This window comes from Eschrichtius robustus, chromosome 10, assembly GCF_028021215.1.
Source record: "Eschrichtius robustus isolate mEscRob2 chromosome 10, mEscRob2.pri, whole genome shotgun sequence".
NCBI lineage: Eukaryota > Metazoa > Chordata > Mammalia > Artiodactyla > Eschrichtiidae > Eschrichtius > Eschrichtius robustus.
The window spans coordinates 53,631,036-53,703,124 of NC_090833.1; the positions used below are offsets into that span (position 1 = coordinate 53,631,036).

The 72,089-nt window shown below is 40.5% G+C and overlaps 1 protein-coding gene across 1 annotated transcript; it reads right to left on the reverse strand.

Annotated features, from left to right (window-relative positions):
- Positions 1 to 16,651: 16,651 nt before the first annotated feature.
- On the reverse strand, positions 16,652 to 56,725 carry PUM3 (pumilio RNA binding family member 3). The gene is made up of 18 exons (XM_068553236.1): positions 56,660 to 56,725; positions 51,490 to 51,581; positions 50,329 to 50,547; positions 47,603 to 47,738; positions 46,934 to 47,009; positions 44,787 to 44,880; positions 44,459 to 44,525; positions 43,092 to 43,266; positions 42,004 to 42,107; positions 40,909 to 40,987; positions 38,618 to 38,716; positions 37,645 to 37,698; positions 34,118 to 34,198; positions 27,246 to 27,388; positions 26,362 to 26,584; positions 24,615 to 24,702; positions 22,177 to 22,267; positions 16,652 to 18,465 (listed from the first exon to the last, which is right to left on the reverse strand). The coding sequence occupies exons 2-18, from the start codon at positions 51,569 to 51,571 to the stop codon at positions 18,333 to 18,335; spliced, it is 1,944 nt and encodes a 647-aa protein (XP_068409337.1). The 5' UTR covers positions 51,572 to 51,581; positions 56,660 to 56,725; the 3' UTR covers positions 16,652 to 18,332.
- Between the last annotated feature and the right edge of the window lie 15,364 nt (positions 56,726 to 72,089).

Here is a 72,089-nt window from a genome sequence, read left to right on the forward strand (position 1 = left end):
AAGATTGGCACAAAAGCTGTTAGTGTCTTTGCTCACAAGATTGTGCAGAAATTGATAAAGAACTGTCTCCCCACAGTATGACACAACACCTCTAAATACCTTGGCATGTATACTCTAAATAAATTCTCCTGTATAATTACTATAACATTATCACAAATAAGAAATTTGACAATGATTTCAAAAATCACAACTCCAGCAATTAATATCCAGTCCATATTAAAATTTCTCCAAGTATGCCAATAACCTGTTTTATGGCTTAAAAAACAAACCCAAAACAGAATCTTATAAAGGTTAACCATTACATTTGGTTGTTTTGTCTCTTTAGTATCATCTTGTCTAGCACAACCCCCTCTCCTTTATTTTTTCCTATTGGGGAAAAAAATCTCACATTCTGAATTCATCTGATAGCTTACTTGTGATATCATTTATTTATTTATTTAATTTTAAATTGATTTTTTAAATTTTAAACATTTTTATTGGAGTATAATTGCTTTACAATGGTGTGTTAGTTTCTGCTATATAACAAAGTGAATCAGCTATACATATACATATATCCCCATATCTCTTCCCTCTTGCGTCTCCCTCCCTCCCACCCTCCCTACCCCACCCCTCTAGGTGGTCACAAAGCACCGAGCTGATCTCCCTGTGCTATGCGACTGCTTCCCACTAGCTATTTTACATTTGGTAGTGTATATATGTCCATGCCACTCTCTCTTTGTCCCAGCTTACCCTTCCCCGTCCCAGTGTCATCAAGTCTATTCTCCAGTAGGTCTGCGTCTCTATTCCCGCCTTGCCCCTAGGTTCTTCATGACCATTTGTGTGTGTGTGTGTGTGTGATATCATTTAACCTGCTCCTCTCCCCCATGTATTTATGATAAATTGGAGATTTAGTCTAGAGACTAGATGATTCAGATTAAGCCATTTTGGCAAAATTACTTCATAGGTGGTGTTCATTTTAAATACAGTGAGAAAGCATCATAGCAGGAGGCACTTAATGTCACGTTGTCTTGCTACTAGTTTTATTACTTGGATAAAGTGATAACTGCAAGATCTCTCCTTCAAAGGCACCATCTTCTCCTTGAAATTTGTAAGCAATCTGAGATGTAATCGTTTTGGCATCAAGCAAATAGCCTATTCTCCAACAGGTTTTAGCATCCATTGAAGTTTCTTTCCTGAATTAATTATCCAGTGGGGTTAGGCTTTGCTACTAATCATCAAAGCCAACCTTTTAAAATTAAAAGAAGTGAGAATGACAGCAGGGAAGGAGGAAGAAGGAACACCTCTCTTCCTGTAAAAATGCATCTCTTAAAATTGACAGCTGTGGCTTTCAAGAGCTCATTTTGGAACAAGTGGTCAAGAATTTTACTCTGTTCTTAAAGGTCCCCAGAATCCACCCTTCCCTGGGGCAGTGAGCCTTAGTCCCAACAATGGAAAGAACACAGAACAAAGAAGAATTATTGAGAAGGAAAAATACACCAGGGAATATTTCAAATATTATCTGGCTATACCTAAATGGTAGGGGTAGAAAATCATCAAAGGATGCCAGAACTCATGGGCAAAGGTTTGAGGCGAAACATAGTATTTACATAGTTTCAGCATACATTCCTCCAAATTCCTTATTAATTTAAAAAGAAGAAGAAGTAGCTTTCAAGTTAAGAAGGCAGACCCTCCTTAACCAAAAGGTCAAAGTTAACATCAGCAAAAATGGGACAAACTGAAGATGCCTCCTGATGTACCTGGGACACACCATCATTTCTGTGCTACTCCTGCCTAGATAAAGCAAACTCTGGGTTAAATCAGGCAAACCCAAGCTGAGGGACATTTTTGAAGGACGTGCTCTTCAAAAATGTTACAGTCAATCATGGCAAAGGAATGCTGAAGAACTACTGCAGATTAAAGGAGATTAAAGAGGCATAACAACTAAATGCCATATGTGATTCTGGAATAGACCATGGACTAAAAAAAAGAAGCCATAAAGGAACTTATTGGGATAATTGACAAGATTGTAATATAGACTGTGGATTAGAAAATAGTATTACATCACTGTTATATTTCTTGATTTTGAGAACTGTACTATGATTTTGTGAGAAAATGTCCTTGTCTAAGGAAAGAGATACAGACGTATTTAGGGATAAAGGGACATATCTCCAATTTACTCTCAAATCGTTCCAAAATACACATGTACAAAAATATGTTTAGAGAAAAAATGAGAACATGGGGCAAATATAAACAATTGGTGAATCAGGGTGAAGGGTATATGTATGATTCTTGCAACTTTTCGTAAGTTTCAAATTACATTTCCTCCACCACCCAAATAAAGCCACTCCTGTTTTTTTCACTTTCCTTACTTCCTGCTCAAAAATTCCTGTGGGAGAATGAGAACTGGCCTGGAGACAGAAAACCTGATTATAATTCTCACCTCCAACAATTCACCTTCAACAATTTCCCATCCTATATCACACAAGAAGCCTTGGTAATGCTACTAACAGAAGCCCACTTGTGTGTAATGCTCAGTTCATAAACACTTTCACACACACCATCTTACTTCATTCTGAACATAACCCTGAGCTATAGGCAGGGAGACAACTATTTCCACCTATCAAATGAGAGGAAAAAACAACAAAAAAACCAAAACCCGGAGGCTTAAAGTGGCTTGTCAAAGGTCACTGAGTCAGTGAGTAGCCAAGGTGGGACTAGACCCCAAGAACATGACTCCCTTTTGAACGCCATAGCCATTAGGCCCTGCTGGTCCTAGTTCGGCAACAGAGGGACTTGGTTACATAGGTCTTACTTTCATGTCCTTTTCCCCAAGGACAGTTGGAGTATAGAAGATTTGGGAAGTGAAGAGGTGGCTGTGAAGATGATGTCCAGGAACAGGATTTTGGTTATGAAGGCTAAGGTAAAGCCAGGAGAATACTGAGTCCCAGGCCAGGGATGTGGTGTATCACCGTACCATGGGATCAGGAAGAAAGCATTTGCCAACTCATGACCCCTAACCTGAAAAAGAGTTCCTTAAACTGAAAGATGAAAGCAACAGAGAAAACTAACTAGATAAAATGGCAATAATTCCCACTAGGAAACCACAGAGTGGGTTCAGCTATAGCACTGATGACCTCAGATGTCTTTATAATGATGTACAAAAGGAATGACCATGGCAAACACGGAATTTTAATCTGAGGGAACTACAGTCTTACAAGTGTCAAGGAAACTTGGTGGGTTGAGGATCTCACAAAGTATGACCCCGTGGAAAGTTGAATCATTGAAAAGAAATATCTACAGAGGAGTAAGAAGAATCATATGAAATGTTAAGAGCGTGTAGACTTAGTTGGAAATCCATAGACCTGAAACAGACAGAGTGAAGAGCATGTGGGTGAAGCAAAAGGAGAGAGAACCAAAATTCTACCAGTGGAAGTATGCTTCTTATCAAAAAGGCTACAGCAAACATTATTAAGAGAGACACAAATGTCAAGACTGAAGAACCGATTAGAACTCTAGTTTCTTTCCATAAGGCAGGCCTCTAGACCCATAAGAAACTGCAGATCTGTTGGAGGGAAAGTAGATTTTGGCAAAATTACAAAAATAAAAATGATAAAGGTTAGACAAAATTCCATCTCCAGTCATTTCTGATTTCTCCCATGTCACATACCCAAAATAATCTGTGAAAGTGAAGAAAGACTGGACACAGACCATGTTCAAGTTTTCCAAGTGGGGAGAAGGAGAGATTCCAGAAACAAATGGCAAGCAATTGGCAAGCAAAAGTCCTCCCCCAGAGTGCTTAGCAGGTGGTTTGCCATTTAGAATGGAAAACAGTGGTCTTCAGGAGGCAGCATGGGTCACTGAAGCAAGCCATGACAAGGTGACTCCACTTCCTACAAGGACGGGACTGACAGCACAGAGGGGTGCAAGAATGTAGAGGACGTGCCGTTAGCAGAATTCCTGACATCTTCTCGGAATAGTGGACAAAGTATTTAGAAACATGGGCTGGATGTTAGTAAAAAGTTAAATCCGTAGCTTGTTGGGCTTGCCCAAAGAATGTTGATTGACGTATCCACAACAACTTGGACAACAGCAGAGAGTCCTCTAGTTGGCTTCCGAGCTTGATCCTTGGCTTGGTTTTGATCAAAATTTGTATTAATATCTTGAGTAAAGATATAGAAGCCGTAGTGTGCTGAAGCTGGCTTATGAGCATAGATCATTAAATTCTTAGAAGATCTGTGAACAGGCTGACATGTTAGCTTGTAATTGGTCATAGTGGGGTATTTAGACTATAGAAATTAGCAAGCACTGTAAATCAGGGCCTTTCCTTTCCCTTCCCAACGAGAACTGGTTGTTAACATCTACTACCACACCACTAAGTAGAAAACAGTATATTGGTTAGGACTCATTTGACTGAAGCTAAAATCGGTTTAAGCAAACAAACAAAAGAACAGCAATTTCATGTAACTGGAAAGTCCAGGTCAGAGCCTTAGGCAGAGTTGGACACTGGCACAAATGGTGTCACAAAGACTCAGTCTCTCTCCCTCTACTGCTCTCCCTCTATTCTGCTTTCCTCCATGTTGGCTTCATTCAGTAGTAACTCAAGGCTTTTTTATCACATTGGCATTGCAATGCCAGTGGAAAGAGAGGCCCTCTTCCTCAATAATTTAAACGAACGATCCACTCACTATGATGAAGGGAATAGAGTGTTTTGATTGTTCAGTCCTGGGCTGTGTTCCTATCTCTGGGTATAAAGACTGAGAATGTGGAAGTGGCCAGCCAAATCATGATGACGTTACCAGGAGAAAGGGAGATGGATGCTGGGCATCTAAGGAACACGTGCCCAAAGTGCATTTACTTGATCTGTGAAAAAGACTGAGAAATTATAATTCAGCTAAAAAAGTGTAATCTCGGGATGACTGAATCAATGGGCATAGAGCGCCAAATCAGGAAATGTAAGAGCTGTTCTATAATTACTTAACTACTCGGAGTGTTGTATTCAGTTCTTGGCACTGCAGTTTACAAGCGCCATTAAATATTCATGAGAAAGTCCTAAAACCATGGATGTAGAAGAATGTACTAAAAATGGCTGAAGAAATCAAAGAATGTTTGCTTTGGAGAAAAGAAGATTTAGGAGCACATGGGATCTCTGTTTTCAAGTACTGAAAGTCCTCTTCTAACAGAGGCTGCCCTCTGTGTGACTCTAGAGGGTAGAGTCACAGGACCAGGGGACAGACTTGGTTCAACGTAAGAAACTACTCCCTGACCCTGAAGGCTGCCCAACAACTTGAATGGGTTGACTCACATCAGGGAGCTCATGCAGGTTAGACTCTATAGTCAGTAAGGCAAAAATCACATGCAGCCAAAATCACCTTGAAAATTACCTATAAAGAATGGTTAATATAGATCATGGGTTTGTGCCTGTGATATGTATGTATAAACATACAATGTATTTAATAATGTACAGCATAATAGAGAGCACAATCTTTTAAACACTGGCCTGACAAAGCCTTTGAGAAGTGTGTGGCGACCAAATAAAACCACCACTGATTCCAGTCTCCCATTCACATTCACTTTGGGGCACAGACCGATTGGGTGTGACAATCACTCTTCCCTCCCACTCCTCTACAAGCACATTTAGTTAAACCATCCTGTTGTGTAATAAAAAATTTGACTGCCCTTTGTCCCTGCTTCCTGGGAGAAAGACTCTTAATCCTTAGAATTTCCCAAGTAATAGGAGCATGTATTTATTCATGAGCCTCTTGGATCACACCTGAGTTTATGCTAAGAGATGAGATAAGTCAGGATGGGGGCTGGTCACCAGAAAGACTACATGATTGGAGTTTGGGGACTCGGAGCCAGCCCAACCTCCAGGGAGGGGAGGGGGACTGGAGATTAAGTCCAATCCCATAACCAATGATTCCATCTATCATGCCCACTAAAAACTCTAGAGATCAGCTAAGTGTAATTTCCTGATTAGGGAACACATTGAGGTGCTGAGAGAGTGATGTGTTCCACCAGGAGAGAGCACGGACGCCCTGCATTTGAGACCCTCCCACACCTTGCCCTGTGCATCTCTTCCTTTGGCTAGTCCTGATTGTATCCTTTACAATAAAACTATAGTCACAGCGTGGTGCTTTCCTGAGTTTTCTAAGTCTTCTAGTGAATTATTGAGCCTGAGGGGTTGTGTGAACTTCTGAATTTGTAGCCAGTGGTCAGAAGTGTGGGTGGCCTGGGGACTGCTAAAGTGTGGCTGGCATCTGAAGAGAGGGCAGTCTTGTTGGGGACCATGCCCTTAAGTCTATGGATATGACACTAACTCTGGGTGATCAGCATCAAAAGCACACAGCAGTATTCCAGTTGGTGTCAGAGCAATCATAACTTAAACATGGGATGTGATTGTACAGTACATCTAACAATAATTCTCTAATAACTCCAAAAGTCTACTTTTTTAAACTACAGACTTAACAAAATTAATACTTTTATCTTGGCCCATAGAAAAGCCATTAGGCAATAGTCTTGTACTGTCTTACTTTATGGAATTTATGTTTAAAAGAGGCAAGAGGGCTTCCCTGGAGGCGCAGTGGTTAAGAATCTGTCTGCCAATGCAGGGGACACAGTTTCGATCCCTGGTCCGGGAAGATCCCACATGCTGTGGAGCAACTAAGCCCGTGCGCCACAACTACTGAGCCTGTGCTCTAGAGCCCGGGCGCCACAACTGCTGAGCCCGCGAGCCACAACTACTGAAGCCCACGTGCCTAGAGCCCGTGCTCCGCAACAAGAGAAGACTCCGCAACGAGAAGCCCACGCACCGCAACGAAGAGTAGCCCCTGCTGGCCACAACTAGAGAAAGCCCATGTGCAGCAATGAAGACCCAATGCAGCCAAAAATAAATTAAAAAAAAAAAAAAAGAGGCAAGAAAACTGGAATCTGAGAGTCTTTGGCTCTCATGCAATTTCACGTTACTGATTCAGGTTACCAGAGAGCAGCTAAGGTCTAGTCATGCAACAGCTTCTCCACAGTGAGGTCAGGCCAGTTAGGAAAGGAAAGCAGATACCCTCTTTCTAAATCAGAATATGACCCAGGAGACACTAGCACCATAATAACAAGATGGGCACTCCCATGTCTAATAGCTTAAAAGTTCGGCGAGATTTTTCTTTTCCTTTTTTCTTTGAGAGAGATGTGAATCAAAAATACCCACCGCCAATTTCACAGAAATTTAGAGAGAGGGCAAATCCACTTGCAAGCTCTTTCAGGGCAGAAAGGACAACGCATTTTTTCCCCAGCCCCTTCAGTCAGAGGCCAACAGCAGCAGTATTCATCCCCAACACAACATCTATTCAAATCCCTTAAGATGCCCCCAGAGATGTTGTCCTGCTCCCCTGGCGGTAAAGGGCAGGGAGTGAATTCCCAGAAAGCAGAACTGATCAAGGGGGGAAGTTATAGGGGTCCTTCTCAGCTGAGCGTAAGGAAGGACTTTCTGAGTGGAAGGTGCTTCTCAGGAGATTGGGGATGAACTCCCTGTTCCTAGCAGGTCTAAGCTCAGGGTCACAGCCAACTCATGGGGACAACTGGACAAGGAGATGTGCAAACCCGATAAGGGATGAGGACATCAGAAGACATTTCAATCCCTGCAGCTCTGACAGCCTGTGGTTCTGTCTGTATGTTCAAAGTAAAACCAGGGAAAATAATCCCATGCAATGAGACTCATCCGCTGTGTCCTTACCACAGACATTTCTCAACAATAAATCCCACTAGAGTACTTCCTGCATGATGTTATTTAGGGAAGTTAAGGGAGATTTTGGAACTACTTCAATGCTCTTAAATTCATTATCTAATGCTAATTAAAATGATCTGTTTTGCTGTCACCAAGGAAAATCTTGTTAGCGAAACTGATGAGTTGCAGCGAGCTCTGTCACTGAGCTGGGAGCAGATGCATGCTTACAGCACCACACATCCTATGTCACCGACAGTTACAGGCGAAGGAGAATTAACCTGGCCGTGTACCTGGCCTCGAGCAGGTTTCTAGGGCCAGCCAGACATCTGACGAGCACTCGGCTGGACAGCAGGAGACCTGCCTCTGACCCTCTATGCCACCTTGGGGCAGTCACCTCATCTCTCTGAGTTGGTTTAGATCAGCCTCATTCAACCTATTAAAATCACCACAGGATCTTTCAACAATTCAGTACCCTGGCTCCACTCCAGACCAATTAAGTCAGAATCCCTGGAAATGGGGCCCGGGCATCAGTATTTTAAAGCTCCCTAGGTGATTCCGATGTGCAGGTAAGGTTGATTACCACTGCATCTGATGGCCTCTAAGAACCCCTCCCTCCAGCCCTGTGCCCCTCCCCGTTTCCAGACTAATCAAATGATGGGCAATCATTTGCTCATTTCATCACTCTCTTGCAGACACTGGTTCTAATGAGTCTGATTCAACGGACTTCCACATGAGTATCAGCTGTTAAATCATGGAGATTAACTACTGTTAATCATGACCATGTCTTAGTTATTTTTGTATATGCTTAGCACATACTAGGTGCTCAGTACTGATCTGACAGATGAACGATGCAGAATCCAAAAATTCCATGTGCAATTCATCCCATCTCTCTGCTTCACTTTGAGTGGCATTTTAGTCATGTTGCTGCTCCTCATCACTCAGCAGAGCAAGAAGAGTTAGTTACTAAAGTTAAATAATGTACAAGATTCAACTTTAATAATAAAATAGCCCCAGATAGTGGCTTAAACAAGAAAAGTTTATTTCCCTAAATACATAAAACTTTGGCTTTCAAAACATGGTTCTGGGACCAGCACAATCCATATCACCTGGGAACCTGTTAAAAATGCAGACTCTTGGACTCCAAACCATCATCTACTGAATCAGAGACTTTTGGGGTAGGGCCTAGAAATCTGTTTTAACAAGCCATCCAGGTGATTTGAGAACCCTGCCTTTATAAAAGCATTTGAGAGCTGGTAGTCCAAGGCTAATATAGCAACTCCATGAAGTTGTCAGGGACACAGGCTCCCTTCTGCTTACACGCCTAGGGTAAAAACCTTGTCCACATTCTCCAATACAGCTGCTGAAGTTCCAGCCATCACATCTAAGTTCAAAGGAGTGAGAGAGAGAAAAGAGCAGAGGAGGGCACTCTCTCTCCTTTAATGTGACTTCCTGAATGAGTACATTTATTCTTACATCTCATTGGCAAAAAAACTTTTCTGTGAAGAAGGCAGAAATGTTTTTGAGTCGGGCAGTCTACCCAGCCAAAAACTGGTGTTCTGTTTCTGAGGTACTGAGATAGGAAACCAGTTGTTTCTATCTCGACTAATCACCCAATAATGCTAATAAGGAAAACTAAAACTTATGAGTGCTTTTCATGTCCAGGCACTGTGTTAAGTACATCACATGAGAGTATTCTATGGGGAATTGTTACACAGTATGTGTTCTTAGCCTCAAAGCTATGCTATTCTGATAAAAATGTTGGTGGAGGAGAAGAAAGAAGATGAGCAATAACCAATATTATATATCCATTCTTATTTAGCAGGAATAATACAGCACTGGTTTTGCCATCACTTAATAAAGTTGAGCTTCGAAAGCAACACCCACCCCCTTCCAAATGGCTGGTTTGTTCTTTCTAAGGGTGCACGTTCAGTTCACTAGGACAGGTGTGTAGTGATGTCTGTACATTAAGAAGCTTGCGTCTTGTGCTTCCCTGGTGGCGCAGTGGTTAAGAATCCGCCTGCCAATGCAGGGGACACGGGTTCGAGCCCAGGTCCGGGAAGATCCCACATGCCGCGGAGCAGCTAAGCCTGTGCGCCACAACTACTGAGCCCGCGCTCTAGAGCCCTCGAGCCACAACTACTGAGCCCGCGCGCCTAGAGCCCGTGCTCCACAAGAGAAGCCACCGCAATAAGAAGCCTGTGCACCACAATGAAGAGCAGCCCCCGCTCGCCGCAACTAGAGAAAGCCCGCAGCGCAGCAACGAAGACCCAACACAGCCAAAAGTAATAAATAAATTAAAAATAAATTTCTAAAAAAAAAAGAAGCTTGCGTCTAACGCAAGGGATCCAGGATTCGTGGGGCCTAAAGCCTGTACAATTTAGGATCTCCCCTTAAGAAAAAATTAAATTATGAATACAAAATGATGTAGCAGGCTTTGGAATGCCAAGCAAGCAAGCGGCCCAGATGCTTAAGCCTCGCTGGCTTCACAGGAAATCTGCTTGCAGTCTAATGCCTCCCTTCTGGCTCAGCTTGCTGATTGCATGTGGCACTGAGGACACAGTGCAGGAGATTGCAATCTCAGTGGTTTTCTAGCTTTTTGTTTGTTTTTAACAGCAGAACCCTGTTACAAAAAGAAACCTAACTCCAAATCTGAACACGTTAAACAGATATTAGTGGGGCTGCTCTCACTGGAGCCCAGGTGGCTGGTCGAGGCCCATCGGCTCTGCCCCCACCTCCTACCACAGTGCTGCTCCCAAGGCATCTCAGGGCAAACTGGGACTTTGAGCACCCCATCTAGAAACCACCTGATCTACTGGTGGGTTGGGGGTTAGAACTCACATCTATCCCAAGCTCTTTTCATTCTACCATACTAATCCTTTGATTCCCAGGCCAGGCCTCAAACGCCTTTTGCTGAGCTCTCACCTTATCCCAAATGCAGGATTTGTTGTACTGTAGAATCAAAGTACAACGTATTACCTGCTTCTAAGGTGAGTCAGAACATGCCTCTCCCACCACAATCCTGGTGGAGGAGGGCTGTGTACTTCTTGTATTAACTTAAGTCACTGAAGGTTATTCCCCTGAACTACTGGTCCTCTTTCTCCCCTTCTTCCACCCTGCACCTCTGGCCAAGTCGCTGGCACACTGCAACCCTGTGACTTGAGAACCAAGCAAGGCAAGGAATATCCAATCTATCTGGGGAATCATGAACACCTACAAAGTTTTACAAGGCACCGTCACATACACAATCTCATTTGATTCTGACCTCAACCCTCTGAAATTTTCAGGTACTAACTCTATTTTTATAAATAAGAAAACAGAAGTTTCTAAAGATTGTGACTCACATTCCTGGTCAGTCTCAGGGCCGAGCTTCAAAGCCAGATCTTCTGAAAACAAACTCCAAGTGCTTTTCACTGTGGCACTGCTCTCAAAAACCCCTCCCATTTGTAGTGAATGTTCTTGTTTAAAAAAGTGTATTAATTGAGGGAACATGAAGCAGGTGGCTTGTTTTGTAGATGAGTTAACTGAGGACCAAAATCACCTGCCTATATAAGCGGCAGAACCCACGGCGGGTCCAAGCTTCTCAAACAAATCCAAGGCAACTTCCTCTACAAAGCAATCACCTAGAGTTGGCCCACAGTGTCTCCTGGTGCTGACTCATACCCATCTCTGCATGACAAGACCACTAAGCAAGTTGAAACCCTGTACTTCTCTGCTGTTCCTAGGCTTTTTGGCCCAGGTGAATGACCTCAAATTACCCCTTGCTCCTTCCCAAGGAAAGGAACTCCCTCTCCAAGCTGCCTAGCTCTCAGCATTCTACCCGAACAAGTTGATAGACTTTAAAGGAAGGTATTAATCACAGGCTACAGCTAAAGGTGCTGTTCCTATCAGGGTTCTTTGCATTTAAAAAAGAGCCAATTTGGGCTCAAGTGCTTTCACCCATGCTTCCTAAGCTGTGGGCAGAAGAGACTGCAGGGGGCCTGCAGACCCTACCTTGCCCCAAGCCCTAGCTACAAATGGAGTGAAGGCTTTCCAAAGGTACACAGCTGTTTTAAATTGACTGTAAAATATGTATTTAAAAGTGGTAATGAATTCATGGACCTTCCTATGTGATTTCTTAGCCAATACAAACTCAAAAGTGCAAGTGTAATACTGCATTTTGGGGCAAGGGTTGCTGAAATGTTTGATGTCAAAAAAACTCAACAATGGGAACTTTGACTTCGAAGTCATGGCTTTGTGACAACAAAGCTTTCCAGCAATCTCCAAATCTCCCATGATTCTACCTGGCCACTAGAAAGCCTGGCCCTGGGAGTGAGCCCCAACCTGTGTATTCAGGCCCAGTTTTAGGTCCTTTTCACATATAAACTCAATTTAAGTTGGGTTAAACCTCACAGTGACCCAGTGAAGCCCCAGAGCTCTAAATGTTCTTGTTTTGGTCCCATGCCAGATTCTGATTTGATGCTATTTATTAAAAAGAGCACTTTACCCAGTAACTAATCATCGTGGCCAAGTGAATGGTGTTATGATCTGGGAGACCTGGGTCACGTGCACCTGATGAAGGCAGGTCATGACGGGCTCACCCTACACAAACGGGATGACTGAAACGTGAGAGGAGGGGAGCCCCCAAAGAGGTACCAGCTAGACCAAAACACACGTCCACCTGGTTGTGTTACACGCAGATGCAATGGGTTTCAATACATCTATGTTTAGAACTAGATTTAAGTATTAAGCAATATAGATGGGGCAGAATAGTTGATTGGGCAAGAAAAATAATACCCAAGACTTGTCCATTTCCTCAAAAGCACTTCCTTGCTGTTACACAGGTCTTTAAAAATCATGTTCATTCTTTCTATCACTGTCTACTGACTGTTGAATGTAACAGCAGCAAGTCAATGTCTTTACTGGCAGGTTTATCAAAAAGAACATGAGTTTTAAATGCAAGAGGATTTCTATCTGAAAGGAAAGTCTGTTTTCAAGCATCTGGAAGTCATTTAAAATACCTAAATTATTCATTATGCTTAATTATAGTCATCAAGAGCACAGTCAGATGATTCTCATAACCTTACCAGATTTCTATCACCTTCCACTTAAGTGCTATCACATATCGGCACAGCTAAGAACTAATCATTTCCCCCAAGATAGAATTAATTCCCCTGAAAACAAGACAGCATGGACCAAAATTTCTCATTACCATGTTTTTGGAGCTCTCTTCGTCCACTTACATTCAGCAATGGGCATGAGGCCGTGTTTAAACATTAGAAATCATTTTGATGAAAGATTCCAAACACCAGTCCTTCACAGGGATGCAAGTGGAAACATCGGCACTATCTTCCAAGTCACTGTTTTGGGTACAAACATGCCCACAGCAATCAGTGTCTGTTTGCAAACTCTGGAATGCAGAGCAGAGCGGCCGTTTAGTTACCATTCATAAAAGACCAATCCAAAGAACGTATCTACTGGTTGACTTCATTTAAACCCTTAAGAATTCATCTGGGAAAAAGGGTAGGGAATTTGGAGGCACTGTGGTGGTGGAGGTTTTGAATTTAGAAAAGGAAAGGTGGTGTCTTAGTTTCCTAAGGCTGCCTAACAAATACCACAGACTGGGTGGCGAAAACAACAGCAATTTATCTCCTCAAACAGCTTCTGGAGGCTGGAAATCCAAGATGAAGGTATCAGCAGGGTTTGTTTCATTTGGAGTCCTCTTTCCCTGGCTTGTGGATGGCCCTCTTCTCTCTTGCCTTCACATGATCTTCTCTTTATGTGTGTCCTGATCTCTTCTTACAAGGATACCAGTCATACTGAACTAGGGCCTACCCATGAGACCTTATTTTACCCTAATTACCTCTTTAAAGACTCCATATGCTGATACAGTCATTTTCTGAGGTACGGTACAGAGGTGGGAGTGGCGGTTAGGATTCCCCCACACACACTTGAAGGGGACACGACGAATTCAGTCCTTAACAGATGGAGATGATTATAACCTTAGTTTCCTTAGGTTAAACAGTTTCAGAGGTGAGAAAAAAGTTCAAGTGGCAGATTTTTATGCTTATTTAAGTTCATTAGTTTTAGAAATAGTTTGATTAGTGGCTCAGTATAAACTGTTGCTGCTTTTTCTGAGACCTTGTGCTCTCTTAACCATTATTCTAAAAATATACACACACTCTTGTCTTTGTAAGACATACTCTTAAGAGTGACTAATCTGCTATGATTAAGATGTAACCTTTTCAAAATTTCATTGCAAACAGAAACAGAAGTGCTATCGCATATTTTAAAGAGCCTGTCCTTTGCGTTCAGGCAAGCAGGAAGCCTTACTCCATTAGGCAAACACACATTACCCCAGGCTTAAAGGGGAACAGGTTCTCCTTCATTCTAGGCAATGTCAGATCGATCCCTGAGAAAAGCATGGGGTGCAATCTGAAAGCTACAAAAGCTAAATTTTAAAATTAAAGACATTCTCTAAAGCAGGAAACTTTCCATGGAAAATACATCCTCCATTCAGCCCGGTAGGCTGTTCTCAATTTGGTTAAAACCATTTGTTGATTTCTGCTAAGAATAAATTAAAATGGTAGAAAATCAAAACAAAGAAAAGAAACAGGGGAGAAGCCATCAGTGAGTGAACAACAACAAATATCTGGAAAAAGAGGAAGCCACGGAGAAAGTTATCAGGGCCAAGAAAGCTGAATACCACGTATAAGCAGAGGAGCAAGTTAATTCTCACTACGATCTACAGAGAATCCCAGCAAGTAGAGGTGCTAAGTACTGGGGAAAGCTGGAGTGAGGCCTAGGATGGAAAACAGGGGGATTGGCTAAAACTGGTTGACTACCTCTCCACACATTGGCAGAAGGCTGAGAGTTTATTTTGTGGACTCACAGTGGTTCGATTTCTTCAGACAAGGGGGTCCCAGGTATAAGAGAACATGAGGGAGAGGTGCTGTACTCAAAGCAGGTGGGTTAATGAAAATCTGCACACAGTGTTGAGCAACCAGAATTTTGGCTGCCAGGTGGATTTCCCTCTAGAGGCACAGAATGGCCCCGACACAAGGCCTATGGATCCTGACATCTGGAGGACTCCAGTGAAACAGGGGCATCCACACCTCGTCACCTGCGTAATGAGCAGTCGACAGTCCAGAAGGGCCTGCCCCCTTTCTGATCAGTTTTAAGTGTCTTAAGTATATAAAGGAGAGCCAAAGGTCTCTCCCAGAAAGTGTCAAACATGAGAGACCAAAATAAACAAAAAGTGCAGACACAAGAAAAGAGAGAAAGCAAGGTAAAACAAACAAACGAAAAAAGACAACATTCCCAGGGGTTTAGGAGATACTTCATTCAAGAAACAAGAAAAGAACACGTCAATGGAAGGGCTGACAGAGAAAGTGGAGGAAATATCTCACCCAGAAAGCAAAACAAAGAGCCAAAGAATTGAAAAAGAAAATTAGAGGATCAAATCAGCGTTCGAAATCTGCAAAACAGGAGTTTCAATGAGAAAAAAATAAGAGAAAATAGGGTTGGAGGAGGAGGGGGTTAGGGAGACAATACAGATACAGCCCCCAAATGGAAGGGCTTCACGTCTCTGACTAAAATCCTCAAGCACCCAGCACGAAGAATAAAGACCAGACACACATGACACATAGCAATGCACATGATCCTGAAATACAAGGAGACTGCAGATAAAAAAAGTCCTGAAACCTTTCAGATAAACCCCTCACAATCCCCCCCAAAAAAGGCCACATATAAAAGACTGAGAATAAGAATGGCATTAGACTTCCATAGTAACTCTGCAAGCCAAAGAAAATATTGACCAATGTCTTCAAAATTCCAAGGCAAAATTAATTTCAAACTAGAATTCTATATCCAGCTAAACTAGGTGTCCAGGTATGAAAGGGTAGAATAGACAGACTTTAAAATTTTACCTCATACGCATTCTTTCACAGGAAGCTGCTAGAGATTGTGCCCCATTCAAAAGAGGATGTTAAGCAAGAAAATGAAATGCATGGGATCCTGGAATGGGCTTTCCCTAGGAGACATGAAGGGAAGGCCCGGGATGAGGATGGCTGTGTTGCGGGTTCTTAGGACACTCAGAAAGCCAGCTGGCTCCAGCGGAGGTGTCTGCCAGGTGACCTGATGTACTGGATGGTGTGGAAGGCAGTGTTCACTGACAGGTTAGCACCACTTTAGCTGCAAGTGTCTAAAGATCCAGCTCAAAATGGCCTAAATGATAAATGAAAGTTAATTCTCCCACATAACAGGAAGTTCAGGGGTAGGGCAGCTCCAGGAGTTGATTTATTCAGCAGTTCAACATCAAAGTTTCAGATTCTTTCAACCTTTTGCTCAGCCATCCTCAGTATGCTTTCTGCATATACTAAAGTCAGCCAGCAGGAAAGGGACTCTGTCCCTTGTGGGTGTGAGACCAAAGGAACCTCTCCCAGGAATATACTTCTCTTCCGAGGTCCACTGGCCAGGCTTCTTCCTAAATCCATCACTGACTTAAGGAAAGGGCCCCTGGGATTAGTTCATACCAGTGTTCTTTTGCATGAGCCACACAAGGGAAACGTTTGTATCGCCTGGTGGAGTAAGGGTTGAAGCTGTTAAAATTTCAGCACATCTATGACCCACTGGAGGCACACTAGATGGGTGGGACACACTGGAGCCATCGGGAAAGGGGTCGACCCCAGAATAACATGAGAGCCTTTACAGGCTGAAAAAAGAGGAAAATGCCTACTGGAGAAGAGTGTATGCAATTCTGATGGACAGTTTGAGAAAAATTAATTATAGGAATGTAGGAAAGTAAGCAAATAAAAATAAATGAGGCAATTTATTTATTCCGGGAAAAAAAAATGGTATAGGAAATGTCATGACAGCCCACTACTTCCTTCAGTATTTAACAACTGACGTCAACATAATCATATAAACCGAACACCGATTTATCAAAGATGATGCAATTCTACTGGGAAAATGGAAAGAAATGAAGCACGGAGACAGTGGTGGTGAAGTCTTAATCTGTATTTTTCCATAACAGGAAGTTAAAAGAAAATGCCTAAAACAGATAGATTTTTTTTTTTAACCCACAAAAATCATATATTTAAAAATTTAGCAGAGCTAAAAAGAACTGAAAGTCATTGCTTCTGGGGAGGACAAGGCAGGGGTGTGGAGGAGTGGGGCAGAAGAAGGATTTCTGCTCTTGTTATATGCTTCATAATACTCTAACTTTCAAAACTACGGATGTTATTTTTTTAGTCTTACAGATGGAACAAACAGCAGAATTTCTGTCCCCCTCTCTTTCCAAATGGGCCCTTTATACGGAAAACAAACACGCAATATATCAGTCAAACAAAAGCAAGCTCTTCCCCATTGTCTCCCACCCCACCCCCAGTTCCCCCAAGGGTCCTACCTCTACCCTTAGACCTGGCTGGGTAGGGGTCGGGGGGAGGCGGGGGGGGGGGGGGCGGGTAGGGGGAGAATCCACGCCAAAAGGGAATTATAGGCATCGGCTCTTTTGCTCCTGCAGGGTTCAATGCACCCGCAGGAGAGGGCAGCAGGTAACGTCCTGGCAGCTGGTGCCTTGGGAGTAGTCCTGGGACCCAGCGGTCTGGTAGGAAAGGCACAGCTGTTCTCCTGAGGTGTAACTGCAGTGACAGACCTGAGTGGGTGTCCTGTTACAGCAGGCTACTTAGAGAAAGCCCCAAAGCTCGGTTTCGAAAGCAGTCAGGTATTCATAGGCAGGGCTACATGAGCCTGGCTATGAATTCTTCCAAGGTCTACCAATCCTTCCAAGCTTTGTTGCTTGGAAGCCAAGTGTAGTTTTAAAATTCAAACATCCTACTTGTACTTAAATTCCAACTTCTGCACTGTTAACAAATTTGTGTATCCTTCTAACTCAAACTCTGTAGGCCTCAACTACTTTAGGGAAAGTCCCAAGAGAGAAAGTCTCACTACAAGGAGCTATTTACTTGGAAGGTCCAGTTTCAAAGACAGGAAGATTTTCCCTGTGACAATGACCTTAACACTGCTACCCACTATGATCCCCTAATTCATCCAGCACATTTCCCCCTACAAAACTTCCTGGAGTGGCTTGTTTCCAACAAAATCTAACATGGCACCCAATCCATAAGGCAGCTAGGAATGCAGCTGTCCTGGATGTAGAGTATCCCCATCCCTGTACCCAACAAGCCCCAAGCCTTCCTGAAGTTCAGTTCAAAACCACTGACTGCCACCTCACTGCTCCCACCAAGGACTCCCCGTGGCTCTTCTTTACCACATCCTGCCTTCCTCTGAAGCAGGAAACTCTCAGGTTCCTCCTCCTCCATGAAGCCCTCTCAGACTACTGTTCACTGAAGATGTCTTCTCCCCTGAATCAATGCACGCAACTACTTTATATAAATTTGGTTGGTCCCACTGTGTATGACTGTTAATTAAACCTTTTACATTGTGAGTTGCTTACTATTCAACAAGATAAAAGAGAAGGCTGAGATTTTTTTTCTTAAAAAGGCCATTTTTAGACATCATTTTATAAATAGATTCTTATACAAAGAAGAAACACATATACAGAGCACCCAAATTACCAGTAAGACGGACCCTAGCCCTTCTTTTCTGTACTGGGAAAACAGAAGAGGAAAAATGACTCCAACTTGTTCTTAACTGTTTCTACCTAGGCAGTCAGTTTTTCAAGTAGCATTTCTATTCCTTTGCTGGTGTTTTTGTTTTTTTCCAATGTGGGAATAAGGCTTTTCAATCCAGCTTTGACTTTATTTGCAACATCTTGATCAGAGCTCTGGAGAAGGCTGAAGAGAGAAGACAAAAATTAACAAACAAAAAATTAAATTTCATAAAAAACCCTTAGATTGTCTGCAAATACTACCTTCGCACACAGTACAAAAAATTCATTGACTTGTGAGACAAGTTGTGTAACTATAAATACTTTTTTTCCCCCCATTCATCAGATGAATGATGGGGGCTAGTAGCCTATATTCTAAAACCACATAATTGGTCCTGCTTTCACTTTGTCTTAGGACGAACACCCTGCCTTAAAATTGTTTACTACATTTATTCTACCTTTCCTTCTCCACCTAGAAAAGCTCAGGAGCAAGGACCCTGTGCTTTATTTATCTCACGGCACCACGTACACAGAGCAGACAGTCAAGAAATGCTCACTGAGTGACTGAATTAACGTGCGTGAATAGGTGTACACGAGGAAAGGTGGGGGGCATAAAAGATAAGCAGTTAATGAATGGCCTTCTTACCGAACTCTATTGCCAAAACATTGAGTGAAGGGGTAAAGAGCTTTACCTTGGAGCTTAACTGCCCAGATTTGAAACCTGCCTCTGCCACTCAGTAACTATACAACCAAGAGCATGCTATTTAAATTCTCAAAGACTCAGTTTCCTGGCCTGCGGAATGGGAACAAAAGAACCCGCCTTCTTCACAGGGCTGTGTTTTGAGGCTCACATGATCCCGTATCTGAAGCACCTAGCCAGAGCCTGGCTCCTAGTTAACCACTCGATCAGTGTGAGTCATTCAACAAAATGAGGTCAGCTCTGCTCTCTGAGACCTTGCTGGCGTACTTAATCACAGGTGAGCAGAGCTCTGCAGACTGGCAACAAGTAGGCCCCTTTCTCTCAATAGGGGCCAAGTCACAGGCACTCAACCGCCAAACCCCAGGGCCGAATTTCCTATTCTCCCCCAACTTCCTCATGACCGCGTTTAAATGCTGACCACTGAAACACAACCCAGAAAGAAATCACTTGGCATGTTTGAAAGACCCTGGTCCCAGAAATTTCCATCATGTCCACAGAGAGGAGGACATGCTTGTGGAAGACAAGCAACAAGTACTGCTTGCCACCTGCAAAGCTGAAAAGTAAAGTGCCCTCTCGATAGACTTGTGACTCATAGGTGTTCTTATTTTATAAACCTTGGCTAAACACACAGTCACACAGTGCACAATAGTGATACAAGTTAATATTTACTGAACACACGCATTAGACATAATGCTAAGCATTACGTATGCATCATCCCATTTAGTTTTCATAACAACCTAGGATTATTGTTAATCTCCTTTTACATCAAAGAAAATTAAGGCTCAGAAAAGCTGAATAATTTGCCCAAGGCCACACAGTGAGCTGGGACTGGAACCCAGGCAGTCTGTCTAGAGCTCATGCATTTAAATGCTAGAGAATTATGCTTCCCTGAGTTATTTTTCAGACTGCATACAAGGCTGATTTTTTCACCCAGAATGACACTTTGTCACTTACTCTAAAAAAGATTCAGCAAAACAAACAAACAAAAACAAACACGCACACACACACATACTGCACGAGTTTTAAAGAAAAATATAAGCAAGGAAAGAATTTTGCCAAATAAGCACATGACAATATTCTAAAGCCAAATAAAAATAATTATTATATTAGTCAATTATTAATTTATCGCCAGTTTCACTTCCCTTCAGAATCTCAGATACTTCATGTTCAGATATTTCATATTCCCGTTTTAAGGAGTATTCCATAATAAACCTACAGTATCCTTCTCATGTTTGAAATCCACCTAAGGGGAGCTCTGATTGATGAGCAATCTTTAAAAATTAATTTTGTTGAGGATTTTTGCATCTATGTTCATCAGTGATACTGGCCTGTACTTTTATTTTTTTGTGACGTCTTTGTCTGGTTTTGGTATCAGGCTGATGGTGGTCTCGTAGGATGACTTTGCAAGTGTTCCTCCCTCTGCTACAATTTGGAAGAGTTTGAGAAGGAGAGCTGTTAGCTCTTCTCTAAATGTTTGATAGAATTTGCCTGTGAAGCCATCTGGTCCTGGACTTTTGTTTGTTGGAAGATTTTTAATCACAGTCTCAATTCCAGTGCTTGTGACTGGTCTGTTTATATTTTCTATTTCTTCCTGGTTCTGTGGCACATATACAGTGGAATATTACTCAGTCATAAAAAGAAACGAAATTGAGTTATTTGTAGTGAGGTGGATGGACCTAGAGTCTGTCATTCAGACTGAAGTAAGTCAGAAAGAGAAAAGCAAATACCGTACGCTAACACATATATATGGAATCTAAAAAAAAAACAAAAACTGCTTCTGATAAACCTAGGGGCAGGACAGGGATAAAGACGCAGACGTAGAGAATGGACTTGAAGACACGGGGAGGGGGAAGGGTAGGCTGAGACGAAGTGAGAGAGTTGCACTGACATATATACACTACCAAATATAAAATAGATAGCTAGTGGGAAGCAGCTGCATAGCACAGGGAGATCAGCTCGGTGCTTTGTGACCACCTAGAGGGGTGGGAGAGGGAGGGTGGGAAGGAGATGCAAGAGGGAAGGGATATGGGGATATATGTATACATATAGCTGTATAACAAAGTGAATCAGCAACTATACTCCAATAAAGATGTTAAAAAAAAATTTAATTTTACGGCATTGCCAGAATTTTTAGTTAATTGAGTGTAATGAAAGAATGTGTCAGTAGGTGTTAACATTCCAAATGCCCAGTAAAGAAATTCATGTCAAAAAATTTCATGTTTCGGCTAATGGACTCCGGCTATTCAACATCAACTGGAAAATCAGCTAATTTTAATGATAAATAAACTAGTGATCTGTATCACCCGTATATTTGGAGATACTGATATACCTAAAAATAATGAATGCCCATTTGGAATGTACGTATTTGTGAGTATATGTGTACCAAATCAAAATATATATTGAAGAAATGCTTACAACATTTATAAACATATACAAATTAAATTGCATAGTAACTTGCATGTGAAATACTGTGGGAAATTCAAGCTGAGACTGGTAACTGTTTTTCCAAATCTCGACAACACAGCAGGGTGAAAAAAATCAACAGTGATTACTTCAAAACAACACACAAATCTATTTTAAAATGAATATCCTTAATAAAAGGGTTTTATCTGGGAATAGAATACATGGAAATTTCAATGACCTGTAAATTATAAACTCAACCTATGTCCAAACAACAATATACAAGTTAAGCATATGTCTCAATTTACAAATCATCAGTTTTCTATCATTTTAATTAGAAACAAAGATTAATTAGCATGTAGACTTTAATAGCAAATGCTTCTCGAATCCTTTTAGAATAGTTGAAAACAAAGTCAGTAAAGTCAGTCACGATTTGAAAAACAACTCTGTCAGTTTTTACAGGAACAAAACTAATCCATTAAAAAAGAATACAAGTAAACTTTGGTCAAAACCATAAATGTGGTGAAACAATCAAATGATGTCTTGTGAATGCCATATTTTATGATGCTTGCCATCCAAAAGAGGGCATATGAAAAAAACTGTAAGGACTGATGGAAAGAGTTACATTTGCTCTCTAATATTTAGTACGCTTGTGTAGACCAAGAGTAACTGACAGGAATGCTGGGCTATTGGAAACAGACATGAGAACTGAGAAGTGTGTGTGAAGGAAGCATGTTCTGCACTCACGGGCACTGAGGACGAGGGCCCTGAGCAGAAAAAGGCACACGTTCTACATACCTAGAAAGAATAATGGCTCCTCGATTGACACTAGCCCAGGACTTCAGGTTCTTCATACCAACAAGCTCTACGAGTGTTTTTGCAAAACAACCTGTAAAATAAACTTAATGAACATCATATACCAAGATTTAAACTCCCAATTTCTCTCTCTACTACCCTTAAAGCTGGAAACATGTTTTAATGAGAAAGCTAATAAAGAGGTCTCACCCAGTATCACTTAACACTAAAAATTCTAGCTCAGCTTTATGTAATACGTTTTTAATACAGCCATTTCTCTCAACTCTGACCCAAATCCTCAGCTATGTTTAGCAGTAATTACTCAAGAGAAACAATGACTTCTTATAAAATGCTCGCTTGGTCATGTTTGCATTTCTTTGTACTATTTAATGATTTAACCCTGACCTGAAAATTATTCAGGAAGTAAATGTTTGACAGCAGCACCTCGTGTTTGGTTAAAATCAAGTTTCCCCTCAAGGAAAATGCTCCCTCAGAAGGTGCCGTGAACACAATTAACAGTCAAATGACTATTCTGGCGTACACCTGGCAATTTCTCTCTACAATACTAAACATTCGTTCACCCATCAAAAATACGATTCATCTTTTGTGATTATAGCACATCTGATTCCCAAGGTCTCAGAGTGTATTATCTTATTCACTGTGCCATCTAAGTGTTAACTAACTCTTGGACAAAGGAGAAATTCTGAAGACTAGGATCTGGTACAGATGGAGGTGGGGACAACTTATCTTAAAGGCAAACATCTTGGGTAGGTAGCACGTAAAATTCAAAGATAGCCAAATATGAGGAGCCTTTAAAAGCCAAGAGGCCTATGACTATTTTACTCTTCGTGGCACCTGCTCAAGAGGGACAGAAATCAGCTGGTGAGGCAGACAATGTTTTCCAAAGGTGACCACAACAATATCTCCTGTCTGTGTATGCTTCTAGAATAGTGCCACTCCCTCATCTAAAGGTGGAACTGATGTCTTCTCCTTTCGAACTGGGTGGGCCTTTGTGACTGACTTAATCAAGAGAGTACAGTACAACTGCCCTTAAATAACTTCTGAGGCTAAATCATGAAAGTACCATGCACCTACTTTGTCTTCCTAAAACTCAACCACTATATTGTGAGGAAACCCAACAGCCTAGGGAGAGGAACCAAGGCTGCTGGACTTAGCCACTGCCAGCCATTGTGAAAGTGGATAATCCAACCCCAAGCCAAGCAGCCCCAGATGACTCAGAGTAGAGCTTCTGAGCTCCACCAAACACCGACCAAATGACTGTTGTTTTGAAAACTAAGTTTTGAGGTGGCTTGTTACACAGCAACAGATAACCAAGACAGCTAGCCACTCATTTGGTGCTACATGAAAATGACAAATACATCAAGTTCAAACAGATGTGTTTTAGGGTTGCCAGGGCAATTTAAATAAGGAGAAAAGTCACTAGAAAGTTGCTTGGATTTTAAAAGCAAGACAACTTTTCTCACATAAACTCGGCTCAACTATGCACCAACTTTTTAATAATAAAGAGATAATTCAATACATTATTTTTTCTTCAAAATTTATTACCAGAAGCTTCCTGTTTTATAAAAAATTTACAGTGAGAAACAGGCCCAAGTCTCTGTTCTTAAAGGTAGAGTGAGAAGTGACAGTTCTACTACTATACTGACTGCCTCACTAGCCATTAGAACTGCAACTTGCCTCAAGACATATATTCATGATCTGTCACTTTTTTCAGACACAGTAATAGAAAGCCCAAACTGTTTTAACTCAGTGGGAGGAAGCCTCTTTAGTGGCTAAAATACCAGATGGAGTTTGAATTTAGAAAAGAGAAGGTCTGGTCAAAGACAGGACTGAGAGGGGAATGATATGCAAATTTTCACTCATCAATAAATAAAAGATGCTGTCCTCCTCTTGAGAGCTGAGTTTCTACAGAGCAGCTGTAAGGTTTATGAAAAACCAGGAAGTGCCAAGGACTGGCTTGCTCTTTGGTCATATATATTTCAATGCCAAATAGGCACCAGTTCAAAATTCTCTGATGAGGATAATTTTCTTCTGCTTATCCTTTCCTCAAAACTAAAGATAAATATGCTTTTCAATTGCGATGATGATACTCACAAACTGGCCCTCCTACTCTGCTCTCACCATCCTCAAAGAATAAAACGGCATTTTAGAACGCTGGACAAGCCCGTTTTGAAGTCTGAAGTAGCAGAGGAGGGAAGAGAGAAAGGGGGAGAGGGGGGGAAAGGGAAAGAAAATGAAAGGATTCTAGGGGACAAATTTCCAGGGGGAAAAAGCATTATTTGCAACCACTAAATCATTTCTTACTCACAAACTCAACAAACTTTCATTTGAACTTAAATGGCCGGCATAAAGTTCAGGGATGCCAGACATTACTGAAATTCCACATCCAATACAAGAAAAGGTCAAGTTGCACAGCCTACCTTCTCGTCCACTTTCTTTCATCTTTTTATCTTGCTCTATTAACCACTTCAGAACTAGATGTCCTGCAGGATGTTCTGCAACGTGAAGCTGTGAGGGGTCAAGAACATATGAATTAAAAAGCTGTTTTCATCCACTCTATATCACCACATACGGATAAAGTCTCAGGCGAGTTGAAAGTTCCAAAAGGCTTAAGAGGTCTTTACCTACAATGACTACTACACCTGGAGGGACGAGAGATCTACTCCAACCCTGACTGAAATGAAGATGGTTATTCAGGATAATGTGGTCACTGAGGCAGCTCACATTCAGCTTCGTGAGCTCCAGTTTGAACAGCTCTACCACCAGGCTCATCTTAAGATCACGCTAACCACTTTCCAGACTGTCATACGCCATTCTGAGGAGCAAAGAAACCGATGGGACAGAACACTACAGCAGAAACATTAAAACCTAATGCTGAATGATGTTTAAATCATCGTTTAAGGTGATGCCCGAGGAGCACTACCTGATGAGCAGGCCAAGAAAGCATCGTTCAGCTTAATCTCACTCCTTTCCAAGGGCCATACCGACTGTTCGCACAGAGACCCCCTAGGATCTCTCCTTGTCCAGCACGGGAGACAACAGGCCCTGTGTCCTTACAGAGGGACTTTCATTACACAGGCATCGTCCCAATTTGTTAACAGGATCTGCTCTGTGAGGGCAGGAGCCAGGGCGTCTCTAAGATCCATGGCCCATTTCTTTCCCCATCTCCTGTGTCAGAAAACAGTGGGCTCCCCATCCACGTGGGTCCATCAGGAGCTCACAACCCAGTGCGGGGCGAGGGCCGGGCAGGATCTGGCTTCCGCCTTCCTCTTCCCTTTGCTCACTGATTTCCAGCCCCCTGAGCCTCCTGTTCTCAAACATGCCGAGCTTCTTCCTTCCTCCAAGGCGGCTGCCCATGCTCTTCTCTCTGCCTAGAATCTTCTTTCTTCACTCAGCTACCAGTCCTTTGGGTCTCAGCTTAGCTTTCACTGCCTCAGGAAGTCCTCCTAGGACAGGCTGGCTCCCATTTGTACATAATCCCATAGAACCTGGCGTTTTCCTTCACAGCACGTATCTCTATTCCGCAATAAATAATCATTTGTGTGCATATTTATTTAAGTATTGTGTTTCCCCAAATGGTATTCTCTTTTTTGGGGGTGGGGGGGTGTTGACCACTGCCTAGCACATATCCAGTGCATGAACCAAGAAACTTAAGATACAAGGCAGAATAACACAAGGCCCAAATAACACAGGCAGGAGCTATCAGAAAGAGCAAAGACTTTCTGATTGAGAGGGAATTAAGGAAGACTTCACGGAGAAGGATTCCGAGGACCTGGAAGGATTCATAAGGCTTTCTACAGGAAGAGCGCAGGAAAGTGGAAACATAAGCAGCACTTGAGGTTGAGAAAAGAAGTACATACAAATGAAAGAAGTGCAAAAGTCCACGGCAAATTCAAGACAAAATTAAGAACACAGAATATGCTGGAAAGACAGCCCGGGTCAATCATGGACAGCATGAAGAGGATTTTGTTTTTCCTCTGCAGGGATGTGGAGTCATCAGAAGACAGTGAGTGTTAACAGCACTGTTTTGAATTCGCGATTTCCAAATGTACTGTGGGTATGAGGTGAGTTCATTATCACTAAAATTCTCTTTAGAGCAATGTTCCCAGTGATTGGAGTTTTTGCAGCCACTGTGGCTTTCCCACCTGTCTCATGATAGCACCGTACCTCTCCATCCTTGCCACCAGGATGCAGCTCTGCCGCTGCCAAACTGGCGACGGCATTCATGGCGGGCTGCACGTCTCCAATGGCAGCTCCCAGGACGTCAGCCACAAGCACACACGCAGACTTATCCAGCACCACCTCTTGAGCGTGTCCTTGCAGGTAGCTTAGCAAAGCTGGAGAAATGGATTCTAAGAGCTCTCGTTGGCGGATCTCTGTATCTTTCTTACTGTGGTAACATGTTGAAAGAAGAATTAAGGTAAGATAAATAGCAAAGAAAATATGGTGTTTTATTATCACAGAAATCTCTAAGGGCTTATAACAGTTTGTGCCACGCTCTGTTGTCTAATTTCTGTTGTGCACGTAGATAAGCAGTTTGAGGGCTGGATATCTGTCTTTCATCTTTGTGTCCCCAGGATCTGAACAGTGCCTGGCACAGAACGAGCACTCAATAAGTGAAGCTTGCCTTGTATAATACAAAAAAAAAAAAATCTCAAACCAACCCCAAACCAAATAACGACAATAACAAAATATCTGACAACACATGTTTAGACTACTTTATGGATTCCGCTCCCTAGCGTACTTGATTAAGTGGTACCAGTTGCTTTAAACATAAAGCAAAACACACACCTGAGCGCCTACTATGTGCTGGGCCTCAGAGGCGTTCTTTTGGCGTGATGCTTTCATTTCCTTTTCAGGATAAAAACTTTAAGAATCTGCCAAAACTACAGGCTTAAAAGTGGAATTCACCTTTGGAGTTTTAGAGAGGGAGGGAGCATGAGAGGTGTACACATGTGAGTAGACTTATGGACGCACATGCCACTCAAAACGAATGAACGATCAGAGCACAGGAATAAAGGGCCCAAGCCCTTTAGTCTACTGTCCCTCACCTGTGTGCGTTACCGTCTCCTTTCTGCAGAACTTCAATGATCTCTCTTACCGTGTGTGCAGGATCTCTGGGGCTTAGTAAATACAACAGGACCTTCCTTCCATATTTGTCATTTACTATGTTAGGCAAGGAATTAATAATTTCCTGTAAAATTATAGAAACAAAAAGTGAATCTATATGCTTAAAATAAACTATGATTGGAATCTGAATGGTAAAGAAGGATACATAACTTTTCCCCAACGTACTTAATGAAAAATGTACAGCTAGTTCTGAAGTCGTCTCATTATAGCGCAAAGAAATTTACACTTGGAATACAGAACTGCCTCTCTACTGGGGCTAGCATTACTGAACAATCCATTTATATTTAACCGACCAAGCTCAAGGACTTGAAAAATATATATCTAAAGGAGTTATCTCATTCATTGTAACCAACATTTCTTAGGCCACTATTACTAGGGACATTGCTTGCTGGGGCCACAGAGCAGATACAGTTAATTTGCAGCTGCACGTAAATCCAGCAGCAGCACTGATGACGACCATTCTTATTAGAATTTCCCTAATGAGATGTATGTGAAGGGAGATAAAGAAACTCTGTTAAATAGAACAAGTGGATAAAGGCTTTTAAAGTTAGGTTACTTACTCATGGCAAATGAAGGCTGTTTAAGTATCACATCGAAAACAAAAAGAGAGGGGAGGGAAATAAATGCAGAAAGAGTCCACGGAGCAGTTACAAATAACTGCATTCTATGACATTTCCAATCAACTTAACAAGAACAGTAACCTCCTTTTCTAGTTGTTTGATTAAGGAACAAAGGCAATGTCATCCCCACCCCAACTGAGCTCCTGTGTAGATTTGGTGATATTTGCAAAGACAGAAAAGTCACTGTTTAAAAATTCGTTTATCCTACGTATTCAACAGAAAAATCATTAGTCTTTCCCTCTCTAACATTCCTATTTCTTATAACAAACCTATTATTCAAAGCCATGTGTGTCTGAACACCAGAGATTCTTCAGAACTGGCTGGGGTCACAGAAAGAATTCAGTCCAACCACCCAGCTTTACAGATGAGGGACCCAGAAAGGGGGGAGGTGACCTGCAGGAGGACATGAGCGTCAGCGAAAGGGTTCTCACTAGCTCTGGTCCTCTGACTTCAACTCTAGTCTCTTTCAAAGAAAACATACACCCCATTCTTAAGGAAAGGAATTCTCCAGGAGATGATATACTCAGATCTGCTATTCTCTTAAGTGCCTACTGATTACAATGAGATTAGTAATTTCAGTGCAGGAAAAAAAAAAAAAAAGCTAGAAAATAGGTGCAACAGATCTAACCACCTCAAAATCAATATAAATTTTAACCACTCAGAAAAAATGACTTAAAATTTCAGTACTAAAGGAGAAGACAGAAAAAAAATGTACATCACTTCATGGGAATGGGAGCTCTTTTGCAATTTCAAGGTAAACATGCCCCAATGTAGACTCAACATATGCATTTTTGAAAAAAGAGGTATTTAGTGCCACAAATATGGGCTACTTTTAGTGTGGCTTTATTTAAGGTTTAACCAACTCATAAAAGAAGATAAATGCTTTAATCAGTTTAAAGAAGAGACTGAGAATGATACATAGCTTAGGCCAATTTGTACAATCATTAAAAAACCTCCACAACTTCGCTGTCCTTAAAAAACCCTCTGGGGTATTTATACCTTTAAAACAATTGCTTTAACAAAAAAAAGGGGGGGGGGGGAGTATGCAGTGAAGAACTATGAATGGCTGCTATTTATTTTTAATAAACTTTTTTTTTTCTTGGCCTAGAAGGAAAAGGGGTGGCATTGAAGCCAGCAATGTAGTCTTCAATATACTTGATCTTCTCTGTGGGTTCTACACTTAAGGACTAGCGCATCGTATCTCGCTTGGGCAGGAAAGGTTTCACCTTAACACAAGATGCATATAAAATCCACGCAAAAATACTACTCAAGGACTAGCGTCCAAATTCACTGAACTTTTACTACCTTTCAGTATGTAATTAAGGAATTTAGAATCTACCCTTATGTTGGTCTAAGATTCTTAAAAGAGTGCAATGTTTATAAACTAACAATCATATGAAACTAAAAAATGTTTACTTAAAAATGTGATATCATTTAATTCTCCCCCAACTCCCCTGTATTCCTGGTTTCCTACCATCAAAAACATTCTCTTGGAAAAAATAAAACAGTATGAGTGATGCTATTTTATGGAGTACTAATTCATTTCTCTTTAACCTGGGTCACACACAGAGGAGAGAAATTTCTAGATGATCACCTGGAGAACCCTGAGTGTCAAAACACATAGAGATAGGGAAGAGGCAGCTACAGAGCAGTTGATCTGTGCTGAATTTGGTCTCTGGGTTCAAGCTGTGTAGCCTTTAGAAAATCCTTTAACCTCTCTATACATCAATTCCCTTATCTGCAAAAGGAAATGATACACCTGCCCGACCTGTGGGCCACTACCAGGAGCAAATCAGAAAATTCACTCTGTAAACTGGAAACTGCTATAAAGTAATTATCTTCATATGAAAAACACCCATCAATATACAGCATCTTTAACTATGGAGATTAAATAAAGCTGACGGAGTCATGAGTTTGGCATCCTCAAAAGAGAAAGAACCCCAACAATGAAGGTTCAAACGTAAAGGTTTTCAATTCACTTTCCCTCTTACTTAGAGAAAATCACAAGAAGGACCACTGTTGTAATATTTTCCCCTTATGCTTTACTCTAAAGCAGGTATGTAAACAGAAGAAAAGTGCAGGAAGAACAAAAGATCTCCCTTGTGAAAATGTGTGGCCATTCTGACCTTATGTTGGACCCTTATCAGATTCTTTGGCATTCTTGTTTTGCCAACCCTCTTTTAAAAGGGAAAGGGAAAGGTCAAAATGAAAGGTGCACACTGGAAGTAAGGTTAGAGCACACATGCATTTTCAGTGGAAGAAAGAAATGCAAAGTGCAACATACATTACTGAGCACCATGCCCATCTGTGGTGCATGTTCCTCTATGGAAGGTTGTGTGTGAACAAAAAGAAACACAGGCTGACCTTAACCTTAAAGAGCTAAAATCTAGCAGAAGAGGCAAGAGGAACTCTTTAAAAGTTAAAAATAAAAATAAGAGATTTAAATAATGGATAAAAACAGAAGTGTAAAAAGAAGGTTAAATCACCGGCAGTGACTGAAGCCTCTTGAGTATTTTGTTTTAAAAAATGCGGTGATTTTATACAAAAGTCCAACTTTTTGGCTGCACTCAAAAAATTGGGATGAGGTTATTAAACGTACAGTTTTGGTTTTGCAAGATGAAAAAGTTCTGGAGATTGGTTGTACAACAATGTGACTACACCTAATACCACTTAACCATATACTTAAAAATGGCTAAGATGGTAAATTTTATCACAATTAAAAAAGAAAAATAAATTGGAAGATCTATCACCATGGGGCTCACACTCCCAGAGGCTGGAGCCAAGGGTGGCCACCGCCTTGGACAGGGCATGTGCATTCTAGTTCCCCCCGCCCCTCCCAACCTGGCCTGCCTCACTCATTTACCTGCCTGGTCAATGAATGTTTCTGAGTTTGTAAGCCCTGGGTCAGATCACAAGTAACTGCTAAATGAATAGACGGCAAAGACAAAAATTATAAGAGCTGAGAGAATGGGGAGAGCAGGTCTGGCTGAGAGATCAGAGAACATTATCTGGAGATTGAATTGGAGCCTGGTCTTAAAGAGAAAAGGAGTGTTTGTTAGGCTATGATTTCAACCTGACATTTCAGGAAATCCAGTTACTCTGAATAGAATGCTTAGCAACACTAAATTTTCTTGGCTATTTTTAAAAGCACTGCATAATGCAACAGGTTTTGTAGTGGCTGGGCGGGAAACACAGACACACGACTCTATGTAACATATGGGCAGCATATCTGGCAACCCACAGTTCTGCTAAGTAAATGCCTTTGAGAAACGAGGAGACATAAAAGAATGCTTACAGAATTATCTGGAATAGCAAAAAATAATATGAATGTTTAAAGTTACAAACACTGTAAACAACCTAAATGTCCATCAACAGAAAAAATGGAAAAATCAACTGTGGTATATTCATAGAGTGGAAAACTATTTGGCATTGAAAAATGAATGGTTTAGAACAGCGGTGGGTAAACCATGGCCTGTAGGTCAAATCTAACCAGCAGCCTGTTTTTGTACATCCTGTGAGCTAAGAATATATATATTTTTTTACATTTTAAAGTGTTGCTAAACAAAAAACAAAAAACAAAGCAAACAAGAATATGCGACAGAGACCATACACGACTCACAAACCCTAAAATAATTACTATCTGACCCTTTATTAAAAAAGCTTCCTGACCCTCGATGATGACTCACAAACATATGCCAAAAGGAAAAAGCAAGTTGCAGGAGAAAACACATCACTTACATAGAATCTGTAAACATGCAAAATAATACCATAAACATCTACATATAGCAAAAGGATAAGGGAATGCATGCAAATAATAAGCACCAATCCATCACAGCGGGGGTGGGGGGGCGGGTACAAGGATATGCAAAAAAAAAAAAAAAAAAAAGTACACAAAGGGCTTGAACTTCAACTGTATTTGGCAAGTTTTACTTCTTCCTGCCCGATCAGGTGGGAGGCTGGGTGTTCACTGTTATGATTCTTTATATCTTCTGTGTAGCATCTTAAAGATACTACACGTCAAAGTATGTATCAATATTCACTCTCAAAGAGCAACTGGCCAGTGCACTTACTTCCTTTTTAGAGGATCACTGCTGTCAAAGCAGTTGCATCATACCAACAATTCCAGGATCGGATTTTAGAAGTATGTTTATTTTAGAAAGTAAAGTAAGTGGGAAACAGTGTGTATCCATTTTGAAAGGTGAGGGCTCAACTGACCAGGCTGTGATTTCAACCTGACATTTGCAGGAATCTGGTTACCCTGAACAGAATGTTTTGCAACATTAAGCTTTCTTGGGTATTTTTAACAAGCACTGCATACTGCAACAGGTTTTGTGGTGGACGGCGGGGGAAAATGCAAGAGCAATTAGCATTCCATAATTTTATCACTGGCTACATAGTTTAATGATACACAAAACCCGTTGAGCATTTGTCAGCTAGAGGCAAGACATCAGCAAATGAGGCCATTCTCAGGGAAAGCTGCCCTAAGTATGAGAAAGTCACTAGGAATGTGGGTTAAACAGTTGTGGGAATCAAACTGATAAGCACAAGGAATTAAAACTGTTTCAACAGCGACTTTAAGTGGGATAAATCTTTGGAAAAAATTAATCTAGCAGACAATTGTGGCAAATCCTGAAGGAAGTTTGGTTTCTCTTAAAATCCATTTGGAACAGTTATGCAAATTTTAGTTGTCATGAAAATATTAAACAAAAGCAAGCTTTCAATAGCCCAGCCTGTTTCCATTTTCATGAAACAACTTTATTCATTAGCTAATCTATGGCCTCACATTTCTGTCACTGGAATGAAAAACAATCATTATTGATTGGAGTCAAAAGGGTAATAAAGTCACAAGGAACATGTCAAAATACTCAGTTTGTAACATCAAAGTCCTGCCAACTTGTTTCTTCCCACAATCCTATCCCAAAGAAAGTCATCACAATCTTAAAACAGTCAAGGGGAAAGCTGGAAAATGACAGCAAGGGCATGAGAAATTCACACACTGGGACCTACAGCTGGCATCTGAGAAAACAAATCTCCTATCCCTTCGCTAGTTGGGACATTTTTCCTAATCACCCAGCTCTAACTGGCCCAGATAGGCTACAAAGAGGCCACAGCACCACCACAGGCCAACAGGTAAATTCTCTTTCTGAACATCCCTGTGCTTCTCCCTGCAGGTGGTGTGGAAGTCGCTTTTGTCACTAAGATTTCTGCAAGGGCCCCATCCATGTGTACCAACTTTCAAATGAATAATCTGTGTCTATACAGATTATGTGCTTTTTAAAACATTTCCAGGTTCGGTCCCTGCTACCAATGCTGCAATTTCTTACGCCTTCCCCCGAAACCTCTATCATACACCTAACACAACTTGCATGCTAGAAATAAAGGAAGGAAAAATAAAACAGGATCACAGAATCTCAAGTCAGAAATGGGGCAGTCATTGCAGAATGAAGAAAATTATTTCATAATATAGTTTTTACTTGGGTGAAGTTTTTGTAAGAGAACAGCTCAGTTTTTCTGAAGGCAAATTTAGGGTTAAGTAAACCGCATTCAATTATTACCACTTTATGGTCATTATACCAGGCTAAAAAGCTGAAGTGAAAAAAGGAAGCTAGTGTTCTAATTTTAGTTAAAATTTTTAATCTAACTCTACACCAGCTTTCATGAAGTCTCTAAGAAGCCATCACAATTGAGTGAACTTCATCAGTTTTTCTTCTCCAGTTCAAGTCAGGACAGATGTATTGATAAGCTATGCAGAGCTAGTTTCTCCAAAGGGAGAGAAAAAAGGTCATGGATAGCTTCTGCCTGGGTGGACACGAGTTCTTGAATAACTGAAGAATTACTATGAAAATAAATTTCCGATCAAATCTAAACACTGCATCGCTAATTTTTCTTTTAGTATGTTACGTGGTCTAAAAAGTCACATTACCCTAATTTAAGCAGTCTTTTACATATTTAAAGCAACATTAATTAGTAATAATCAAGTAACAGGATTACGGTTTGTACGGGAATAAAGCAACCCCCCAAAATAGGCTTAAGGCAACTAAAAAATAAGAAATACTGGCAGAAGGTATTTACACACTTCAAAGTCTTTACACATCTACGTGTGAAATCAAACTTACACACTCACAAATGATGTATCAATTTAACTTAAATTCAAGACTATGTGAATTACTTACTGATATGATTATCTGCCTCACAAGCTTAGTATCATCAATACAGTCAAATGCCGCCAATAAAACCAAGTGGGAGTATTGGCCCTGTGGGAATTGAAAGCCAGTAAAGGTTAAAAAAATACACAGATTCTCCCTTTTCTTCCACCTAAAGAGTTACGTTAAAAGGTTATCACCCTGACAACGTATCCAGCATAATATAACGGAGATGGATAAAAGTCATTCAAAGAAATGTGCTCTTGTATCAGGACCTAGTTAATTATATTCTAGGTTGAGTAAGAAAAAGACAGAAACAGATAAGCACATTCTTCAATGTTAAATAGCTGAGACTCATTTTTTTAAACTAATCAGAATATAACACCTCTCAAAAATAGGTATCCTGTTAAAGAATAGCTACTTGAAAATTAAACTCAAAGAAAATTACAGTGACAAGTGGGAAAAAAACAACTAGAGTATTGCAATCATGAAAAAGAAAATATATAAACTCAGATATAATTATATACACAAAATATACATAATACACATACACAGAAAATCCTGGAAGGAAAAACACTGTCACCACTGGGTTGAAGGATTACAAATAATTTTTCATTTTCTTTGGTATATTATACAATTTCTTTAAAATAATCCTATATAATTAAAATAGAAACACTAAAAAAAAAAAGAACTAGAAGAATATACTTATATAGTGAATATGAGAATAAGATAAAAACAACTGCTTTCAAAGAGTAGAGCAGCATGAGATCATACAAATATACATTAGGACTTTCACAATCACTACTATTGAAATAATAGAATTTTTTCCATGATGCTGATATTGTTCCAAGATTTAAAGAACTTCTACTTTATGTTAAAAAAAAAAAAGTTTTCAAAGGTTGTGGCATATTCCTTTTAAGTATCCCAGATGATGATATAAATCTTTTTTTACTTTAAGAGGGATTTGACTTTTGCTACCAGCCAACACTCATTCAGAGCCGGATCCGATGAATGTGGCAGGAATAACATCTCAACTAGAAACAAATTGGAGAAAAACAACAAAGGTCTAACATCTTTACTACATATAAGACCAACAATCAACTAAAAATGGGCTAAGAACATGAAGAATCAGTTCACAAAGAGAAGTGCAAATGGCTTTAAGCGTATGAAATAATGCTCATTAATTAAGGACTATAATTAAAACAATGAAATACTATATCCCACCTGTCCTATACACAAAAGTGAAAGCCCTTGATAATATACTAATTTGGCAAAGGTTTGGGGAAAGGCAGGCACATTTTTATGTTGCTGATGAGAATGTAAAGTGGTTCAACCTCTTTAAGGGCAACTGACAACAACACTAAAAATTTAAAATGCATGTACTTTCTGATCCAGCAATTGTAGTTCTAGGGAGGTATCTTACAGACATGCTTCCACATGCCAACAAAGGATATGCTCTGGAGAATTATTTGAAATAAAAAACTAGAAACTAATGTGTCCGATAGTAGGGACTGGTTAAATGAACTATGGAAGTCATATAATAAAACATCATAAAGTCATTAATGAGAGAGAGGTAGATAGATGAATATATATTGAAATAAAATGACCCCTGAGGTGAATTAAATGAAGGAAACAAAGTAGAGAATGTTGTGCATATAGTACACAACCACGGGTTTCTGGTTTTTTAAGTCCCACACACGGAAACACACCCAAGTGTAAAATATCTCAGGGTGAATACAGAAGGTGGAACAGAATTTAAGTGAGAAATAGACAATTCTACAATTATACTTGGAAGTTTGAACACACTTCCCCAGCAGCTGATAGAACTAGACAATGATAAATAAAATCAGTAGAAACATCCATGATCTGAAAACACTACAAACCATTTTGATCTAACTGACGTTTATAGAGGATGACACATATTCTTTTCAAGACATTAACATATAGACCATACATTGGTCCATAAAATAAGTCATTATAAATTTCAAAAGACTGAAATAATACAGAGTATATCAAGAAATCCCTAATATTTGGAAATTAAATACTTCCAAATAACCCATAGACCAAATCCATGGGTTGTATTAAGTTTACCTCGCCCCTTTAGAAGCAACTCCTTGAGATAAAAAAGACATTGAATTGTTAATTTGCTAACATCACAATACCTTGTGGGGATGAGGTTCTCCAAAAAAATTTACTGTTGATGTAACCAAATTGTAAAATTAAAACAATCTAATTTTATTACAAAAGAGTGTCTTTTACTATTAATACCTTTCAGAACGTTTTTTTCCGATGTTATTTTATTTTTATATTTTTATTTTATGTTGGACTATAGTTGATTTACAATGTTGTATTAGTTTCAGGTGTATAGCAAAGTGATTGAGTCATACATATACATATATCCATCTTTTTTTCAGAATCTCTTCCCATCTAGATTATTACAGAATATTAAGTAGAGTTCCCTGCGCTATACAGTAGGTCCTTGTTGATTATCCACTCTATATAGTAGTGTGTATATGTTAATCCCAAATCCTAGTTTATCCCTCCCTTCCACCTAATAGAACTTTCTATTAACATTCTATTTTTACTCATTTCTAATTTAAAATATTCAAACTAAAATGTTATACAAAAAGATTTACTTAATGATGAATTATGAATCATAAAATTTTCTCATACTCTGAAAAGCCCTCACTAGAGAGCCTCTTATTTCATTTTGTTACAGGCAAGTTAGCTACCTTCTACGTGGTTTTATACTAACTCTCTTCCTAGTCTTGAATCCTACAGAAGACAACAGATATGTATACAATCACAGAGCACCAGTTTATCTGAATTTGAATTAGCATTTACTATATCAAGTATTCACTAGATGCCAGTAGTTCTTATTGGATTTTTCAGAGGGAAAAGTTGTTGATATCACTAACTTTAGTTCATCTGTAAATTAGAAGCTATAAAATATAATATATAAAATAGTTCAAAAATTGAAAACTAATGCTTACTACTACATATATTTTAGAATTATTATGGAAAACTATTTAGTATTTAAATACACAGAAATACTATTTTTTGAGGCAACTAATCCTTCAGAAAAAACACTTTTTATATCCTCCAATTTCATTAGAAAAGCTGTTATAGCATCTCCAAAAGATTCCAAAGAATTATAAAACTTAACTAAAATTTTCTTTGACCACACTACAAATTTAATCTAAGAAAAAAGAAGAGACAAGTTTCACTTTCTGTTATGTTTTGGCGGTAATGAAAATTGGTAACAAGTTTCTGAAGTGCAATTTACCTAGAGACTAAATGTCAGGTCTTCAAAACTTATCTAATAAAAATGGAAAATTGCCACAGTACAATGTTAAATGAAAAGAGGAGAAATTCATTTTGTGTAAATTTAATAATATATAAAAAGACACGCATATACATAAAAATAGATTATAACAAAATGAAACAACAAATAATTTTCTTGGTAATTTTCTGAACTCTTCAAATTTCCTATAATAGATATAAATACATTTTATTGTTAAAAATAGTTAAAAGAAATATGTAGTTTTTATACTTACATTAGCCACCTTTTCAACATAAGTCTTCATTGTTTTCACAATCACTTTCCTGTCCTTAAAAAAGAAAAACTGTCTCAATGAACTTATAGCTACAGGTTTAGTTATAGATTAGCTATAGATTAAGGTATTTCATAGTTAAAAATTTTATATAATATTAAACTTTCATTGGAGTGGCATACTTTTCATTAGTGAAAATAGTTATTGAACCAGAACCAAAAAATGCAATACACTGTAAGAAGTCCTCTCAGAGCTATTATAGTCTTAGACTTCTATGTGACAATCCATTGAGACATAAATATGGAACCATAAAATTATTAGTTGCAAGGCAAACCTAGTGAAACTACCTCCTTTTATAGTAAGAACTGAGATCCCTCTTCCAATGTCTGAACTGTCTTCAAATGCATAAAAGTCTAGCATACAGATGGCATTCAATACATTACTTGTTGAGGAGAAATTAAATTTGTATTAAAAAGTGGATGAAAGAAAAAAAGTGGACAAAATACAACTGTCTTTTAAAGGCAGAATTATACCAATCAAGGAAATGAGGATCATTTCTGTTAAGCTTCTATAATTAATATGGATCTTTACCTTTTCCCTCAAAGTACTTAAGAACCATGGGAGCAAATGCACAGTTGCTCATTTTCTTCTCTTTTCTCTCCCTCTCCCACAACAAGATCATTAAATGAGGAATCAAAGAGGCTGACAGGTACCAAAACTTTTATAAACTTAAGCCTAACATAAATAGTGTGTTTACTTGCTTGACACACCCCTCCCCATACAAGATAACCCAAGGTTTTCAAACTTTAAGAAGACTCCAGTAGAGAAGAAACAAAAGGCTCTAAGGGGTGCCAGCTTCTGTGAGGCCTTGAGGCACAACTTTGCAAAGATAATATTGTTGTGCACAAGAGGGCAAAACCCCAAGGAGACCGAAAAAGTCTAAGGAAAGGCAAGTCAAGCCCTGAGTGCCGCTTACCTTGGGCGTGCCGTGCCACAGGCAGTGCATGGCCACTCTGGCGCCATCGTGTGTGTGCGCCAGGTATACCACTGCTTCTCGGATGGCTTCAATCATTTCCTGGGGAATAAATGCAGTTCAGGGCTTTGGTTTACTCTTTCTTGTTGCTTTTTCACAATCTGCCTACTAAGGAGCAGTTATGCACAGAGAATGAAAGGCAGAAAGTATAGGTAGCAAACAATTTAATGTTTAATTTTGTGGACAGGCATAACATCCATACACCCTCTTCCTGGAAACATTCTTTTCCATCAAGAGCAGTAAGTACTGCTGGCAGGCAATTTCTATTAAAATCCCTGAGTTTTACCAATGTCTGTTCAAAAAAGTATGTATACAGTTGACCCCTGAGGGCAATCTGAACCAGGCGGGTCCACTTATACGTGGATTTTTTTCAGTAAATATGTACTATAGCACTACACCATCTGAAGGTGGGTAAATCCGCAATCAGAACTGCTGATGGGGAGGGCTGATTATAGGCGGATTTTCCACTGAGGGGGACGGGAGTGTCGGCACCCCAACCTCGTGTTGTTGTAGGGTCAACTGTTTACGTACAGTATTCTAAAGGACTTCTCAAGAAAAAAAAAAAAAAAAATCTAAGAGTTGGCTGTGGGAAAAAGGGAGTTTTTAATAAAAAAGTCAGATAAAATAAATAAAATGTTCTTCCCTAAAAGAGTCATGTATATAACAAGCAGAAAACCAAAACACTAGTTTTGTCTGAAAAAGTTTTTTTTTTAAATTTATCACTGGATTACCTCTGGAAATCATATTAATAATTCACCATAAAGACACTTAAATAACATTTCTCTAAGAAATATTTATCCCTACATTAACATTTAGAGTAGGCCTTCACTAGGCCTTTACTCAATGACCTTTAAGTAAAAACCCGATCATTAATTTATTACAAGGTAATTTTAGCTTATTTTTAATCTTTATTCCTTATTTTCAATGTATGTAATTTCGTAATTATATTTGGAAGTCTAGCATATAGGACATAAGTGAGTTCTGCCAGCTAACAGCTGCGGGGCCACTTTAGTCCATTCCCGATTTAAAAATTTATATTAAATAAATACAAAGTCTCCTGCCAGGAAGGAGAAAAGTGGCCTATTTTTATCAATGAGGAACAGCAATTTCACCCTTAACTATCTCACAATCCTTTTCCAGGATAAATCTCAAGAACATAGCTTTCAGCTTACATACCTGAACTTATGGATCTCTTCAAAGCTATCCAGTTGGAGAGTTAAACATATATTCCAATTATGCTTCTTTTACCTCCAAAAGTTTTTTTTTTTTTAAAGTCTCTCTATCGAAAATGCCCCTGGGGCCACAAAGACCTGTCTGATTATTTTATATTCACACTAAGTTCCCAATGATTTTTTGCTATTACTAAAACACATTCAACATTAAAAAGATAAAGACTTTCCACTACGGAATATATTCAAATGATCATTTTCTCAGTTCTGAAAATACAGTCCTGCCTCAGTAAATCCAGAACTGTGAGATACTGTGCTGTGCCAGAACAAGAGAGAAATCCCCCAAAGAGAATCAGCAGCTGCTGTGGTCACTGAACCACATGCTTAGGTAGGTGGCTACTCTTGGAAAACTATTTTGCATGTCAATTTTGAGAGGGTCAAAATTCCTATGAATGTTTAATCTGGCGTATTTGTTAAAAAGACGTGAGTCTCGTTACTTGGTTATCGCTTATTATTAGAATGAGAACAAATGGATGATGAGTTCACAGTATGATGAGGCAAGCAAAATTCAGGGGACTAAATAAATTCTCATCTATATTCCCATCGCTGACTTGAAGGGCAGTGCAATTAACCTTCACTCTCATGTAAGGTCCAGTTTTTCACGGTTCACTTAGTTTTACCTAAGTGTCCTCCCGTAACCTTTTAACACCAATATAATTTTTTTTTTGTATCAATACAGGTGAATTTCAAACTCCCTGAATGCTGAATATTCCTCCATGTTAGTTAATTTTCTGATTAGGTTAAGCTAGAGGATGCTCTCTGGATTATAATTAAAATGTAAAAATTCAATGAAATTGATAAAACTATGGTCAATTCTACTGTCTTTCTGGCAAAAATCTAAGTGGAATTAGTAGACTTCTTCAAAGGGAGTTTAGCACATTATCTTTTCTAAATAAGGAAACAATTCTTTAAAATTTTCAAAAGCCAATATACATCAAAGCAGTATTCCACATTTTTTACACAGTTCTACATGTTTCAGTTTAAAACCTAAAACCAAGAACTTACTGATCTCAGCTTTGGGGGTGCATAGGTAAAAAAGTCCAAGAATACTTTATGTACCAGTGAGTGCTTAATCACAGCTTCTCTGAAAACAGAAAAAAAGAAGAAAAAAAAAGTCAGAAATGGCACCACAATAATACAGAGATAGGTAAGTAACCTCGGTCGCCCTAAAATAATCAAAACTAGTGAAATGGTTTCAGCAAATGTCATTTGTCATAAAATAAATCATATCTTTAGCAATACTAAGACTAAAAAAAAAAAAAAAACCTTTTAGACCTATTAAAATATTTATAGGTCTTGGTTGCCATCTACAACCAAGACCAGAGTACAAGTTTCTAGCATCTAATCAGCAAATATGAAATTATCATTCAAAATACACTCGACTTTCTTAAATAAGGACATCTATATTCTTTTACACAACAATGGACACGTGATTAGAAATCCACATGTCGACTATTTTTTAATGGCTATTTTCTTTCTGTCAAGCCTCCTTTATAATGCGTCAGAGTTTCATAAAATCATTTTAGCAGTTAAATCCTAAATAGATCAAAACAGTATCAGCAGTTGCAACAACACCTAATTGATCCGAGCCTCCTAGTGTGACACTTGGTGAATTCAGGTGTGCAGTGGAGGCTAATGATCGGGCACCAAAGACTTCAAGTTCACACGCAGTATCCACGTAGACGGCAAAAACATGTCGTTTTGAATGGCAAGGCACTGTTCTGAGCACGCTGGAAATATGAGCCCATTTAATCTTCATAAAACGGTATGAAATATATACTATTATTATCGTAATTTTACAGATATGGAAACTGAGGCACAGAGAAGTTAAGTTGCCCAAGGTCACACAGTTAGCAACTGAGAGAGGCACCAGGATTCACACCCAGGAAGTCTGGTCCCAGACGTAATGCCCTGACCACTCCACTGTGGTACAAATTCCAAGAAGGCCAAATGCATGGGCTTTTAAGTCTCACAATCCAATTTAAATAACAGACTATAATTGGGAAACTATCCACCTTTTCTCTGCAAAGCCTATATAAAACTTTCCTGCTTCAAATGCCATTTGTTAAGGAAAAAAAAAAAAAAAACCAGCTTCCTTACTTTTGGGCCATTGGAGTTAGAATCTGTTTCATTTCATCCATGATAAGCTCTAGTTTTTCTGGCTGTACCTTTAACACTTTGTCCAGAGTTGGGTGATCTGCTGACTGCAACAGAAGAAAAATCAAACCCCTCTAAATTTAATCAAGTTTCTTCAACTTTAGAACAAAGAAAATCAATTACTGTCATTTTACATAAACTTAAATTTTTAGATTTGCCATATTTACATAACAAAAGCCCCGCTGTAGATACACTCACAGGGTAATTCTTGATTATCTAATTCTCATTCTATACACCCACCATCGTACTTCCAGAGCCAAGCTAAATAACCAACCAGCCAGTTCATACTCGCCAAGCACCTAGCATGTGCCTAATCGTAAGATCAAGTAGTCAGTTAACAAATTCTTGCCACCATGTTTTGTAATTAGCTGGATATTCCTATAGTGACTGTGACAAAGGAAACAGAGCACTAAGTTCAACCCAGGAGCTGACACTGACTAGCAGAAGGAACCCAGGAATCAATCCATCTCCCTTGAGATAAATATGTGTATTTGTGTCCTAAAGTCTGAAATTGATCCTTTAACTGTCCTACTCCCATTACTAGCCTTGTACTAAATCCAAGGTTGGGTCTCTCTACTCTGCTTCCTCTCTGCATATGACCCGGGGAAGGGTAATCCACAAACATGAGGAAACATGGGAGAAGGCAGCAACAGGGAGCTCGATGCCCTTCAACCAGAGCTGGTTAGGGGGTGTTTACAGAGCTTCACTGACTATTAAGAATCTTCCTCCTTGGTCTATCTGACTGCAGAAACAGAAGTACCAAAGCATTACACACAGTACTTGGGAAGGAGTAACAAAAGTAGTTTTAACTTATAGGGGATTTAAAGGTTGTGCTCTGGGAGAAAGAAATATAAGTATGATCACTTGCTTACTACACCAGAGACAAAATAATCCAAGAGGATAAAGGCTATGAGGTAGTCTCTTAAAGGAACAACCAAAGTAAAAATACATTCTGAAAACAGGGCATCGGAAGGTAAGGAACAGCACACAGAGAAAGTAAAATCTCTAGGCAAGATGTCTTGAAATGTCACCTTGTACAGCTGAAATGTGTTCCCATAGAGCTCTTCTGTCAGCATGTTCCTCTGCTCCAAGATGGCTTTATCATTGTAGGCGTACTCCACGATGGCGGACGCGTCCGCATGCCGCAGCATCTTCCTCACGTGACCTTTAAAGCTTCTCATTATCTCTGCAATCTGTGCTTTGTTCCTAAACCCAGCGTGACCATGGGAAAAGAGAAGCGACAGAAGGAGAAAGCTGGGTGGCAACAAAACATGACACACTTCTTCTGAGAGCAGCTCGTCATTCTGTGTGGAGGTGGCTAACACAGAGAAATGCTACGAGAAGGGAAATCAAATTGCCTTGTATTTCTACCTTGTATTTCTTTCTTTTCTTTTTCTGTTTTTTTCCTTTTTTTGGCTGCGCTGCACGGCTTGCAGGATCTTAGTTCCCCAGCCAGGGCTTGAACCTGGGCCCTCAGCAATGAAACTGCGGAGTCCTAACCACTGGACCGCCAGGGAATTCCCTCTACCTTGCATTTCTAAGTGACTCGGGGGCCAGCCTGCCTAGGTTTGAAAAGACCTAGGATCTTACCAGCTGAAAGACCCTGGGCAAGGTATTTCACCGCTCTGTGACTCAGCTTCTTTAGTCATAAAATAGAAAGAATAAGGTTGATGTGAGGATAAGTGAGTTAAGATGCACTGAGAACTGTAACCAGCACATAGTAAGTGCTCAATAAATGTCAGTTCCCATTAGTAAATTGTTCAGCTTAAAAAAAGTGGGGTAGAAGGAGAAAAGGAGAAGGTAAAAGTCAAACATGCAGGATAATATGAATAAAACATACTCCAGGATTCTCTTTTAAAACAGGACTTAATCACAAGCATTTCTATTCTCTCCTGAAATAATCAAGCGGCCAGTAATTCTAGTCAGGAATACAGTTTTTGAAAATTTGTCAGCTGTACTTTTTTATTGTTGGTTAGCATATTTTGGCCCGTTATTATACTTGAGACAGCAAGACAAGTATCAATTCCACCTAGTTTAGGAAATCCTCCCACCTTGACATTTCCTAACCCACTAACCCTGCTTCTGAGCCTACTCACCTGCCCCTCCCATCACTCCATCTTCTAAATAACTGGTGACTAATTTAAAGTTCATTATAACCATTTCTCTTCTTCCAGGGCTTCAAGATATACTCGTAAGAACAATGAAGACAATACCATCATTTTACATTAATTTTAGTAACATTAATTTTTTAAGACCACACTCCTTGCAAACATCACAAGCATCTGCTTAAGCCTACTGTTATGGTAACAGACTTTTAAGCAACATTTATTTGCACACAATAGGTATCCACACCTTTAAAAAACTAATAAAAAAATATTTTATAAATAGAACAACTCACCCATACATGAGAAACTTCTTAACAATATTTCTGGAATATTTAGCTTTACTTAATTCAACCAAATCACCTGAAAAACAAAATACATTACATTAATGATAACCTCATTTCAGTCCTCCAGAAACAAGGGAAGAACTAACTGCACAATCTTGGGAACACAAACAAATAACTCCCTATTTGTCCCAGGCAAAAAAACAAATAAACAGAAAAGGTCCTGCAGAGGACACACTGCTATCCCTCAACAGAATTCTTTTCCAGGACAGTGTTGGGTATTTCAAGAGAAAACAAGCGACTTTTTACAAACAATTACAAAATATATATAAGAAATAACCTCGCAGTTCTTCAAAAGCCTGTTTCCTCTGCTCTTCGTTGCCATACTGAATGTAACACTGGATCACACGAGTTGAATCATGTGCAAACACAATCTGTAGGAAAACAGTTGGGGCCTTTAGACAAATTCTCCCTGAAAATATATGTTTCTATCATATTATTTATGTTGTATTGCTGCCTCTTTTACAATTCCTTGTGAGGAAAAAAAAGTAGGGTCTTCATGGCTAATCAAACCTAGGTTACTTGGGAGTAGAAATTCTTGTTTAATTGTTCAGAATGGCATTCTTTGGTTTTGCTGGCTACCGTACGGCATTGAGACAGGAATGCACTTAAGTATTCTGCAAGATTCTATCACTATAATTCAAACCAAACCTGTCTAATGATTATACACACTACATTTTTCATTTCTCTGATAGTTACTTTCCCTAAAAGAGGAATTTTCCAATGCAAAAATTCTATTATTCTATTTTTTAAAAAATATAAATGATCTAAGAATGTTTGGCTTTGGCAATCAAAGTATTGCTACATAAATAATTATACCTAATTATTATAATAATCTAGATACACCCTGGCAATTACATTATGAGCTAATCACTCCATTTCTCACATTTTCATTATAATCCCTGAACACACATCCAGTTATATTCCTAGAATTTCAAATCTGATTCTCCAACCCAACCCCCCTCACAACTATTGGATGGATTAGATCCTCACTGAAGGACTTGCTGATCAATTTTCTAAAGCAATGACTGCAGATAATCAGTCATGCACTATTATTTTTTATATGCTACAGTCTACTTTAATAGTGCTTATTACTCGTTGCTGAGTCTGTCTTTAAATTTTTAAATTCTAACAAGTCAGAAGGTGAAGGTATACCTTCATCAAAGTCATGGATTTCCGAAGAATTTCCTTAAGGGAGATTTGCATAGACATTTTTGATAAAACTTTAAAAATAATTTTTAAAAAAAAATAAGGCTGTTTTGTGCATATGTTGATTACCTACTATGTAACCAGTATATGTGCTTTAAGTGTATTTTTCTCATTTAAACTCAAAGCAACCTTAAAAGTGGGTTGTTGTTATTAGCACTTTATAGATTAAAGTAAGTTTATGCGAAGTTAAGGAACTTGCTATCCTTGTGACCCTGGAGATGAAACTTAACTTCTCTGAGCCCAGATGTATCAAGCGTTTAATAGGGATGATGACTAAGTTAAAGGATACAAAGTATGCACTGGTTAGCATAATTCCTAGCACACAGTAAATAATCAATAAATAGGCTGTTATTGTCTAAAGGCACACATATTTTAAATAGCAGAGTGAGTATCTGAATACCAGACTAACTCCCAAGTCCATGGGCATGCAGTAATAACCTAAGGGTAATTGGGAAAGGATCTTGAGTGTAAATTATTTATAAATTGAGTATAACAGACTACTGCTAGAGATGAGGAGGAGTTCCAACCTAAAAAGACCTTGCTGGCTTTAAGAAAGCAGCAGCTGGGAACTCACTATTTTAAGACAGTCCTTCAAACTGCAATACAGCATCTGGTTAGACCCACGTACGTGGTTCGGCAAAGGCTGCCCCTCAAGGGTCTCCAAAGATACCGAGTCTGTTGGCTTACAAGTGAATATCACTAAGTATTTATCCAAATACACAAGAATCAATAGAAGTTTACTATAAAACAGGATTAAACAGCAACAACGAAAATCAATTCAGAAGTCCCAAATCTATTATTTTTTAAAGATCTTTGCATGATGCTTGTAAAAGCAGGAAGAAAGTAATCATGTGTTTGCATCACACATACAAAATAGCCAGCAATTTAGAACATGCAAAAGTATAGAGTTCACAGCAAGACATTCTAACGAACACTGTTGAACTAATAAATTCCTGGAGATAACTTTAAGAGAGCACTGACTTATTTTAAGTAAATCATTTTAAAATGAACAGTCAAAAACTTGATAGCCTTTTCATAATTTCCTGGCAGTAAGGTCTCTCACTATTAAATTTTTTAATCAGTATTATAAAAGGTATTTGAAATTTGAGGCCAAATACATTAAAAACAGAAACAATTTCACCTGCCACAATGGTCAACTACCCTTTACTGCGAGTCAATTTCAATTGTTAAAATTGCAACTGAGTATGCCCTACTTACAGTTTTAATTTTCCCTTGAATCAACTTCTGCAAATCACTCATCAACTTCACTCTTTTTTCTTTGTCACAATCTTTTCTACAAAAGAGGCAGGAAACATAGTCTAAGTAAAGACATTATTTTAAGCACACAAAAATAAAAACCATACCAGTGTATGTCCACCCAGTTCAGTATGATTTTCTCTTCGAAGAGAACAAACTGGACATTAAAATTACTATTCCAGAGCAGCCAGAGAAAAGTAATTTTCTCAAAGGCAGAAACTCATCTCACAAGGTATAATTTTATGCATCAATCTAAATCTTAACAGCCAGAACTTCGAAAGTAAAGAAAATAATAAAACAAGTCCAAGACACCAAGTACTCAAGTATTTCAAAACCTAGCCGCAAAGAATTGTCCTTCATTTTCTCAGAAATTTCTCAGGAAGGACGTCAAATCCATTTAAACTCTCATTCATTTTCATAAGCAGATCTGACACCATCCTAATGATTCCACACGTTTCTGCAATGGGCAGACATCCAAACACTGATGCCTCTACTGGAGTGTTATGAGTGCTCCCTAAATAACCCAAGCGCTATGTCATTTATCTTAGGACATTTCACTATTTACCAGGTACACTGTTACTCTTCCATCATCTCAAAGGGCCTAATAAAGATGCCATTAAGTAGCATTACCTTCTTAAGATCTCCCAGATCTGCTTCGCCCGAACAACAACGTCGTAGTTGGTTTTATCACTGAGTTGCCTGCTCTGCTTCAGTTCTTTTTTCTTTTTTTTGAACTCATCCCATTTGGGTTTCTTGGCTGCTGTGTCTAGTCATTACAGAAATTATTTTCAATTACATTTAACATTCTCAGTGCCATACACAAGTACAAATTAGGTACCTATGGCAATCACTAATCAAGATCAATACTCATTGAGGAAACTAGAAGGGGGAAAACATCATTCCCTACCAACTTATACTTTATTTCATTTTCTGAGCAGTTTACACATTTTAAATTTGGTTGACACCAACTGTTCATTTATTCAACAGCTATTTATTGAATCTTAACAGGATACCTATTAAGAAAAAAAAAGGAAACTAAACAGATTATAAAAACAATTTAAAAAGTTTAAGCATCTTTCTCAATTGTAAAATAAAATTTCACTCTAGAACATTAAGATCATTGGACTTTAGGTATAATCAGTTCTCAATGAAAACAAAAATTAGTCCAAATTAACATAGGAAAAACAATATTCAAAAATTCACTCTTCTGAGTGCTGTTATGTACTAAGTAATTTAATTCTTACAACAACCCTATGAGGTGGGTACTATTATTATCCCCTTCATGTCAGGGAAACAAAGGCACCAAGCAGGTAAGTTCCTTGTCCAAGGTCACGTTAACTCCTACGTGGCAGAGTCAGGATTCAAACCCAGATATGGCTCTAAAACTTTATTCTCTGATGTCTCTTACTCGTGACAATGCACAATCAAAATTCCTCAGTTCTCTACAATTAGGGTCATGCTATAAGAGTCGAGTATCTTTCTATTGGTTATTTTTGGTCTTCACAATCTAACTTATTAATTGAATGAAAAACCCAAAGAGGCCAAACAAAAAAAAACTTAATAAAATGGGTATTATTTACACGAGTAGCCTGCAAAGAACCCTTAGGAGAATAAGTTATTTCTAGATATCTCCCCTTCTCTGATTAGGAATACACTCAAAAAACAAAATTCTCCTATAACCTCAAAACCTAGGGATTAACATTATATTTCCTTCTTGTCTTTTCCCCTACACGTTTTATATTAATTTCCTTATTGTCTTTACTTAAACATTATTATGTTGTAAGCATTCTTCCATGAAACTAAATATTCCTCAGGAATATAATTTTTAATGGCATTCAATATACTACAGTGTATTTAGTTACTTCCCTTTTTGCTCACTTGCTTATTCCCAGCCTGGTAATAGAGGATTACAGGCAACAGAAGGCATATTTACCATTAATATGAGGGCATCATGTACCATGCAGCAGAGGATAATAACCAATCCAGAGTTCATTTCATTCTACAAATATTTGGGCACCCTTGACATATGCCATGCTGGGTTGCAGCAGATACAACCAATTTTGGGGATGTCTAGTATCCAGTCCCCCTCAGTTGCTGGTATAAAACTGAGAAAATAAAATCAAAGTTCCATTTTGAGATGCTGGGAACTTATCTCCTACAGCAAAAGGAACCAGGGCTCCACTATAATAAGATGAGGATGTGTGTGCATTTAAAATGCAGGTGTCAAGAACTCCAGTGTGGAAAGCAAGATTTAGAGAAGCTAGGAAAGAGTAGGTAGGAAAGAGAAGCTGGAAGAGATGGGGAAAAGAGAAAAGATGGAAGCTAGAGCATGAAAGAATCCTCCAGGCCTAATGAGAAATAATGAAAATTTCCCTCCTTTCCTCTCTCCCTACGCCCCTGTCTTGGAGCAGCCCTAGGCAGAGCAGAGAACAGGGACCAGGTCTAAAGAACTGGAGTAAAAAGGCCCCATGGCAGGGTCTCAGTTGGCAGCAGAGGAGCAGTGTCAGGCTATGCCACGCTGGAGAAAAAGAGTATGAAAGACACCAGAGAAATTCTCCTGATGCTGCAGAGAAGGCATATGCATGTCAGCACGCGTAACCTGGAAGCTGCTCGTTTGAGACCAGTGCAGGACAGACGATGCACAGCAAAGGCAGGCTGTACAACAGACAGCAAAGCTCTGGGCTAGAGACAACCGCTTAAACATCATGATGAAGAGATTAGTAGTTTGTTTCAACAAAGAGGAGCCTTGCCAACACTTCTAATCAGTTAGCAACCTATCCTGTTCAACCAATTCAAGTCAAATCTGTCACATGTATACTATACCTTCTCTGGAAGTGTTTACTGGGTCTGAGCCATCTGATGGGTTGATGATATTAGAGTGGCCTGAGCTCTGTGAGGGCAGGGTCTATGTTTCTTGTTCACCAGGGCATCCTTAGCCAAGGTGGATGTTTAGCTGGGACACACTGGTTATTTAAATATTAAATTTAAGTATTAACTATTTGTTTGTTGAATGAATGAGTTCATTAATTTTAGCCTACAGAAAGGAATGTTTTATTGAGGTTCCAACGCATAAAGCCATTACAATTTAGCCTAATTCCACAGCTAGGGGAATTCAGCAAGGGCCTAGGAAGTAAGGAATTCTAGGTACCAGAGGACAATTTTGACCAGAGAAGATGCTTTCTGTTTTTTATTTAATCCCATCTACCCTCCCACCCCCACCCCAAGTGTTGCCTGTCAAGGAACAAGAACAGAAGGTCTCTACCAGACTTCTAGAGTTCCTGTGCACAGTGGTTCAGGCAATAGCTCAGGCAGGGCAAGGCTTCTGCAAAAACTCTGCTAAAGGAATCAGTGCTTACCATCATTTTTACTGTCTGGCTGGAATTTTCTCTTCCTGTTGAATTTATCTGCCTGCTGGAATTTGTTCTTTGGTATTTTATCCCCTTGCTGCTTATTCTTGAACTGTTTCACACCTTTTTTCCCAGGTTTTGTGGCAGTTTTCTCAAGGTTCTTAGATGTGATTTTAGGTCCACCTTCCTTAACAAATTTTTTTGGGAATGTCTTTGAAGAACCAGAATCTAGTGACAATAATAAATAATTGTTAGTTCAATGATCCTGGGCCTAGATCTTTTATCCACTGGATTGTATTTGTTACAGAAAATTACACACTCTTTAGTGAAACATACGTTGTTTTATTCTCAAAAACAGAGCACAGTAGGACTTAAAAAATCAAAACAAAATTTAAAAACTTACTCTGATTATAAAATTATAATACAGGTTCATTATAGAAAACCTACGAAGTAGAGAAATACATAATAAAAACTACCCATAATTCGAGAGATAACCACTACTGCCAGTTAGGTGTACTTCTGTTTTAAGCACATATCACAAGATGAGATATTATTTATATGTCTGTGTGTGTGTGTGTGTGTGTGTGTGTGTGTGTGTGTGTGTGTGTGTATTTAGAGGGTCAATAACATAATAGGAATCTAAGAATTAAATGAACATTTAAAATTTAGAAAGTATATCATATATAAACAAATTTAAAATGTTTATTTTTCAGAATTTCTAGTTGCAAGAAAAAAAAAGATTGCTTAGGAAACTAGTCATTGACACAATTCCTGACTTTTCTATTTTGCAATACTGACACCTGATGGAACAATAAAGACATCACAATGAGAAATCCTGAAGACCTGGCTCACCAGTAGACGTATTAATCAGCCACAATTTATCAAACGCTAAAATAAAATGTTGTTGTGAACTAGTGAGGGAACAGCATCAGTAGCCGACATGTCTTTCAAAAGTACAGCATCCACCAATTATCCTGGCAATCTCTCAAAGGTCTAAGTTTCACAGGGAACATGCAAACTCATATATAGTAACACCATTTTTTCCTACTACTTTAATCCTAACTCTAACACATGAATAGATTGGAATCTGCTACATGCCCCCTCATTGCACCAACCGCTCCCTCCAAGGGCCAAAACAACCACATGGGAAGCATGTTTTGAGTATCTTACCACTGTTTTTATGAAATCTGTTTTTTTCTTGTGATGGCTTTGTACCTTTTCCTGCGATTTTTTTTTTCCCTTTGACTTCCATTATAGCAACTCTGGAAAACAAAAACAAAATCCAAAAAAGGATCACTGAATTGCTCTCATCCAATAAAAGTCATTAGTGGTCACTGCCACATTTACTCCTTCAAGTCACAGATGCAGGACAAATTAGCTGCGTCCAGCACAGGCACCTATGAGTCCAGGAACTACACAATCATGACTTCTAAGATTGTAAAAGTGACAATAAATACGATACCAATACAAAAACTAAGAACACACACACACCTTGGCTAGTGTGTGATGTTTTGGAGGCAACATTTCAGCAATAGTAATGGCTAAAAATAAATCATTATTTACACTAAGCATGATAAAACTGTCAGTGTTTGCATTACTTACAACCTGGGAAGACTTTGTGATGAGAAACTGACAATATTACCACTTGATTTTTTGGTCTCTATCCTAAAAAGTCAGGAACAAACATTGCACTTATCACATATTCAAATTTAATGAAAGAAGATTATCTAAAAGTTCCTTATGTAACCCAAGGTAGCTAGAACAAAAACTAACTTCAAACGTTTAATCTGTTATTCTTTTAGAGGCAACCAAGTAATTTTCAAAGACCTCCGAAATAAGATTGTTGAAATATTTAATATTTCATTTTAAAGAAATCTGCCTAACAGGCTGCTTCTGGATAGAGACCCCACCGCGCACAGGGCAAACAACAGATAACCCCTCAGCTGCCCAAGGCTCCTGAAAGCAGCCGAATATATCAAGAGCAAAATTTATTATGTTTTATTTGTCTATTTCTGTACCTTCCAAAGTTGCATATTCAACTCATTTCAAAATTTCTAAAGTTGACCCTCGCGAGTAGATGCTAGGGATCCCTAGACAATTCCAGATATTTCTAGACAAGAATTTTCCATTGAAGAACAACAAATTTCTCAAGATATTAATAGATATAAGAGAAACAAGGGGTTCTGGGGTGAAATGTATTTGGGAAACTCTTAAATGAAAATAATGAAGGAGGCGTCTTTAAGGAAAGGCAGATTCTTTTAATTTGCTAATTTAAGCCATTAATCACCAAGCACAAGCGAAAGTATGCAGGATTTCCCAACCGTGGTTGAACCACTTTTTCCTGGAATATCTCAAGGGACCAGTAGGGTCCCAAAGAGCACTCTGGAAAATGAATGGCCTCTGAATTACTCCGTTTCCTTAGATCATTAATGACTGTAGGGTCACTGTCACTTGGCTATAGCCTTCACAACCACATCTGCATCCCTTAGCTCTTCTGTGCATGAACTTTTTATTTTGATATAAGTTTAGTTTTAAAGAAGAGTTGGGAAATACACAGAGAAAGGTCCAGTATACCCCTCAGCCTCCCCTAATGTTAACATCTTACCATGATGCATTTACCCAAACTAAGAAATAACATTAATATGATGCTATTAAATTTGGATTTCGCCAGTTTTTCCACTGACGTCATTTTTCAATTCCAGGATACCTTGCATTTAATCATCAAGTCTTCTTAGTTTCCACCAATCTGTGACAGCTTCTCCATCTCTACTTGTTTCTCATGACCAAGACACTTTTGGAGAGTACTGGTCAGGCACTGTGTAGAATATCCCACATTTGGGGTCTGTCTGACATTTTCCTATGATTCTACTGGCCTTACGGATTTGAGGGAAGAATACCATAGAGATGAAGTGCCCTTCTCATCCCACCACATTAGGAGGAGCATGATATCGACATGACTAGTGATATTAACCTTGATCACTTGGTTAACATAGTGTTTGCAAGGTGTCTCTGCTGTAAAGTTACTATGTCTCCCTTTCCATACTCTGTTAGAAGCAAGTCACTAAAATTCAGCCCAAACTTAGGGGAAGGAGAATTAAGCTCCACTTTCTAGAGCGGGCAGTATTAAAGAATTTGAATCAATGCATTAAAATCCCCAGAGCAATTAATAAATATTTTGGATATGTTTTGAGATCATGCAAATATCCTGTACCCCCCACCAATTTTAGCACTCTCCAGTGGATCTTGCCTGCAGCAATTTCCGTGGTGTTTACATGATGATTTTCTATTTCCCTTACTTTTACCTTCATTATTTTGTATTCTTCTGTAGGGAACATTTATTCCTTCTCCTCATTCATTTAATCATTTATTTACATCAGTATGGCCTCATACTATTTTATTATTTGCGATATGGACTAATAGTATCTTTATTTTGTTGCTAAAATTGTTCCAGCTTTGAAATCTCTAAGGTTGCTTCTGTGTCCTTTTCATATGGTCCATCCTTTTTTTTTTTTTTTTCTTAGCATAGCCTTAATTCCTGGCACTTGTTCCAAGTTTACCTTTTATTTTCCTTGCACAAGCCCTAAAATCAGCCATTTCTCCAAGGCACCCTAGAGAAATCCTCTCATTGAGATCTGAGTGCTAGGTGTGCTTGTCACTGGGGTGTCACTGCTTCTAGGTCTTTTCACCAGACAGGGCTAGGTAATATATGTATGTACATTATTAGCCTATGTGTATACACAAACCTGTATTTCTGTATCTATTAAGTAAGTTCATACTAATGTCTCCAACTCTAATCACATGCCACAGGGTTATAGTTGGTAAAAACAAATGTACCAACTATAATGTGGTGTTTATTTACAGTTCTTTTTGTCTTTTCCCTCACAGTATCCACTCAAAACACTGCTTTCCAAAGTTACTTAGGTCAGCTCTTTTCCCTCCACTCCTTCAGTGAGGTCTTTTTATACATTTGTACTAGTTAGATGCATTGTTCCAGTCTGCATTCCATTTCGTGACATGTCAGTTGACTTTCTTTTCATCTGCCTATAGTCAAGTTCATTCTTTTTGGTGTACAGTGCTGATTTTGACAAACCCACAGTCATGTATCCTCCACCACAGCACCTTACAGAACTGTCCCACACTCCTAAAAGTCCCCTGCGGAACCCCTTTGCGATCATCCTCTCCTGGCTCTCTTGGCAATGCTTGATCTTTTTTCTACCCTCTAGTTTTGTGCCTTTTCAAAAATGTCCTATAAATGGAATTCGACAATATACAGCCTTTGGGGTCTTGCTTCTCTCACTTAGCAAAATGCATTTGCTTGGGGACCCTGTACCATCACATCCAACCATCACACTCCAGTGTCTTGGAATTGTCTCCTCTTTTTCCCTTCCCTCTACTACCCCATTCAGACTCCATCTCTTGCTCATTGTTTTCCGCCGTTTGACCCAGTCTGCTATGATCCACCGCCTGCTGCCCGATTAATCGTCCACTATCACATCCATTTCATGTCATTTCCCTGCTCTAACACCTTCAAAAGCTTCCCACTGCTTATAGGAAAAATTTCAAACTCAGTCTGGCATTCATGGCCATTCAAAACTTAGTCCTAACTTACCCACATCACAATACCACACTGAAGCCAACCTTACTCCCTCACTATTCTTTTTCAGGAGCCAAACTTTAAAGCCATCCTCTATCAATATAAATCCTACCCATCCTTCACATCCAGCCTAAATGACAATTTCTTATCATTCCTCCTCCAGATGCCTTCTTTCTTTCTCAAATGATTCTCCTTATTCCTATGGCACATTTTGATGACCTTCTTATAACAACGCTTTGGACTTGAAATGTATTGAATACCTACACACTATGTGCTAGAGAGCTAATGGGTTTTAAAAATATATATACAAAAAAAAAAATCAAAGTGTGTTGTGAAAGAGACAGGCAAGCAGAAAATTAAAACATGGCATAATTAAGCATTATAACTGAAGTATATAAAGAGTGTTCAGAGAGCCACAGAGCTGAGAGAGCCCAATTCTGCCTCGTGAAGGAAAAGAGGAGAGATTTCCCAGACAGAGAGGGACACGTGACTGATCATGATTGATCTTTACTCCTCCCAGCAGGCTCAGCATTGCACTTTGAAAGTAATGACCATTCAGTACCCAACTTCTAAATGCTGGCATTCCTCAAGTCTTCCCCTCTCTCTTCTCCCTAGGTGATCTCGTGCAATCCCATGGCTTTCTATGCTGGACTCCCAAATTATCTCTCCATTAGGAACAGCTCCTTGGGCTCCAGGCTTGTGTATCTAACTGCCTACCTGAAACTTCCATTTAGGTGTCTAACAAACACCTTACACTTAATAGAACCAAAATAAAATTCTTTAACTATATGACCACTGCAAACCACCCCCAAACAAACTTCCTCATCTAATTTCCTCCACCCTATTCCTCCCCATTTCAGCAATGGCACAGCATCCACTCCACTGCTCAAGGAAGAAACCTAAGATTTACCTGTGAGAGTTTACTCTTCCTTGTCTGCTACATTCAATTTTTCAGTAATTCTTCTCGAATCTTTAAAAACACCTCTAACCCTTCAAATTCAATCTCCAGTACCACCACCCTAATTCAAACCATCATCAATAATTCAACGATAAAATCAATAATAATCCAAATTATTATCCATTTTCCCAAAAGAACCAGGGCCTACTGTGTTTCTCCCTTGCTTATAAGCCTTCACTGTGTTCTAATAATGGGAATATTTTTCCATTGTAGAGAAAATCGAGACTCCCACCATGGCCTTCAAAGCCCTACAGAACCTTCTCTCACCCTACCCCTTTATCTCATATGGCTGAACTTCTAGCTCACTAACATCTGTCCCCCTTCCACCTCAGGGGCTTAGCCCAAGTTACGGCCTCTGCTGAAAGTGGTTTTCCCTGGGCTTTCAGATTTCAGGGTTGCCTCTCGCCACGCTCTAGGTCTCGGCTTCAGGATCACATCAGACTCCCCTATCTTGTATCTCAGCACCCAGGTCATTTCCTTCCCAGCGCTTACAACCTGCAGCTGTACATTCAGGTTGCAAACTGGGCATCTAGCACTGACCGGGCGCAGAGCGGATGTCTGTCAAAATACACGACAAAAAGGCTGAAAGCGTGGTAGGGAGAGGAGTTGTAAACCGCCCTTGTCGCCAGGCTCCCGTCAACCCCCAAACTCCCAGAACAGAAAAGGGCACAGAAGGCCGCCCAGCGGGTGACATGTGTGAACACCTCTACCCGAGAGACCCTCGGACTTCAGCGCCGAGCAGGCGGCAAACCCCTCCCGGGAGCGGCCGCGGAGGCCGCAGCACTCACCGCACACGTGTGACCCCGGCCAGGCGCGCGTCCCAGTTCCGCCGCCACGGCTTCCGCTTCCTCGCCTTGCCCCGCCCCCTAGTCGCCTTTTCCCTTCTTCCTCGGCCGAGTTCGGTGAAGGGGTGGGGATTAGCCGGAAAAACGGAAATTCGGCATTTCTATTGGCCCGCTTCTGTTCTCACTTCGTCCAGAGGCGCGAGGGCTGCGTCACAAGCGGGTTTTGGCCCTTGACAGGATCCGTGGGGCGAGGACGTGATAGCGGCTCCTGAAAGTGACGTCATTAACCCTGTCGCTTCCCGGCCGGGGGAGGCGGCGGCATCTCACGAGACCTGACCAGTTGTGGAAGCGGAGGCTTGGTTGGCTCGGCTAATTTGTAGCTGGAACTGAGGCTAAACTAGTTAACGCTTTGAGAGTGCGTTCATTTGCATCCTCCTTGGCAGTCCAGCGGGGAACGTTAAAGGGAAATCTCGGGAGTCGGCTAGAATTGCGATCTCGGTTTTTTCCCGCTTCTTAGCTGTATGCCTTTGGGCAAATGACTGAATTTCTCTGAGCCTTGGTTATCTGATTAATAAAATAGAGACGGCTGAGTCATACAGGGAAAGCGCCTAGCACATTGAATGATCAGGACAAGCGCTCAATAAACGTTTGCCGTTTTAAACGTCTGCGCGTTCCTCCAGACTACAGTTACCCCACTTAACATTTCAGGAAATGAGACTAGTTAGGATGTTATCCCCATTTTACAGATGAAGAAACACCACAAACCTGGTCTGGTCAAACAACAGAATTTATTCTCTAACAGTTCTGGAGGTTGGAAGTCGGAAATGATGCTGGTAGCGCGGTTGTGCACTCTCTGAAGGCTCTAGGGGAGCACTCTTTGCCCCTTTCAGCTTCTGGTGGTTCCAGGAGTTACTTGGCTTGGGCTGCATGACTTCAGCCTCTGCCTCTGTCTTCACACGGCTTTCTCTTCTATGTCTTCCCCTCTTCTACGTTTTATAAAGACACTTGTCATTGGATTTAGGGCCCATCAGGGTAATCAAGGATGATCTCATTTGGAGGTCCTTACTTAATTACATCTGCAAAGATCCTTTTCCCGAATAAGCTCACTTTCATAGCTTCTGCAGGTTGGTACACTGACATATCTTTTGGAGGGCCACTCGGAAAGTTGAGGAATGGGACTTGATCCCAGGGGTGTCAAGCATCAGATTTTACTGTCTTCTAAATCACATGGCTTCCCGCCTCTTAAGGCATTAGCGCTTCTTGAGAGCGGGGGCCATCATTACTTCCCAGACACCTATCCCACTCTTCAGCACACAGACCGTTGACAAGTACTTATTGTCTGCCGTAAGTATTACGTTTGGATAAGCTCATTTAAGTCTCGTAAGAACAGTTAAGTACGTCTTTCCCCCTCATGTTATGGACATGGACAAAGGGGAAACATTCAGTATTTCTCATCCAGTGAGTCTGACTCCAAACTCAACGTGACTGACTCTGGACTGCTTTCTCTAATTCATTAGTTCTCCAGTGAAAGCTCAAAAGGAGAGAATACAGAATAGGAATGGCAGGAGGTCCATCAGCAGCACCTATTAGGCAAATAGTATGGTATGTGCTAATAATAATAATAACAACAACAAAATCTTAACATATACACCCTACCTGGAAGAGATTCATTTGTATTTTCAGCACCCCATATCCTCTAAGACACATCCATGTAGCTGTCTTAAACATATACATCAAACTCTAATATTCTTCTGCCTTCTCACCAGGGAGAAAAAAAGTTGTCACATACCTAAGTCCTAGATTATTATTTATGGTGTTATTTATCAAATCTGTGCTGTCAAAAAGTTGACAAGAAAGATTGACTTGAGTGTTTTGTTTGGAGTGAGTAGGAAGTATCTTGCGGTTTCGCAGACCACCACCACCACCGCCAAAAGTTTTCTATAATTTTACAGTTGACCAAGTTAAGCCTGTTAATTCTTCAAATATTTAATGATCTAAATGTTGAACGTTATATGTATTCCTAGAAGCATAAAATGCTCTTCCTAAATGATATGGCATGCAATTTAATCAGGACAACCAGACCTGTACACATGCAAGAGGTTTATAGCAACAGAATTAAGAGCATTGGCATTGGAATCAAAAGAACCTGGCTTAAAATCCAAGGAATATGTGACCATGGACAAGATAACTAATTTGTATGGGCCTCAGTTTCTGCATATGTAAAATGGGAATAACAGCACTTATCTTTTGGGGTTGCTGTGTGACCCAAAAGCTGATAAAGTTATCAGCTAATAGTAAATGTTTAGTGATTTGTATCTTGGGGTGGAGGGGGAGAGAGAGAGCGCACGCCAAGGTGTATCCATTAGAAATTATTTTGGTTGCAAGTAATGGAAAGTTCAGCTAATAGTGGCTTAATCGATAATTTTCTTCCCCCAACAAAAATTCTGAAGGCAATTGGTTGCTGTAGTTCAGTGGCTCAACAGTGTCATCACAGACCCAAGCTGCTTTCATTCTTTCCTTTTTCGTTTGTACCTTTGGACCACCTTCACCCATTTCCCCTATGCTTGATCCCCCCGCCTCTGACAACCACCAATCTGTTCTCTGTTTTTATGAATTCGGGTTTTTTGAGATTCCACATATAAGTGAGATCACACAGTATTTGTTTTTCTCTGTCTTATTTCACTATTGTTTTCTGACTGCAAGACGTACTTCTCAGTTTCCAGATTTATATCAGAGTTCAGGGCTAGGAGAATGGAGAAAAGATGAAATCCACTTTTTCCCCCCCAGTAGGGCGCTATCCTTTTATCTCAGAGGGAAAAGACCTGGCAGGGTTCCCCTTCTATTTAAGCACCTAGAACTCAGTCACATGGCCACCCCCAGGATTGGAAGACCATCAGACATAATGTTAACCAGGCATTTGGAGTTCATTCTTTTTCCAGCACTCCAGTAAAATTAAAGGTAACTTGGCAAATATGCTTTCATCCAACAGTAGAGATTTGTTATTTAAACTGGTTTAAAACTTAAAATAACTGTAGTAAGCTTAAACTTAAAATAATTGTAGTATCCAAGGTAGTGGATCTCAATCTTGGCCACACATCACCTGTGGATTAAAAAACAGCAACAACAACCACAGTAATTCTGATTTAATTAGTCTGAAGTGGGACCTGGGCATTGAGAATTTGGAAAGTTCCCCCAGAACATGCTAAGGTGCAGCTAAAATTAAGAGTTGCTTATTTAGGGAATGGAGTTCAAGTTGGTGATTTGATTTGATTTTCCAGTTAACTGAGGATTAAACCCTGTTTAATCCTTTTGCAGTCACTAGAATTAGAGAATTAAATGTATAGTGCACTTGTTTCTGTAAGTAGAATGTCTTGGACATAACTATCTCTCTTGTTGCTTGAGGTCTCCTGCAGTGATTTAACATCATTAGATAATTGAAAATGGTTTAAATTTGAACTATACACTTCCAAATGTATTCTGGAAAATATTCACTTTTTTTTCAATTCATCATGATTTTGTACAATTTTTCTTTTTCATAAAAATAAAGTGTTAGGTGTCAGCTCCCACACATCTCCCCTCCCTCCAAATCAGTTCTTTAGAGTTCTAACTAATGGATTTTTAACTAAATGGTGTAGTTTCTCTGTTTCCCAAATGCATAAGCAGGGATAAAGGGCATGTTATTGATATAAAGCATAAGTGAGATTTTGGCAAAGATTGGGTTTTATTTTCAGGACCTATTAGAATCATAAATCCATGGAAACGGAGCAGTTGCCAACACATTTTCATTTAGTAAAAAAGAACTGCTTCTGAGTAGAGTGGATTATGTTTTTCCATACCATACATTTGCTAAAAAGTGCACAAATATAGTCTAAACATTAATTGTGCATTTAGAATGTTCTAGTTACTGTCTAGTAAACATAAAATTGACCTTGTCCAAATTTTACTTTCTTTGGTGACACCCACAGGAGCCACAGAAAGAAAAATCAGACCATCAAAATGAAAGTGTATCTGACTGTAGTATAAAATACCACCTTTAATGAAAGATCATGTCAAAGATTAGTTAATATCACTTAAAGCCCACGAGTTATCTCTTATACATGGAACATTAACAATGCACTATGGTAAAACAAAACTCCTCAAGCAAAATGTACCAGCCCCAGGTTTTAGCGAGGATGAGAACAATTAACACGTTTTTGGTTTAAGTTTTCGTTAAATTTTTGTTTTCGGGCTTTATAAGAGGTATTTCCTTTGGAAACTAGTGACTGGTTTTGGCTTGTGATTTCCTTGATTTCTGAGCAATAAAGACTTGATAACCAAGCTTATTAATACATTAATAATTTTCTAACTATTTCTGCCATTTTACTTTTAAAAACTATAGACAAGTTAAGTCAGGGCTTACAATGATGTCTAGCTCTACGTCCCTACCCAACTTTCCTCCTACTTTTAAGATGGAGAAAAGATTAGCCAACTAACCTAAGCCCATTATGTCAGTTTGAATTCTCCACGAAACAGACGCCAAGATAGAATTAGAAGGCCAAGACATTTATTGGGGGGAAAGCCTGTGAAAGACAAGGATAGAGGGAACAGGACTAAGAGGGAAGCCTCAGACCATAATACTGATCTAATACTGATCTGACACCTGTGAAGGGAGGGACAAAGGGAGAAGAAGGTGGTAAAGAAGATCTTTTAATTGAGGGTTCTGAGACTCTGGTAATCATACCCTTGTAAGGCAAGGACTACTACAGAGGTCCGCTTACAGATATAATGGGGGCTAAGGAGTACCAAGAGGCACCTAAGTGGATCGCCTGGGCTCTACAGCGATCCCACACATCCCCGTCTCCTCCTCCTGATGAGAGTTCATCACTCCTGCCAACACGGTGACTCCTCACTGTTGGTCCTGGACACAGTGAGTCCAAAATGTCCAGGTAGCAGCCATAGTTCAGGGGAACTCTGGCTCTGTCCTCTGCCAAGAATATGTCCCCTTTGAGACAAAGACCTCGAACTCTGCAGAGCCCAGAGCTGTAAGAACACGAAACACAAATGGCCCCAGAGGGCCATTTAGAATGATGGCAAGTGGGGCCATTCCTGCTTCTGCTCCTTAGGTCTCAGGCCTATGGAGTCTTCTTCTTACAGCACTATATAGAGATCTCTGATTTAGATTTATTTATTCTGCATTCTGGAAGATAGCATCCCATTTTTGCAGATTATGGCCTCTAAGCTGGTGCTTCAACTGCACCTTTAGAAAGCCAATGCAAAGCTCTGTCAGGTCGGCTGCCTCTGGATGGTGCAGTATGTGATATGTCCTGTGGATCACATGACCTCCCTTGTTGTGAAGTGTATTCCCTATTCAGATGCCATGCTGTGTAGTTTTCCATGACCATGGATCAGGCACTTCTTAGCTTCTGGATAGCGGTGCTGGCTGAGGCTCTTGGGCAGGAAAGGCGAGTCCATACTTGGAATAGGACTCTATCCCTATGAGGAGAAACAGCTGGCCGTTCCAGAATAAAAGGAGCCCAGCGTCATCAACTTTCCAGCAGGTGGCCTGTTGGTCTCTGGGAAACAGTGCCATATCAGGGGCTCAGCACTGGTTTCTGTTGCTGGCAGGTTCTACATTGAGGAATCACTAGTTAGATTGGCTTTGGTAAGTGGAAGTTCATGCTGTTGGGCCCATGTGTAGCCTCCGTCTCTGCCATTGTGGCCTCTCTGTTCATGTACCCATCAGGCCAGCTCTAGAGTGCCCAGTCTGCAAGCGCACTAATGTCAACTGGCCGAGTCGTTTTTGTCTTCTTGGTTGTTCAGTGTTTATTGTGGATGCCTTTTGATGGGCATTAACAATGTGAAAATTGTCACTTGCTGTGTCCACTCCCATCTGCCTTTACCCTGGACCTCCTTGTTTCCCATTGTCCTTTTCCTTCCAGGTCCCTGACCAGCTGGTTGGGGCACTGGCCAATGATAGGAATTTCTACATGTTCTCACCTTGGGCCACTTCTCCTTCCACATAAATTGGATGACCAGGAGCACTGCTTGCCCATTAGGAAGATTCTCCCCCTCTGCTGTCTTTCAGCCTGAATGAGGTTGTAATGTTACTATTTAGTTTCAGTTTGCACCCCCAAGCCTAGCCAACTCATCTGTAAACTATGCTTGGGCTTTCTCCTCCTCCATCGGCTATCTGTAAGGCACCCTGCTCTGTGGCCATCGGGGAGAGACGAGGAAGCGGGGCTGGTGTAATCACGTGGGTGATATGGATGTCTGGGTTTTCTATTCTTGCAGCTGACTCATGCCCTCTGGTCTTACTTGGGTTCAATCCCTGATATACCATTTCCATGTTACAATGGATTGCTGCTGGGCCCTTTTCACTTTATGCATTGACAGGTGAGACAGAACCCACCTCCTAACGGGCAGTTGTGGGTGGATGGTCATTGGTACACTATAATCAAGCACTCTATCTCTATGAGGGCTCAGTAACATGCTAGGAGCTATTTCTTCAGATGCACATAATTCTCCATTACAGATGGCAAGGCCTTGCTAAAGAACCCCAAGGCCCTGTGTTATGATCCTCCTACTTGGGCTTACCATGAACTCTGCGCTTGCATCTTTTCTCACCACTGACACTTCCCACGCCACAGGGTCTGCCCCATGTTCTGCTCTAAGTAGAGAGGCTGCTTTCACTACAACCTAGACCTGCTGTACAGCTCCTTCCTGACCCAGGCTCCACTCAAAGGTGGCAGCCTTCCACACCCTCCAGCGCATGGACCAGAGCAAGATTCCCAGGTGTGGACTATTTGGCCTCCAGAACCTGAAGAGGCCCCCCAGATACTATACTTCCTTGTTTGTAATAGGGAATCCAAGAGGCAACAACATGTCTTTACTTTGGAGGGATATCCTGACATGCCCCTGACCCTAAAAATGTGTACCTCCTTTTTTTTTAGTCCTAGCTTTTTAGGATTCCTGAAAACTTTACTGAAGTGGCCTGTCCCTGAAACTCTGTAGAGTTTATTTCCCACCTTCTTGAACACATGCTTCTTACCAAGGTCTCTAGCATGCTAGCCATGTCTTTATTTTACAAATGTAATGCATCAGTGTGATGTTCTGCGGGATGTCCAGATGGTCCAGATCTCTTTGGACTATATTAAGACAGAAGGTGGGCGAGCTAACATAGCCCTGGTGCAAAACTGTAAATGAATATTGTTGTTCATTCCAAGGAGTGTGAACTGTTTCTGATCAGATTTTCCATCTGTTTTTTCCATCCTATTTTACCATCTGCTGTGGTAACTCAGGCATTTCACCTCTGCTCTGTGATTTGAGTAAAAACATAGTGTTTGCCCCATTCCCCCAGGGTCCTCACTGAAGTGTTAAATCCCATGTCCCAAGAAAGTGACCCCAAGTCAGAGTTTTCCCGCTTGTTCACTCTTACCTTCCAGCCCCTTGGTCAAGCACCCTCATAACCCAGTCCCTGGGTAGTCTTCTCCCCTGACAGTTGTATGCTGGCCAACTCGTGCTGGTCCCATGGGAGGGGGGTAGTTTCTCTTCTTCTTCATCAGGCCCAGCATGTTCTCTGCTGGGCTATGCTGGACTTAACCCTAGTTACTGGCCTGGCAGCCAGGAGAGGCAGCGGGGGCAGCTCCTGAGAGCAGGGCTTCGGGGAGCAGGTTTGTCTTGCAGGGAGAGGCCTCTGCAGTGTCTTCCTGCTCAAGCAGAGTGTGGATCTTTACGAGGCAGTGTGGCCACCTCTGCAAGCTCTGCATGTTCAGGGCAGTCAGCAGAGCAAAACTGGGGGGACCCACTCATGTCCCCATCCCATAGCTCAGGGTCTCAAGTTCTCCCAAGCGGGCCACTGGCCTCAGTGTAACAGGCTGCCTTGGCTAAGCATTTTAAAGGTTCTGGAGACCCGTGACTCTGGAATCTTGGGCTTGCTCTTCACGTTGTCCTCTCCCGCAAGGGACAGGAGCCACTTTGCAAGTGACCAGAGATGCCTCTGCTTCCTTCACTCGCCTTTAACTATCTGTTTCCAGTCCTCACCGTCACTCTGCAGGGAGTCCTCCAACTCCACTCCCCTTAGATACACGGAAGCCCCCCATAACCTTCAAATGCCTGAACCGCCGCCCTGGCAAGGGCATTCCTCTCCACCAGGGGATGCCCTGCTCATCAGTGGTGATTGTTTTAGTAGTTGAACAACCATCTGTGCCAAGGACTAGCTGTGCTCCACTTACCACTTGGACTGGGGTCCTCTTCACCAGCCTGTGGTGAGTGATCCCGTCTCCAACCCCATCTTCTTGCCAGCTTTCTGGAACCACTCCTGGTACCAGTGGTGTTATTTCAAGTTTTCTGGGAAGCAAAAGCAGAGTTAGACACATAAGATTTATGCAGGGAATAGCCTGTAAAGATAAAGGGAAGAGGAAGCAGAGTAAGAGGAAGGGCCTCAGACTGCAATGCGGGAAGGAAGGATTGTACAGGAAGAGCCACAGAGAACAGCTCTGAGAATGCTTTGGCCAGGCTGGTGTGGAGATTCAAAGCAAAAACTGGCCGTTAGAAGAGTCCCGAGTTGGGCAGGGATGGCCTGGCTCTTGCATCGCAGCCACGTTCTGTGGTTGGCTTGGAGCAGCCCCGGAAGCCTGTGGCCTTGGTTTGGACACTGTGGTGGATACCGAAGGTCTGAGAGCTGGAGGCTTTCAGCTAACCCCAGCTCTCACCTCCTGCAGCAAGTTCTCTCCTGAAGGAAGACCCGAGCGGTGCACACTCTGCCTGTCACTGTCATATGACTGGTTTAGTGTCAAGACCAGGACAAAAACCAGAACCATCACCAGGGCTTTAGAAGCCTAACCTTATGTCTTTCCTATATTTAGGGGGACAAGATAAATTTCTACCATATACTCTTTAATGTATTATCTAGTATTTAGCAACTCAAAGCAATAGGTCTTCCAAAAAAATCTCAAAAAAATAGCTCCTTGGACAATAAATTATATAAACTATTGAATCAAAACATGACTTCGCATTGAAAGTAGAAGTTAGGTTTTTGGGGAGTACACAATCCAGTGTTTGTCTTAATACACTTTATTGCTGAGGTTTAGCATGTGCAAGGCCAGGTGCTCTTGGTGTTCTGTCCACAAGACAGGGACGTGAAAATAACGATCTGAAATTTTTAATTTGGTGGCTGAGTATTTCACATATATTAACACCTGAATTTTTACAACATCATATCATTTCACAAGGATTAGCTGTGTGAAAGCAGGGAAATTGTCCTCTGTTTGCTGCACTATCTCTAGGGCCTTGCAGATTGCCTGGCACATATTCAGTTGTCGATCGTATTTGTGAAATGGGTGTCACTGTTAAACTATAATTGCACAAGTATAAGGATCAGAGCTATTTTATTTGTGGGCACATAGTAAGAACTTGAGTCAACAAATTCAGCAACTATATTTATTCAGTGGCTATTCTGTCCCAGGCACTGTTCTAGGCACTTGGGATATATATATTAGTCAACAAAACTAAGACTTGCTGATAATAAACACCAAACAATAACAAACACTATATAAGGGCATTGTAGGATACATGAGAAGTACTATAGTAAAAAGAATAGGGCTGGGTAAAGAGAGAACCAGAGTGGGGGAACCGGTTATAATACCAAATAGGGTGGTCCAAGTAGGTGTCACTAAGGAGAGGTTTGAGGAGAAATCTGGGGAGGTTGGGAGTTCGCCAAACATGCATCTGGGAAAGGAGCCTTCCAGGCAGAGGAAAGAGCTGGAGCAAAAGACCCAAGGCAGGAGTCAGGACCCCACATGACTATGTCTTTGAGGAACGGGGGGAGGCCGAGGAGGCTGGAATCAGCCAGGGAGAGGAGTAACGGGAAACAAGTTCAGGGGGAGGGCGGGGCTGGTTGGCAGATGGTGAAAGGGTTTTTAGGCCATTTTAAGGACTTTGGGCTTTATTCTGAGTGAAAAAGAAGAGCCGTCTCAGGGTTTTGAGCAGGGGAGAAAAATGATCTGACATCGAAACAATAAACTTCTGTAGGATTAATGAATATGTGAGGTAGATAGAATCATGCTACTTTATTGCCCATGAACTGGTTCAATAAAACTCAATGTAATGACACATATTTTTTTGCTGATTTTTCCTGATACTCATTCTTTATCTCTAGGGAGCTGCTTGTCTTACGTAACTTTATCATTCCCACTTTCAGCAGCAGCAGAAGGAATTATTTGCCAACCACTTAATCATGACTAACTAGATACCGTTGGATAGTTTCAAGAGCACTTTTCATATGTATTATGTCACTCAAATCATCACAACTATATGTAGTGTTACATTACCGATATATCACTAATACAGAAACAAGTTCAAAGAGATGATATATATATTGCTCAGTCCCACATTTAATAAATGGCAGAGTATGAATTTTGTCTCACCTAGTGCTTGTAAACCTACATTCTAGGTCCTAAAGACAGAAAGTGGTTTAACTTCCCTAGGAGGGGTTCACAGTTAGGTGGGAGGCCAGGAGAGGAATAAAGAAAAATATGGTAAATATCAGAATAAAGAAGTAAAGGCAAAGTGCCAAAGTTATGGTGTGTTCAGCAAAAAGATCCACAAAGAGGACAACGGTCCTGATGGTTGGTGGCCTCAGATACACTGAAGCAGCGGGGCGTGGGGCTCAGGTGGTGGGAATAGTACCGGCAGATGCTTGGGGGTCAAGACGAGCATTGTGCCCTCTGGGAATGGTTGAAACCTCCATTTTGAGTGGAAGGAAGTTGTAGGAGACAGGATTACAGAAGGTAGAAAAAAGCCACATGATATAGAATCTTAAGCCATAGGCTAAGACCATCTGTACTTTATCCACTGGAAGTTGCCAATGATTTCTGAGTGGAGATGGTGATGTTTACAAAGTTTTTGTTTTTTAACCTCCTTGGACTTTTAAAGAAAGTTCAATATAACATGACTGTTTAGTGGGGGTTGACATGAGAGGCAATGTCTTAGAATGAGTTCCTCCAGAAGTCAACCTTAAAACCAAGACTCAAGTGAAAATAACTGATTTTGGGGGTGGTGCCAGGACATACCAACATGGGACTGGGGGAGAGAGATGGGGAACAGAAGGCAGACAGTAAAGTATTCATTGTCAAGTAATTTATCATTGTGGATAACTGGAGATTAGTCTTGTTGGGGGACTCTGGGAGCCTGTGTAGAACATACAACTCAGAGGTATCCCACCCAAGGGACGCAGGAGCTGAGGTGTTTATACATGAGCTCCCAGCAGTCATTGGTTGAGGGCTGCTCCTGGGGGCGGGGATTCGAGGTTCCCCAGAACCATCAAAATGGCATCTGGTAGCATTGGAGAAACAGACATAAATGCACCTGCTGGCAATGGGGTGGGGGCAGTGTGCAGAATAGAAAGGGGTGGCTGATACGGAGAGGCTATTGGCAGGATCTGCTACAGGCAGGAGCAGCAGTAGGTTAAGACCCCTAAGCAGAGAGTCACATGGGTCCAGACCAATGTGCTGACAGCAGGAAATGAAAAGAAGGAACAGATTTCCAGAGCTTTTATAAAGGAAGAATTGCAAGGCTTGGTTTTATAGACCCTTGCCTTAGAAGGCAACAAGGGACTCTGTCCACTTAATGACTGTGGAGTTCACCTCTGAAAAAAGTTCACCTGCCCCACATGTATTCTTTTTAATACATTAGGGAAAATAAGTACTTACAAGACTCATCATTTATAACACCTATGAAATACACATATTAGGGAAGGATCTGGGGAAAGGAATGGTAAAGCTTATAAACAGACTCATGGGAGAGTAACACACATCCAAATTCCAGACTTGCTCATTTTAGCCAATCTGTCTTTTGCATGGGAACAAAAGAAAAAGTAATGAAGAAATAACGTAAACCAAGAAACATTACCTATGGATAACGGAGATAAAAAATAAGGTAAGTATAACCTAGCAGTTTGTTCAAATATTTCAAGCAGGAGCTTTTGAGAAAACTCACCAAAGACTGAAGGTAGAAAATGGAAGAAGCATGGGAGAGTAATTTACTGAGGCGTTCATTCAACCTCACTCTCAAAGCTGTCACTAAAAAATAAGAGGTCTTTTCCCCTTTTCTCACCCCTATGCTCCTTGGCAAGATAGTCAGACTTATTAAAAAAAAAAAAAAAAGAAAGAAAGAAAGAAAGGAAAACAGAAAAAAAAGAAAAAGGCTGTGTTCCTGGAAGAATGGAGCTGAAATGTCCAACAGGGAAAACACTGCGGGGATTGGAAGGGCAAAATCCGGGCGGTGATGGGCAGTGGAGTGGAGGTGGGGTCGGGGACTCCTGGAATGTGGGCGATACAAGGTGGAGCAGGGGCACCTGCCTCAGAAGGTCACGGGACCTGGGAAATGGGCATTTCCTCGGCCGCCATCACAAACTAAAGATTAAAGCCTCACTCCTCAGTTTTGGGGGCAGCTGACATCCTGTAGGATTCTTTAAGATCCACGAGCGAGGGAGCGGTTTCCACAAACCCAGCTGAAAATATTCACTACCTCTGGCGTTGGGAGCGCAGCCCAATCAATCTGATTTCAAAAGAAAAAATGCTGATTCCTGCAGCAAATTCATCCCTGCAGTAGAATATATAACCTTTCCTTTTTCCGTTTGCTTTGTTGAAACTATGCGCGCTGTTCTGAGGTTCAGATGGGAGGGCAGCGAGTGATATTTTGCCAAGTGTATGGATGGAACCATCCTCCGCGTGACTTTTCCCACACCTTGTTCGTCTCTGGAGGCTCCTCCACACTGACATTCTCAGTGATGCAACGAGAATTGATTTTTTCCCCTTTCTTCTCCTAAATTCTTCTCATCTTTCCATCACATTTGACAGGAGAACAAGAATGGGCACATATGCCCAAGGGGATGGAGATCTTTGAAAGGTACATATTTGAAAGGAAAAAGGAAAAAGCAAGGAGAGTAAGCAAAGCAAGGAGAACAGGAAGATGAAATGGGAGAGTGAAGCAGAAGAGGAGGCTGGGGTATAGGGGGGAGGAAGTGGAGAAAAAGCAGAGTAGAAAGGCTGAGAGAGGAGAGGGAGGGAGGGACGGGACAGGCTTGGTCACCCTCTGATCCCTTTGCCTTAAAGAATACCGTAGATGCTGACCATTCAGGGTTCCTTCCTGTCGGCGAGACAATCTGCAAAAGTACATTTGGGCCAACGTTTACAGGTATAGGAGAACTAGCCAAATGTCTCCTTGTAATATTTAATTTATTTAGTGACATGGACATACTCAAAGCCACATTTAAAATAAGATACAAATTTGGAAATATTGTTTGCTTTTATGTTTCATTTAATAAAGCCTTCATATTCATTTTTTTTTTTGTCTAGGATGTCTTTTTTGTTATTTTTTTTTAGCTTGCCTTATTCATATTCATTTTCTTTAAAAATTTATTTATTTAATTTATTTATTTTTGGCTGCATTGGGTCTTTGTTGCTGTGCATGGGCTTTCTCTAGTTGCAGCGAGCGGCGGCCACTCTTCGTTGAGGTGCGCGGGCTTCTCATTACGGTGCCTTCTTGTCGCGGAGCACAGGCTCTAGGCGCGCGCGTGCTTCAGTAATTGTGGCACTCAGGCTTCAGTAGTTGTGGCTCGTGGGCTCTAGAGTGCAGGCTCAGTAGTTGTGATGCATGGGCCCAGCTGCTCTGCAGCATGTGGGATCTTCCCGGACCAGGGCTCGAACCCATGTCCCCTGCATTGGCAGGCGGACTCCCAACCAGTGCGCCACCAGGGAAGCCCCATATTCATTTTTGATGGAAGTATCCTTGTCATCAATAGAGGCACTTTTGGAGTCACCCAATACTGTTTTCAGAAAGGACTTTCAACATTCAAGTTTACCACCCAGGAATAATGACTGTATAATATTTCTTTGTCCCTTAAAAAAAACCCAAAAAACAAAAAAACCTGATTCTCTCAGGAGCCTTCTACTCACATCCAAAATCTGCATTGATCTGAACTAGTTTATGGCTCAACTTCTCTAAGCAATATTCTATTTTTCAACATAAGGTAATTGAGGGAAAATCTTATAAATGAGAAAGTCTGTAAGGACTGGATTCAAAGGTGATTTGCTTTCATTTTTCTTTGAAGTAAAATTCAGGCAAGTATGACACAGTTTTTCTAGAAGAGAGAATTTGATGGCTCAAGGCAAAGCTGATTAGTTTTAGCTTAAAATACTCCAGAGACTCCTTGAGACCTCTGCTGTCAGACCAGACCGGGAACAAACTCCAACTGAATCACACATAGAGAACACCTTCTAGGAGGTATTTTAGCTTCCATTAGGTTCTGGACTATTCTAGCCAGGTCAGCCTCTCCAGAAACTATGCCGTGAGGGAGCCTCACCTGTCACCAGCGGTGGTTCTCCACTGAGACTATTCTGCCCCCCAGTGGTCACCTGGCAATGTCTGGAGATATTTTGGGCTGTTATTACTGGGGTGTATTCGTCAGAGTTCTCCAGAGAAAGAATCCATAGGATCTGTGTATACATACATAGAGAGAGAGAAAGACATTGATTTTGAACAATTGACTCACGTGATTATGGAGGCTGGCAAGTCCGAAATCTGTAGTTCAAGTCGAAAGGTGATCAAGATGAAGACCCAGGGAAGAGCTGACATTGCAGTTCAAGTCCAAAGGCCGTCTGCTGGCAGAACTCCCTCTTGCTTCCAGGAGGTCAGTCTTTTGTTCTATTCAGGTTTTCAACTGATTGGATAAGGCCCACCCACCTGATAGGGGCAATCTGCTTTCCTCAAAGTCAACCAATTTAACGCTATCTCATCCAAAAGCACCCTCACGGAAACAGGAGGTGATGGGACTTTTCCAGTTTGTAGGGAGCTATTAGATTCATCTGGAAAGAAAGTGATGGGTGAACACATCTTAATGAAGATCACTCTTCCCTTCTCTTTCCACTCTGACTTGCTGGGAAAGGGAACTATTCCACTGAGGGCTACCTATGACAAGCCCACTGGTGTGGGACTTCTGAGCAGACAGAAATGTAATTTCTTCATGCCGATGCCTCAGTCAATCTTTCAGCTGCAGAAATGTGCTGAGGAAAAGGGAAGAAAAGAGGGTTCATGGCAGCTCCCCTGACCTGGGTAAAATGTGAGCTCAGATGTCCCTGGAGTAAAACCAGCATCTGAGCGGAACTGTCACTGGACAGTGCAGCCGACCGAAGCAGCACAAATGCACCCGAACTGACAATGAACTTGCGGACAACAGTAGAGCAAATGGGCCAACGGTGCAAAGCCTGCATTCACTCATTCCTCATTCCTTCACTCAACAAATAACTTGCGCTAGGCTCTGAGCGAAGAAGGCAGCCGTGTCTCTGTTCTCACGCAGCCTCACGGAGAAAGAAGTGCAGTTAGAAATACGCCATCGAGGAGAACGTTGTTCTGGATGGATTTACAACCTCATTTAGAGGTGACTTTTGCTCTACGC

Bases quoted from the DNA above. Each gene is read 5' to 3' on its own strand.
- PUM3 (XM_068553236.1), bottom strand. From the start codon at position 51,571: ATGGAAGTCAAAGGGAAAAAAAAAATCGCAGGAAAAGGTACAAAGCCA. The intron at 34,199-37,644 runs GTAAGTATAAAA...CAATTCCCACAG, and splicing joins ATGTTGAAAAGGTGGCTAAT to GGCCAATACTCCCACTTGGT. The intron at 27,389-34,117 runs GTAAGTAATTCA...ATAATTTTACAG, and splicing joins TGAGGCAGATAATCATATCA to GAAATTATTAATTCCTTGCC.